The following is a 72089-nucleotide window of genomic DNA, read 5'->3' on the forward strand; positions in this document are numbered from 1 at the left end:
GTTCAGATGACCAACGCACAAGGTTTTTCTGCATAATTAAAAAGTTAATTGTTTGGTCATTTACACATTCATAAATCTGGGATTATGTTAAACGTAAAGTTTATTTATTTTAAATAAACAAGCGTGCAAAGTAGCCTACCTGTAACTGCGCTTTGCATCCGCTTTCTGCTGATTGCTGAACGAGACTCACATGCTAAATGACCGACCTACAGTGTACACTCTCGTTCAATTCGTTCATTTCGTTCATGAACGACATGTACCAGTTCGTTCAATTCGTTCCTGAACGAGATCTCTCTCTCTCGTTCAGATTCAACAGAGACTGGTCAGTGTGGGCGTATTCGTTCAGTGGAAGATCTAACCAATTACACGTCCCTTCACAGCCGGAACTGGAATGCTATTTGCTGACGTGACGCGAATGAGAGCTAACCAATACTTTTTTGTTGTACAGTTTTTAGAGAAGTGCATGACATGAATTAAACGTAATGAAGTCGTTTTTATTTGAAAGAACAATAAATTATACAAAATGCACACAAAACACCTGTGCTTGCAGTACAATAACTGAGTAAACAGGCTTGACATTTTCCATGCAATAAAAATGACAATGTTAATTTGTCTTTGTTACATTTAACCATCAGCTTGCATTATTGAATTATTTTCGTAAGGATCTTTACATTGTGTCCGTTTCTGTACTTGTTGAACAAGAGACCTCATCTTTCATTTCGTTTACGAGGCAGAAGTAACAGCTCGTTCACGAACGAGAATCAGCGGGTCCTTTCGTTCACTTACGAACGAGATGACTGATCGTTAATTTCGTTCATGAACGAGAATCAGCGGGTCTCGTTCAGACTCAAACACAGGCTCGTTCAGTGAAGGGCGTATTCGTTCTGTACATTCAACCAATCATATGCTTTGTCAAAGCTCACTCTCGAACGCCATTGGCTCGTGCTTTAGACACTCTTTTAAGCCAAGACGCTCTGTGCTCGAGGGAGAGATTTCAGTGAACGAGAAATATGAGTCATTGCATTTCGTGAACGAGAACGATTCGTTCACTTAAAAGATTCGTTCAAAATGAACGATTCGTTCACGAACGAAACATCACTACCGCGGCGCGAACCAGCGTCAATCATTCATCAGGCACGATGTCAGCGAGCAGCGGCATAATACAGATTGGTTTTACAAACCATAATAAATGTATCGACAGTGCGCTTAAAAGGAAACTTTTTGCAACAAAACTTTCCCCGAAACATGTGGGACAACATCCAATTTCGTAAGACACCTGCAAAGGCATCACAAAGAGAGGTAAGTTAATGCCATTTTTATTGTCATTGTGATGAACATGTTATTTAAGGATGGGCACCGACGTGCTTATGAACGTGCTTATAAACGACCCGTGGAGCCTCTGCTCTCTCTAGCGGCTCCTCTATCGAACGCGCACGGGCAGGCACGCACACACACGCACAAAAGTGTTCATTGCTGCACAACCTTGCTGTTAGGAGGGCTGATAAAAAAGTTCCTTAAAAAAGTAATAAACAGTTACACTTCGGCTTTGTGACTTTAGTGCTATACCTATATAGTAAAAATAAAATGACCTTATTTTATCTGCTTTTTGATCATTACAAACAATAATGAAAATGATTATCTTAGAATAGAAGATATGCTGTCTCTTGCATCACATAAATTATCAATAGTTAACTATGTGGTCTTGTAGTCATGATTTTTTTCTGTCTCTCTTGACTGTCTCAATTGGACTCGGTCTTGACTTGGACTCGAACCTCTCTGGACTTGGACTTGACTTGGACTCGAACCTCTTTGGACTCGGACTTGACTTGGTCTCGACTAGTCCTGGTCTTGGACTTGTCTTGGACTCGACAATGGTGGACTTGACTACAGCCCTAATTTGTACACTAGTCTCAGCCTCAGGCCCACGGATCGTTGGCTAAACGTCTGATGCACAAGGCACACTTTTCTGGAAACACTTCAGCATGTTCGAAGTTGTCATCTGATTGGTTGAATTTCACAGGATATCCGGTAGATGTGCGTGTCGCGTTCTTTAATGGTCCGCCTGGAAACAACACGAAGCCGTCTGATCTAAGAAGCTGTCGTGTTTACAATGGTTGCTATAAGAATTCATCACCATCGACTAAATGCTTAGTTCTCAAAAGTATGCGAGGTTCGCGGCATAAACTTATAATCACGCCTCTAATCATTTTGTTGCTGGTAACTTTTGACAATGTGAATGTACACCGGTCTCTTACTGCGGGGACATTTCCACGCCTCTAAACATGACACGGCACAAAACGAAACGTGATTGGTTGCTTTACCTGTCAGTCATATGGCCTCTTGGGCAGGCATTGGCCAAAGAAAGCGGCGATAAGTTCCAGACCTTCAGTATGCATTACCGCACAGCTCATTGTGACAAAAAAGTGACCAGTATTTCCAACTTAATGATTTTGTTGCTAGATTTAACGACTTTATAGATCCCTTTCGTGTTTTGCTTTCCTAGCGCTTTTCTCTGTGTCTACTCTGTTCAGTGGATGTAGTACATACTAGTGTTGTCAAAAGTACCGGTACTTCGGGTCCAAGTCGGTACCTAAAAATAAAAAAGTTGTCGGTACCTAATTTTCATAAGACCCGGTACCACCACCGTCCCGGGTCAACCGGGTACTTATGCTCTGTCTGACAGGTTGTCAGTCGGAAACTTTTTATAGACGCAATAAGACATGATGAGCAGATAAGCGCGGCTCCGATCCACAAGAGATGCGCACAGAAATACTTCAGATTAAAGTCATATCATGAAGAAAACAAACAGAGTTTCAGAGGAAGCATCCGGATTTAAGTTAACAAGTTCAAGCGTTAAGTTTCAAATTCTGTTTGCGTTTGCATTATGAATGTTATATCATATGTTAAATTAAAGGTTACGTTAAAATAAACGTCCCTGTTTGCGTGTTAATTTGTTAGCGCCAATGCTAATCCAGTCAAGTGTCCTTATTAACCATTTAATGCTTTTATAACTGTAATGGGGTAAAATAAATGGGAGGACAGGATGGGGTTTACAGTACCTATTTTATATTGGCCTATCTGAAATCTATGTGCTAGAAAACTAGCATACTAACTGTATGACTAGCAATGTGTATGTCTTGGATAGATGACTCTATTAGGTTTAAAAAGACACATTTAAACTAAAGAAAAATCTATCTGTTGCATTTATAATTTTAATATACAGTTACCTTAATGTAAGTAATCTTGTGTAAATGCAGTATAAAAACTGATGTTTGTTTTAATATTGCATATGCATGTTTGTTCGGTCAGTTGACTTACTGAAGTTTATTCTATTTGTCTTATACAGCAGCAGACTGAGGAGGATGAAGACCCCAGTGAGCACACAACAGTTTTGGCAACAATTAACTTGTATACTTCATGTATACAAAATGGCATTGCTTTCTATACATTTATATTACCAATGAGCTTTATTAATAAAATTGTGTTTAAATTAGCATGTACTGGTGTTTTGCTTTGGTACCGAAACTGGTACCGAGAACCGTGGATTTTTGCTGGTATTGGTACCGACTACTGAAATTTTGGTACCGTGACAACACTAGTACATACTGTAGCACATACGGTTCAGAACGTACCTCACACGATGCTTGAATGAGCTGCAGTGCATGTGTACAAATTTGTGGTTTTAAAGGGGTCATATGACACGGCTAAAATGAATATTATCGTTTGTTTTAGATGTAATGCAGTGTGTATACACGATTTAAGGTTCAAAACTGCTGTATTTTCAACATACCGTGCACGTTTGTATATTTACAAAGCTCATCGCTCTGAAAAGCTAGGTGTGCTATGATTGGTCAGTTAACCAGTGCGTAGTGATTGGTCGAATACTGCAAGCGTGTGATGGAAATGTAATGGCTCTTTCCGTATTTGGAACATCAGGTTCCAAAGTAATTGTACTGACATGTACGCCACCTTGTGTATACATTTGGACGGTCTTAGTCAAATCATACCACCAACTGACGTAGATTTGTGGGGGTGTGGTTACACGAGGCGTTTCAGGCAGGTCTGGATGAGCATTCGCTTTTAGATTGAATGCATCTTTTGTTCCGACACTTCAATTTTTGCAATTTTACGTGTCTAATGCATGCATGGGCAACTTATAACACACCAAAGACACAAAAAAAGTGAAAGTGAACGTGACCTATTTGTCAGATATGGTGATCCATACCCGAAATGTGACCTCTGCATTTAACCCATCCAGTGAGTAGTGAACACACGCACAGCAAGTCGTGAACACACGTACAGCCAGAGCAGTGGGTAGCTATCACTGCAGTGCCTGGGGAGCAAGTAGGGGTAAGGTGCCTTGCTCAAGGGCGCCTCAGTTGTTACCCGCCGAACCTGAGAATCAAACAGGCAACTAGGGCTGTGTATCACCAACAACTTTACGATACGATACGCATCCCGATACAAGGCCACGATGCGATACGTGTCCCGATACAGGTCAATTTTTTATTAAATTTATCATACGACAGATTTACAGCAAAATATACTTGCATAAAACTGCCATTCATAACTACTTATCAGCTAATCTGACAAATCAATGCATGAAGTAGCTTTGAGAATGAGTATAAAGTTGCAAAAGATCAAGTCCTTATATACAGAGACCCTTGTTTCTAAAACAGGGTTTCTAGGCTACATCATATGTGTGCATGTGTTTTACAAATAGACTATATGTCTTACGAATAAATATGAATATATGCATTGACGTGCAGTCTAGGGCTGTCACGATTATTAAATAATCGTCTCATCGCGATTGTTTGACCTCATCGCGATGGTTTCAGATCATCGCAATTATTGCACATCTCTATAGAAGACACTAGGGGGAGCTGTAGTGCATCTGCATATATATATATATATATATATATATATATATACAGTATATATTGTAACTAGTGCTGTCAATCGATTAAAAAAATAATCTGATTAATCACACATTTTCTGTGATTAATCACGATTAATCACACATAACAATAATATTTTAAAATATACTTTTACATTTTAATAATTTCACATTTAATCTTCAAATTGATGTAGAAACAACATATTTCTTTAACAGCGTCATTTTATGAATGAAAGAAAACATTTTGATATTAGTATTGTAACTGATGTCTCTATTAAATTGATTATTTTAACATTAATTATAGCCATTTAACAATATAATTGAGAGCTATCATGAAATATACAGAAATTGAAGGAAGTTCTCAAACACTTTACAGTCTATAATGCTAAATTATAAATTAAATGCAGAAGAATTCTCATTAAAGCTACAAAATCACATTGATTTCTTCTTTTATTTTGTTCTTTGATTAACGTTAGTAACAGGAGTCACAGCAGCACGTTTAAGAACGTGGCCCCTTTAAGAGCTGTCTCAGTACGCAGATCTGACCGTCACCGCACTCCCATTTTCATAACTCTTTGCATTCATTTAAGATTTTATTTTACACTTTGAAGTTTTGCTTAAGAAAATTCTAGACAAAACGGGCTTTCTGACATAATCTTGTATGGTTTTATCCATTCAAGCACGAAAGAGAATTTAACACGGATGCGCTGTCTGACAGAGATTCACCGACGCAGCCTTCAGCCCGTGACTGTTTACACCAGACTGGACCTCGCGTTGCGTTTTGCCGCGTCCCACAGTTTAGAAGCTGTCTATCTTCATTGAACGCGTCAAAGCAACTGTTTAAAATCACGCTTAAGTGGTTTAAAAGCCTGTACACGAATAAGAGCGTGATTACATAATGTAAAGCTAGACAAAGAATGTCAAAACAAACGGTTGCTGCGTTAATTGCGTTAAATGTTTTTCACGCGTTAATTTGAAAAAAATTAATCGCGTGCGTTAACGCGTTAACGTTGACAGCCCTAATTGTAACTAAAGCATGGTAATACTTGTAAAATGTACCACCACAACACAATCACTTTAAAAAAAAACTAATGCATATACCATAAAAATAACCTGCAGTACAATTTAATATTATTTCAGTGTGAAAACTAGTCTACCAAACTCTCGTTAACATAGAAGTAAACTTTTATTGTAGTCTTGCAAGTGAGAAAAAAACAGACTAGAAGCTTTTCTATGACTGATAGCATTTTAATGGTGGCTTCAATTCACTCCTGATCAATTTACAAGTATTTGCCGGTTGTATTATTGACAGGTAAAAGCCTCAAGTATGATGGCCCAATTTTTTCATATGTATTTCCAAGAAAAAGAACAAAGTCTTTATATTCAGACAGTATGTTCACACAATATGGTCGTTTCAAAGCTGAATAAAAAACGTATGAGAATTAAAAGTCAAAGCTCTGAAACAGACAATTAATCGTCATAATCGCGATGATTTATTAGACAATTAATCGTCAGCCAAATTTCATAATCGTGACGAAGTATGTGAACCCTTGAGTTAATGACCTCAAACAAGCTAATTGGAGTCAGGTTTTAGCACACCTGGAGTCTCGTTGAGATAATAAGTTTGGAGGTGTGGACTACAGCTACTTTAACTGATAAAAACCCCTCAAACTTTTGGAGTTTGCGCTGCACAAGAAGAACATGTTTATGTGAGCCATGCCTCACCAAAAAGAGCTTTCAGAGGATCTACGATCAAGAATGGTTGATTTACATAAAACTGACAAGGGTTACAAAGTTATTTCAAAGACTTAAGAAATTCACCAGTCTACAGTTAGGCAAACAATCTACAAATGGAGACACTTTGGGACTGTTGGTACTCTACCAAGAAGTGGGCGCCCAGTCAAAATGACACCAAGAGCACAACGAAGACTCCTCAATGAGGTAAAGAAACAACCCCGAATGACAGCCAAAGATTTGAAGGCATCATTGGAACTTGCTAACATCTCTGTTCATGAGTCAAACAATACGTAAAACACTGAACAAGCAGGGTATCCACGGCAGGACACCACGAAGGAAGCCACTGCTTACTAAAAAGAACATTGCTGCATGCCTGAAGTTTGCAAAAGAGCACAGTGACACTCCACAGCGGTATTGGCAAAATGTTTTGTGGACTGATGAAGCTAAGATTGAAATATTTGGAAAAACACACCGCACTACATCTGGCGTAGAAAGGGCACGGCATACCATCATGAAAACATCATCCCAACTGTAAAGTATGGTGGAGGAAACATCATGATTTGGGCCTGCTTTGCTGCATCACGGCCTGGCCAGCTTGGAATCATTGAGGGGAAGATGAATTCCCAAGTATATCAGACAATTCTTCAGGATAATGTGAGAATGTCTGTTCGTCAGCTGAAACTGTGTATAATGTGGGTGATGCAACAGGACAACGACCCAAAACACCGGAGCAAGTCCTCAACAGAATGGCTTTAGAAAAACAAAATCTGCCTTTTGGAGTGGCCAAGTCAGATGCCAGACCTCAACCCAATAGAGACGCTATGGAATGACTTGAAGAGGGCCATACACATGAGGCGTCCAAAGAATATGACAGAGCTAACGCAGTTCTGCCAGGAAGAATGGGCTAAAATTCCTCCTCAACGATGTGCAGGTCTGATCCACAGCTACAGAAGCGCCTGGTAGAGGTTATTGCTGCTAAGGGGGGTCAACCAGTTATTCATTCTAAGGGTTCACTTTTTCTACTGCCATTTTGAATGTTGAATGAGTGTGTTCAATAAAGACATGAAAGATCAGAATTTTTTGTGTGATTATTTTTTAGATACATTGTTTGTCTATACCCTTGACTTCGATGAAGATCAGATCAGATTTTATGACAAATTTATTCAGAAAACAATGAAATTCCAAAATGTTCGCATACTTTTTCTTGCCACTGTATACAGTATGTCTTATGAATAACTATGAACATATGCATTGACGTGCAGTCAGAGTAAATAGATTTAATTAAATAAGAAAGTGTTGAATTGAAATAGATGACGTATTTCTTTCTAGATGTCAGATTTCTAGATATAATATTATTAATGTATGGGTGCTGTAAGATTTAAGCAGGTCTTTGCTCTTCACTTTCTATTACATGCACATTTACTGTCGCTCTTCCACGTCTTACTTTTCATGTATTATGAGCAAGCGCTGCGTCACTGCATCCCTCCAGCGGCGGGAGTTTCATTGATTTTAAATGCGTGCAATAGTTTTATAGTGGATGAGGCAGAAGCAGTGCTGCGTCATGTGTAGGGCTGCAGCTATCGATTCTTTTACTAATCGAGTATTCTACTGATTTTTCCATCGATTAATCGGGTATTCGGATAATAAGTACTTTTTCTTTATTAAAGAGCAATACTAAATATACAAGAGAAAATAAGACAGGTCTCTTAAAATGAGTAAAACAACTAATTTGTTTCCTTTTTAGACCAATTAAAGTTTTTATTGCTGAAATTGCATACAGTATTATCTGTGAAAACTAAACCCATTTAGTACATTCCATTGCCGTATTGAATTCAAAATGCAATATAATACAAATATATAAATAAGAAACATGAATAAAAATAGAAAGAATGATTTCAAAGGTAAACATCTAACTTCAGCTTATGCATGATGCATTTAGTTTATATAAATTAGTATTAGTTTCTTTTTTTTACTAATAAATAGTAATATATAGCCTATGACTTTTATTTTGGCAGGTTGTCGGAAGACGCTTATTTTTAGTATGTCTGTTTCTTCACTCAAACAATAACATGTTCGTGAAATAAACTCTCAGAGCAACTCTGGAGGTGAAGTTCATGTCCTCATTCAGCGCAGATGCAGACAAATTCAAGAGCATCACGTGTGTAGCACGTTAAACTGTGCAGTTCATTCACAGACATGCAGAATAGCCAGATGGCATGTGTAAATAACAGTGGAGGCTGGTGCTAAAAATATTTGGGGGGAGCAAACACACTGAAAATCCAACTGTCAGTAATGCAGGACTATAAATAGCCATTAATCAGGTGACGTATCATTATTACAGTCAATGTTAATACATGCAAATAAATGTACTATGAATCAGTGAATTTGAATTGAATGTGGGTAATCAAGGTAATCATTCAAAAAAAAAAAACACAACACACTATAGTTACCTAATCATTGGCCATTAACACTATTTGAAAATAAATTTTGCTCTCCTTTCTTTCTGACTTGCAAATTTCTCAATGACCTTCTGGTTAAAGTCAATGATCTCAGTCACCATTCTCTTCTCCATTGACAGCATGGCCAATGCATTTAGTCTCTCCTGGGTCATGCTATTTCTCAGAAAAGTCTTAACTCTTTTCAAAGTTGAGAAACACCTCTCAGCCTCTGCTGTGGTCATGGGTGTGGTGATGAGGATCTTTAGGAGAGTGACAGTCTCTGAAAAGACTTCTTCAAGATTGTTCTCCTTAAACAGCTGCAGTAGGTCCACAGCACCACAACAGGTTCTGAACTCTTCCTTGCAGTAGATGAGACTAAGCTCTGTCTTTAGCTTACTCCCATTGAGCACTGGATAGGCCTTCAAAGTCCTACTCAGTGCATCTTCAGGAAACGCCACTGTGTACTGTTCAAACCTGTCTGCTTGCAGCAAGGTGGCACTAACGAGGTGGCTTGTGAAGCAGAACCGTTCCATGGTGTGTTGGAGTATGGTGTCACATATGGAGGACTAAACCTGCAAAAATTATAAATAAATAAATATACTGTATAAACGAATAAATGTAATAATATGAAAATAAATAAAGGAATGAATGGTTTGATAAAACAAAATAATTCGTTTTAGCTATTATTGATCTTAGCTTTAACTTTTCTTTTCATTTTTTAAATTGATTTATTATTTTTTGTGTCCATTTTTTAATTAATTAATTTATTTATTTATTTATTTTAGATTATTTTATTTATCATTTCCTTTTATTTTTACATTTATTTATTTATACGTGTATTTATTTTTATATTTATTTATTATCGCATGTATTTATTTCCACTTTTATTTATTTATTCTTGAATTTATTCTTACTTTTCTGTGTCTTGTATGATAATTAGATGGGTTGGTCTTGCCTACTATTGGTTCAGCGTAGAATGAAGCGTTTGATCGATTACTCTTGACTTGTTTTGGACTAACGTCACGTAACTCACTGATCGTTTGCTTCGTGTATAACGTTAAGTAACTATGGCGGGCGCACAATTAGCTAGAGAGTTACAGCATTTAGCCAATGAAGTTGATAACCATGCATCAAATGACTATGTGTCATTTAGATTAGGTGCGCTTATTGATGTTTTATTACAGATTGACGGTGAGATAAATGACAAAGTTCTTCAAAATCTGTGCGAGTCAGAGGGTGCTAAGGTGGTGACCAAGTTCCGGTTACAGGTCCTCCGCCAAAGAGGTGCAACAAAATTTGCCTCGATGATTTTTTGTATTCGAATTACTCGAGTTACTCAAGGAATCGTTTCAGCCCTAGTCATGTGTGTGTTGAATTAGCGCCTACACGACACTCACTTTACATTTCGCCTTAAACGCAACCATTTAAGTGAATGATACAAGAATGCACTTTCATGTTTAACTTACTGCGCTCACGGATGCAGAGAGAAGGTGAGAGAGCGTGCTCTTCATGATCACATGCAGGTCATATGAATATAGAATCATGAGGGGCGATCTGTACGGATCACGGATAAATTCCGATCAGATCCTTATACCACTAAAAATTGTTACACAATATTTTTGCGTAATAATTGGCTAATTTCAAAAGTGCTGCAGAATCGATACGGAGGCAGATGTATCGATGTGCGCATCGTCAGGAGCTCATGACGATGTATTGCCATATTGATATTTTGAATACAGCCCTACCGGCAACCTTCTGGTCACGAGTCCAACTCTCTAACCATTAGGCCACGACTGCCCCTGAAAAAACACATATTCGAGCCATATGACCCCTTTAAGAACTAATAACTTATTGTCTTTGTTTGCACCACCTTAGTTTTTCCCTTAATTTAAAACAAATCTGGCTGTTTGGACAGAACGTAGCTCATCAATTACAGAGTGATAATTGCTGTGTGTGTGAATGTAAGCAGTCTGCCAAGCTGTAAAGCCGAAAGTGAACGAATAACAAAGTAATTGGCTTGGGAAAAAAGGTGTCGACTCTGAATCGCGCGGACAATCGTTCTAATCATCGTCTGTTCCATTTGCGACACTCATCTGATGATGATGACAGATGATTTTACACCTTGTATGTTCGTAAACTTGCTTTTGGACACTCCATAAACCAAAGTAGGACCTTAAAAATCACAAAATATTTACTCTTTAATGGCACAGTTACCCACATGCACTTCAATGGAGTTCAATGTAAGTGACCGCTGGTTAACACATAGTTTTAACGGATTGTGTTAACTCATTACTTTTTGTACTTGTTCTGTTGTCTGACAACGGAAACAGAAAAATAAGTAAGTGAAAACAAATTTGTTGCGCATTTGGCTGTGTGATGTTGAATAAATAAAACCTTTAGCGACTTTCCAGGCAAGCTTTAGCTACTCTCCATTGAAACTAGTTGGCACCATTGAAAGTGGAATGTGTGTGTTGTAATTAATTCATGATGAAATACAGTAATGTGAATTTAAAGGAGTAGTTCACCTTCAAAATGAAATTCTGTCATCTGTCATTCTGAAAACCAATTCTGTCATCATTTACACGCCTCTTGTCATTTCAAACCTGTATGACTCTCTTTATTCCGCAAATCACAAAAGAAGATATTTGGAAAAATGTTGGTAACACAACAACACAGCCTCCCATTCATTCTACTGTAAACGAAGCAAATGAATGAGGGGGTTGTTTACAACATTCTTCAAAATAACTTATTTTGTGTTCTGCGGAAGAAAGAAAGTCATACAGGTTTGAAATGACAAGAGGGTGAGTAATTGATGACAGAATTTTCATTTTGACGGTGAACTACTACTTCACCGTTTACTTTAAAGTTTATGTTACTTTAAACTTCAATTCATTACTTCATCCATGAACATGATTTCTGAGTCTTGTCTTTTGGCAGCTTTAACATCTAATGTACAGGGCAGGATATATAATGCAATAATGTGTGTGTTTTTTTTTTGTCCTTTACACTGCCGCTTCAATAAATAGTTTGGTAGAGAGAGACAACAGAAAATTACACAGGGAGAGAGAGAAAGGAGTATGAGTTAGGAAAGGACTAAGAGCTGGGATTTGGACGGAATGTTGACACAGCCTCATAAAACAAGTAAAAGCACCAAAAAAGCAAAAGTAGTCCAGAGAGGTCAGATGTTGGCACTAGATTCTATATCTTTTAAGGACATCAGTAGTTTGTGTCCATAGCTTGTGTCCAGTATTACAAAATGGTTAACAACAACAATGAATAATGCCAAATATATCTACAAATGGCGATTAGCACGAATGTCATTTTTTTATTTTTGGTCAAATTATTTCTTGGAAAATGTGTATCTAAATGACTAGCGCACACAACCACACATCTTAAAGCACATGCACTGGTGTACATTCACACTAAGGGTGTGCAAAGCAGCCGGTATTTGTATCTGTATTTGTATTTGTTGAGGGGGGGAAAGTATTTGTATTTGTATTCGAGTAAAATTCAAAATAGGCGTAAAAATCCAGTTTTTTTTCCTTACACTTCTAATTTACGTTATAGTGTACGTAAACAGAGCGAACATGAGAGCACCCGACTGCAGACGTCAATAATGCAGCGTAACGGAATAATCTCCCGATCAAACTCCGCTTCCCGAAAGTTATAAACTGCCTCCGGAACCCAGTTAAGGTACAAAAATCTATTCAACAAAAATAGTGATGCACGCGGTGAAGTCTTTTTTCGCTCAGCTGAGCCTTCTCTTGCTGTGTGGAGCAGCCTGTGTCAGTCACCTCTTTTACCCCCCACCCCCCCGACTCCTGAATGTCACTCACACACTCACTCATGCGGGCATGCACTGCGGTCTCATGAGAAAACGCAGCTTTTTGATATAAAGTTTTTCTTGTTCCCGAATACAAATATTTTTTTAAGTATTTGTTCGAAATAAGTATTAGTAAAAAACACGCTATTTGTGCCTTTCCGAATACCGTATTCGGGTTCGGCTCCACCCCTAATTCACACACATAATCCAAGTCTATCTCGACCACGCTGCAAAGATCAAAGGCTCCTTATTATCCCGGCGTCTCTCTTTCAGTATCTCTCAGCAGAAGTCAGCAGCCCTTTCAGCATTTCAAAGAGCAGCTGTTGGCCATCTTTCTCCACTGCTTCTTTCTGCTATTCCTGGAGAACTTCATCTCTGTGCCTCATCTCACATGTGCTAATCAAGTCCTCCCCTCAACTTTTACAGCAGCGACAAGGGTGCTGGACCCTTCCTGTCTGCTGTGATTTATCACTGTATTCAGGTCTGATCTGTGGCTGTGACAGACGTCTCGCTCCCTGATTATTCATCTCATGCAGGCGTGGGCCATCAATCAATCTTCAGAACCACCCGCATGATGCAAAGGCCTTGTTTACCGCCTGTCGATGGCATTCAATTTGGCCAACGAGGCGAGGCGAGAATGAGAACCGTCCGGCCAGATCTTTCCAAAGATGGAAGTGTCATAATTACATTGTGATTTGCAAATGGACTCCGATAGTTTTCGCCGGTTGCAGTGGGGGGTCAGTTCACGGATGGCCGTGAGCTTTTCCACTGGATGTCATATCAAAATTCTCATCTGAATAACTTGCACGACATGCATGAATAATGTGTGGTTATTTATTTAAAATAAAGTAGCAGCAAGTGAACACCTACCTTGGGAAAGTCTCCAACATTTCTCTTCGTCCTCATTAGATTTCCTCCGTGTGGTACGAGAGATGAAACTGAAATGGGTCTAACCAGTCCTCAACGGGTCTTTATTAGGAGCTTATTAGCATTTCCGCAATTCCCACTTACCTCAAGCGCCGAAATCACGCAAGAAGTGTGGGGTGAGAGACTCACGGCTGTAAATTGCCAGTGTACCACAATGGCTTTGGATAACTACGAATTCCCAGTTTTGGGGAAATTATCGTTACGAGATGCTTGCAATCATGTTCTTAATGGCAGGAATAATTAATCTGAGACCCCAGACTAGTGCTAAATGTATGACTGTGAAAATATGAGGCCTCCCTGCACAATGCCGCACAGAAATTGGATGAATTATTCACAGTCAGCATGTATGATGGGTAATTTGCAGCGGGCCGTGTCTCTAAACAGCTCACACAATGATCAGAGCAGAACAACATTATGTTATGTTTAAAAGCATAATTAAGCCAATTCAGTTTCATTCTAGGGGTTTCCAGACGGTTTTGGCCCACCCACCTTGTTCGAAATGCTAACATCGCTGGTCATCAACGTGTGTTGGGTTTTGGAAGTAGGTGTACTTATGTCACCACCAGCTCGCTTAACTACAGTAACCAGCCGGGTTTTCGCAGTCCGACCGCTTCATCACAGCTGGTCACCAGTATCAAACCATCACTGATCAGGGTAATTCACGCTGGTTTTTTCAGCAGGGCTGTGCTTCAGCTGGGTAAACCAGAGTCCCTCGACAGACACATGACTGCATCCTGTTTATTTTCTTATCTTTCATTTCGTTTTTATTTTTCGCATGTGGACGACTAATGCTTCGCTGTGTTCCTTGAGGAGCTGAGCAGTATTAGTGCAATTCAGAGTAATTTGGTTCCACCTGAGGAGACCCACATGCTTGTGCAAACACAGAATCAATATTAATCGACTTGGAGGGAAGACAGACTTGCATTTTTTTAAGGGGATGTTGCAGCCAGGCGTAGAGATGATAATATTTCAGCACAAATGTAAGGGCAGCTCAGCTGTGGTCAATCTCTTTTTTCTTCTCTTGTAACAGGGGAAAACTGATAACCTATAAAACCTTTCAGTCACTCTATCTCAGTCACACGCACACACACACACGCACACACATGCACGCACACACACACACACAAAGTCGTTGTTGAGGTTGTTTTTTCTGTACTTTTCAATGCCATTTATATAGTGCTGTGCAAAAATATCGATACATGTAACTTTAGCAATATTTTTTTTTTCGATAGTGATAACTCCTTTTTTTAAAAATCATGTCATATACATACGGCCAAAAGTAAGTGGAAGCGAGTATGGCAAAAAATATAAGAACGATGAGCTGATGTGTGGGTATGCTTTGGTTTTCAAAATAAGTAATGGAGTAGTGAGATATATAAAATAATGCTGTTTGTAGGCTTTGCAAGTCATGACACAAGTCACTTGGCTACTGCAGGGCATTAGACAAAAAGTTTATTAAGAAAAGTAACAATTATACAAAAGTAACAAAGTTTTTGCTTTGAAACCTGATGTTACAGATATGGTAAGAGGCGTTACATTTCCATCACACACTTGCAGTATTCAACCAATCACTGCGCACTGGTTAACTGGCCAATCATAGCACACCTCGCTCAGAGCGATGAGCTTTGTAAAAAATGTGCGTGTTTCAGAGAGGCGGGGCAAAGAGGAGATACAAACATGCACGGTATGTGGAAATACAGCGTTTTTGAACCTTAATTCGTGTATTCACATTGCATTACATCTAAAACAAATGATAATATTTATTTTAGTTGTGTCATATGACCCCTTTAAAATGCGCTAATCATAGTCATCCATGGTGAATTCAATGAGAGGGCTTCGACACTAGAGCTTGTGATGCACACCTGGGTTCGACTGATGTTAGAGTTTGGTTTGTTTAGATTAGAGTTCAAATTTAACTGCACACCAGCATGAGTGAGATCATTTCTGCCTGCCTTTGTAGAATTTGACTTTAGGACAGGCCACTTTCTTTACAACAATTTAAGTATTTTTGCGGCCATTAGATGCAAGTGGGTTTCTGTATTTATTCTCGAAAACAAAGATTTAAAACAACAACTAAAGTGATGCAAGAGCACTGTCTATTTTGGCACTTTCTCTTTCTTACCAGTTAACTAGCAATATGAATTAAGAGCTTAATTCAAGTGTCATACAGATTGAACCCAAAACATATCATCTAAACGCATCAGGCAATCAAACCAAATGTGAAAGCCCCCTGAATGTGTCTGTTAATAGGGACCAGACACATACATGCAGTTTTTTCACAGTGGTTTCTTGTGATGTAATACTACACTTATAAGTCATTTTTTATCTTTTTTGTACTTGCTAGATATTTTGTGTTATCGCTCAGTTTCAGAGCCATGCACTCAAGGCTCTTGTTGACGACCGGCTGTCATAACCCGATGGGCTCGGTGGCCGAAATCGCATACTCAGTGAGTAGGTACTCAATTTCAGTAGGTATGTACTCAACGGGGCTAAATGGGTACGTACTGCTTTCCCTGAATGGGTGTAGTATGAATGCGATCGGCCGTTGTCCGCCATATTGATGGTCTTCTTTTCCTTTTTAATGGCGGGGAGCAAATTACGTTTGTGGCGCATATCCGCCACCTACTGTACTGGAGTGTACATGGGCCAGAGATTAACCATGAGACGTAATAACAAGCGCAACAACTGAAGTTATGAGAGACAGGTGCATGAACATCAGTAATGCTAACTTTACCTTCCATGAGTTTTCCCAGCATTTGCAACATGTTTGTAATGCCTTCACAAAGGAGACGTCGGGCAGCAGCTCCACGATCTCGCCTTAGGAGAGCACTGCTGACATTATTGTCAAGGAATATAAGTATTATTGCTTATAAATTAAGTTTACCCTAGAAATGCATTGTTAGCCCACACCTACACTTGTGCACAATATTATTGATAAGTGCTGACCAATACTTATTTTTTTTCCTGAAAAGGATATATTGTATTAAAATAGGGTACTAAATGTAATTGTATTGCCATATGTCATCTATGCATTAATACAGATTACAAAAATGTGAATGCATACGTTTTCAGTGAAGTAATGTAATATGTTTTATTTACAGAAAGCTATAGAATAAACATGAATAAAAAATACGTAAGTTTGATGTAAGATATTTAGTTAAGATTATTAATACATATACAAGTAAACATCACATAAATCAAAGCTTTATTTCAATTTATTGTTGTAACAAATGATCCTGTATCTACAGGCGTTGAATCCCACATCCTACTGCCATCTCGCAGCGGACCACCGTTGCCACCTTCGTGATTTTAACGAGTGTGCTCATATGTCCCTGTAACAGTCAAACAAGATTCAAGTTACCTCTGTGGTTTGTGCTCAATAATGCAGTTAAATGTGGAGGTAACATGTGCTAACTTTCAGATTCAGCCTGTGTCTCTTCCTCGGCCGGCCTCGTGGTCCAAGCCCCACTCACCCTGATCTCAGATCAGCACATTCAGAAGCTCAATACAAACACATTCATTTAGAGCTGCTCATTTGATTACGCACATAATCTCCCTCTATGAATTTAGATGGGAAGCAATTGCGTTCCTAAACTGCCTATGAAATCGCAGCGGTGGCATCATCTGCTGGTAAGTTTTATTGATGGATTGTAGATTGTAAGTGATGTGAGTAAATGTTTACATGTGTTTGGATGACTGGGGAAAATTACAATCATTTGCAGAGGATAATTAGTTTCAGATGATCACATATGTAGCTGAATTGGGCCGGTATAACGGGGGTCTCCTGATACCTTTCAGTGATGTTGGCAACTCACTGTAATACTGTGAGGTCTGTATTTTGATTGACATTTACAGAATTATCTTCTCATAAACGTATATAGTGGAAATCCTTTAACGGATTAGATCACAATTGAATCCTCTTGGAAGAATATCCCTGGAGGCTACGTCTTATATTTGTTCAATAAACCAAGTGTTGCATTCAGATAGCAAACAATCCCTCCAGGTTATTGGTGTGAGAGTGGATGAGGGTTCGGCTGAAGTGTCACTCTTTTACTGATTTCCTGACATAAGTCAATAGAGTCTTTTATAAATATTTGAGAATTTATCATTGTAAAGTTATTGATGTGATTTGTTTTCTGTGCAGCTCTGTAGAAGTATCATATACTGTATTTGAAGTCATTGTGCATTGTTTTAAAAAAATCTGCAGCCTTATATGATACGTTTTCCTATTTTTCCATGTACCTACCTCTGCTTTTTGTCATTCACCTTGATCACTGTCCATTTCATATGATAGAAAATTAAAGGAACTATATAATTAAATTTGATCTGCTCAGAGGCGTCACATCACCCCAGAGACCTGAAAAAGTGAGTGATATGTATTTTTAGATGTTCAGCCCCTAAAAACTTCCCCACGACCTCATGCATGTTTGTCCTAATCCTGGCTATGAAAAGGGAAGAGAGAGAAGAAAATAACAGTAATTGAGAGAAGGTGTGATTAATGTTCTCAATGTGACTAGATTAGGTAACAGGCGATCCAGAGCTCTCGCCGCTGATGGCTCTATTGGGTTTGACATGTATGAAAATATTTTCTCATAGCAGAGACACTGATCAAGTTACAGCACGGCTGAAAGATTGCAAACTTCATTCAGCTGGATTGGCAATAACTCTCTAACCATTCATTCAGGATGATTCAGCAACCAAGCACTTTCTAACTTCTCAGTACTACGGACAGCACATGGGTGGATATCGCTGCTGTCCTTCTGAAACCTGGTATCTCCGTATTCCGTGATTTTTATTTATTGCCATAAATCATTATTATTAGTCACCCTTTTTTGTTTGTCAGTGGGTTTTGCAAATTTCTAACCAAATAAAGTATTAAAAAGTGATTGTCAACTTTGACAACACAGTATTTAATCATTTTAAAAATGCAGTGTTTTTCCTAACAGTGTTCCTGAAAAACAGCGAATTTGCACATCTGAGGTTTCCGAAGGACGGTGACGATATTCTTCTGTAGCTCGGTGATATGGGTCCGCAACACACGCAGTCATAGGTTCAAAATTCCATGCAAAACACATGAAAACAAAAAAAGTTTACTTTCAATGCGCTGTAAGTTACTTCATATAAGCGTCTGCCAAATGCATAACATGCAAATGTAGAAAAGGGTGGACGTGTGGGGTTTACATGTAAGTCCCAATGATTTCATCTCATTGTCTTTACCAATACGTTTTTATGCCTGGTTATTTCACTTGCTAATAAAAAACATTCAAACTTTTTTTATGCTTGACTTTAGATTGTGGTCAAAATACTGTATCCCTCCGTCCAGATGCATTAGTCACCATATATTTCACAGCCATAATTTTAACAAAGCGGAATACAGTTTTAAAACAACTTTAAAACACGAGCCTGGACCGGCCTTGTGGTTCCTACAAAACTCTTTTGGTAAGGCATGATGCCATGAACTTTGCCAAAATATTTAGTTTTTTCCACGGTAGTGCTTTCTTAACAGACTGACTGCTATCTTCTAAACAGGACCTGTTCATGTGCAATACACAGTTGAAGTCAAAAGGGTCAGTAATCTTTTTTATATTCGCTCTGGCCTTTTATAATACAGCGAAAGTAAAAATACAGCAGAAAATCGGGACTTTTAAATTACTTGGTCATACACGAACTTGCTATTAGTTTCACACAGGGGAATGTTGCTGTTGGCTGAAAAGAAGCATATTGAAATATATTCCAGTGTCCTTAATTTTCACAGAATAGTCACAGAAAATGTCCTCTATTCCCTGTGGTTTATTGGATTAGTTGATTAGTGTTGTAAATGAAAAAAGAAATACATTTAAAATAAAAAACCTTCCTCAATTTGCTAACAGCGAAGTAGAGTCTTAAAGACGACTGCTTTTATTCATGCATCCAATAAACATCCAACTAGCTCTTTTTTTTACTAAATATCAGTTAAGCTGTTTGCAGTGTAAGAGATATTTTGTCCCCAGTGCATCACCAAGGTCAGAAAATCAACAATTTACTGCAGTCTTTTAAAAATGCTGAATCCTCTGCCACTCCGAAACTAGTTATTAAAATGAAATCAAAGTGCAAGTACACAAAGCATGAATCTTTTAAGAAATACCGAGCATAACAGAGTCAGATTCTTGAGCGACTGGCTTTTGCTTTTGAACCACCTACTGAGAGTGTAGAGCTTTGAGACGCCAACCTAATATAACAAGCATGATCTCCAGTCTCATGTGTGCCAACACTGAGGATGACTGCAGAGGGCCTGATATTCCTCTGTATGAACAGACAGAAAACTCTAGAGACACCTAAACTCTCTGATCTTTTCTGTAAAATGGCCCATATTTGGTGCCTTTCTGTATGTAATATACATGCTTATCTATAAATGATACTAATACTAGGATTCTAACAAAACCTAGGTTTCCAAGATGTCAAACATGACTTTTTTAAACATACTAGCATCAAATTTTCTTTGTAGGCATTAAAAACAAGGTATGACGTTTAAAAGCATTCCTTTCAAAAATATAACGTGTTTTTTATCTTTACCATAAAAATCTCGTTACAGTTACAAATTACATATACAGTTAAATAAAACATATACTATGTTTTGCTAAAAAAACATGATGCCTAGGCAAGTATTCATAATACATACTTAGAAATTAGAAGTTAATGATGTGTATTTTTTATAAAAATATATAAATGTTACCTTTTTTAATGTTAAAAACTACCTGTATTGGTATTGAGAACCAATTGCGATACAATATTAAAGTCCCAGTGAAATAAAAAATTACACATAGGTGAACGTGTTATGGTAACAAGATTTTCAGCAGGAAATGCAATAAAATACAAAGATAATTCATTCCCATGTTAACATTTTTGTGTTACTGAATTATGTGTTTTATATGTAAAATAATTTCTGGTTTTATAAGAACGACACACTACTGGTAATAATAATAATAATAATAAATGGCACAGTGTGCCATTCTATATATTTACATTTTAATATATATCAAGATATGTAGAATGTTATTTTATGTATACATGTTGCTGTTAAAACCAGTGGCGGAGCTAAAGTTTTATATATGGGGTGGCCAGGGGGTGGCCAAGACTACTTCAGGGGGTCCACAGACCATGACAGAAAATGTGTATGTAACCCTGACCTGGCATCGAATTATAAATAAATAAATCCTAGCATTTCTGAGTGATAATTCACTTCCCAGAGTTGTGTATACAAAACAATTGCACAATGTAATGACATTAATGTAATTCTAAATGTATGTAGCTGAAATAAATTATAAAATATAAATCATGAAAATGTTGAAAACACAGTTTAACCCAGATAACTTGTTTAGCAAAAGAGGTGTCTTTAAACTGATGTGGATCAGAGCAGCATAACGTTATCTAATAAAACATACTCATTCCATAGGACTACAAGATTAAAACAAAATCATTGATGCTTATTTTTGCCCTTGATGCTGTCATCTTGATATTACGTTCAGATATTAGATTACATGATGCTATAAAACAAGCTGAAAAGTGTTATTTTTATGATTATTAATTATTTTATTGCTGTTTTGATTCTCTAAGGAACATAAAAATCTGTTGTTCAAACGGGAAATACAGTATATAGAAAACAACATCACTAAATCACCCAACGGCTTCAGGTTATACAGTAAAGAGTCTGACTACTCTAATGAATCTCTTTCTTACATCGGATCTGTACGCGGTTGTTAATGATAAACTTTGTGAGCGTGGAGCACTTCAGCACAGCTCTTCTTCACCGGTGAATCATTTAAACGCCTCTGATTGGCCAGTATATTCATACCATGAACTTGATTGGCTATGCTCAAAGCTGTAGCAGAGCAAAAATGCTGTCATCCACATTCGTTCATTTTCACCTAATCTTATTTAGATTGCGACTGTCGTAGCTAGTTTTTTATTATGCAGGGACTGTTTTTCCTGTTCTGTTAATGGAGCCTACGTTAACTTACACAATGAAAAGTTGTTTAGGAATCCTAAAGCCAAGGCTAAAGAGTGAAAGTTATTTAAAACACGATGCTTCCTTGTGTATTTCTAAAAATATATGAAGTACACCTGCTTGGAATGTTAAAAGAAATAGTCGACTCTCCCAACACTTATATTTATCTAAGGTAAGAAACCGCTGGGAAAACTTTACATTTACGCAACATTTAAAAGTGTAACATTAGAAAGTAGGTAGATAACACTATAATGGTATGGTTCAACAAAAAAACGTAACTGGTTGAGTCTGACTTGAACTTGAAATGGCTCGAAAGTGTGTACGTTTTAATATTACATTTGTCTAGCAAATTGCAGCGATCCATTTGCATCTTTTATATCTTTCGTCAGTCTATAAAAAGAAATCTCAAATTTTGCGCTGTACAATCCATCGCACAATAACTTTTTTCCGTTCTAAACAAAGTAAAGATAGCGATAAACGCGACTCGCTTGACTTCCGTGTGCGCTGCGATGACGTCACGTGCAAGCACTGCCGCCACACTTCAAAATAAAAGCTTTGTTCAACGAGAGGTGAAATCTGATGTCAATCAACATAAGTAGTGAATCAACTTTTGGGGTGACACCCAGGGTGGCCAATTGGATGTCAGGGGTGTTCAGTGCCACCCTAGACACCCCTCAGGCTCTGCACTGGTTTAAACCACTTGTTTTTTTTAACACGCGCGCACACACATTTTTGTTTCTCCTCTCATGTAGAAAAAAAGGTTGGCATAGGGTTCTCGGTGGTACATGCTACAGAGATCCACATCAGCTGCTTTACTCGAACCCACCGACTAGAAAAGAAATCATTTCACATTTGATTTTCTATTTATAAGCATCACTTTTTATTTATTTATGTTGTTTAGTGATTGCTTCCCCTTGTTTCCCTCTTGCACTCTTTTGTCTCTCTCTCTCTCTCTCTCTCTCTCTCTCTCTCTCCCAGACTAGTTTTTATGCTGTTTTGTATCTGCTGTTCTCAATTTGTGCATCTGGGCAATGGCTTCTCAATCCACGTCTCATCTGCCACTCATTTAGTAAACCCGAGCAGAGTCTGCAACAAAAGATAGAATCAGCAGCTCTTTTGTAATTTACCTCACAGAGCAATCCGTCCATCTCCTCTTCACCTGCTTCACTAGATTCAGCCGCGGCAAAGTGGAATTGCTCCTTTGTGCTAAAATGTGGTTGAAACGGGGAGGAATAATTTAAAAACCATTTCCTCCATCATCTGCTTCTCTATATGAGACCCTAACAGCAATGGACCGAGAGAGAAGCTGCTACAGGGGCGGATAAATGAAAATAACCAGTCTTGTCACTTACACTGTATGACCTCTGCCAGTTGAATTTAAAGCAGGATTTTAACAGTTCTCCAACATCTTGCGATGCTCGGATGATCTCTTCTCAGACGAGAGATCATCTTGATGCAGATCCTTTACTCCAGATGGAGAGAGAGGGCAGTGTGCCGTATGGTTGCCGGGTCAAAGCTCGGCCAAATTTATTTTTGGAGGAGCTGTATGGTTGGAAGCTCCTTAGACACGCAGGGCAGTGCTGTTTCTGATACCCGTGATATTAGATTCCTGTTACTCAGGAAATGGCAGGCGGGGTTTTTTTACATTTTGGGATGGCGTGATGACTGATGAGACCGAGATAAGTTCAAGTACCCCAGTGCTCCAAATAGATGAGTGAAATGTGATTTACAATATGCACCAAAATTTGAATATTCAAAGATTTGAAGGTGGTATAAATCTGTTCTGTCAACCAGAGCTGCTTGTAAAATCCATTAGGAATGATAGTTTGACTCGCTTTTATGAAATATCTGTAGTGTACATTTAACCTTCTGTTTGACAGTCATAGAAAAACAGTTTGACAGTTTTCATCTAACCTTCCATTTTATGGCTACAGTGAATTTGTTTACTGAACTTCTCTACAATTCAGTATGGCATACTTTTTATACATTTTTTCATGGCAGTTTTGATTTTATATGTCTAGAAAGCTGATTGTCTGTGAAAGATGAGATTTCTACAGTGTTTACCTTCAACTTGCGAATTGAATAATATTAGACTTTGCCGTGTTAGAAATACAGTATGTTGGAGTGACACAGTGTTCGATAAGAATGTCTTAAAGGGAGCTAAGGTCCAAAAACTACTAAATTCAGCCAAATCACGACACACGACCACAACTTCACATGCTAAGACAAGGCATAAATTGCTTTAGGCTTTGATATTTGTGCTTTTTGTGGTTGCCGCTACAGTATGTGATGTCTTTTCTGTGGTTCTCTGCATTCTAAGGCCCGATTCACATTTTGCATCTTTTCCGCGCGCATATTCGTTATTTTAGGGGGTGATGCGGTCGCGACGCAAATGTTTAACTTTTCAGACTGCCACGCGCACCGCGGGTCATTTGAATAGAGAAAAAGGGCCGGCTCACGTTTTCCTCGCTGTTTTAGATGCGAAATGTGAATCGGGCCTAATGCTCTTTTCTCAAGGTTTTCTTTTTGTATTTTGGTCTTCTGGACCTTTAAAAACACTTCACTATAACCTGTAAAGACCTTAAATATCCACAGCACACTGTGAACTTTCTTAGAGGTGGTTGCAACAGCGTTCTGGGTTGTTTGGAGAGGGAACTTATAGAGGGCCTTGAACTAGGCAGAAGTGCTCAGGGAATGTAAGGTGAATTTTACATTGTCGAACGCTGCAAGCGCATACAAAATCGATTTGCAGACACACTGAATGGAAAGCCTAAAGCTTCAGTAAAATGCCTTTTTTTTACAAATGTGGCTATAAGTCCTTAAGAACCACAGTAAAGTTGCACAAATAATTCTTTAGAGTAGTTTCACTGCATTCTGTCTTAATGAATCAGACTTTTTCTGATACATAGAAAAATGGCCTCGTTCTCTGGCAGACACGGCCGATACGCAATGACAGGATATACAGTATATAAATATAGGATGAGCAAGACGTAGCAGGGATTTAGCTCAGGGAAGGGCAGTGCTAAAGGGAGGTCAGACAGAGCTAATGCGCCAAACAAAATCGAGAGTTTTTCATGCGTACTTCAAAAGTCTAAAAAGTTACAAGCCCCAAAGTATGGGGACATTTAAGTCACACTTAAAATACTATGAATGCCACACTGTTCAGAGTACAGAGTATTAAAGCAAGTGACATCTGAAAACAAATAATATGACTGTTAGTCTGTAATGGGTATTGTTGTCAGGACTCAGTTTTAAGACAGTGGAAATATTGTTTATCGTACAAAGATAAACCACATTACCCACAGATCAGCAAGCAGTATGTATGCTGAAATGTGCTCATTCTCATTCACAACTCCTTCCTGGTGGAACATTCTTCCTAACTCGGTCCGGTCAACCACATCTCTCACAACATTCAAAAAACTACTTAAAACCCATCTCTTTTGTGAATACTTGACAGAATGAATGAAATAAATAAATAAATAATAATAAAAAAACACTAACCCTCTCTCTTTCTCTCAACAGGTAGTGGTCTAGCATTTGTTGAAACTAACTTTGTATTGGCACCTATTGCATTATTGCTCCTGTATGACATATCGCTTATTGCTCCTTAAACTCTTTGTAAGTCGCTTTGGATAAAAGCGTCCACTAAATGACTAAATGACTGTAAATGTAAATGTATGCTAATGTATACCAGCAGTATGCTAAATTGCTGGTAATGAGGTTGGAATTGAATTTAAGCATGATTTTCCATAGTTAGGCAAGTGCCACTTTGTCACATCCATAGCGATCCATATTCCTCATAAATGGACACATGTAAATTAAAATAAAATAACTTTTTTGTGTTCTATGAAGAGTCATCTCTTCTCCATTTGTTGGGTATTATTGCATCTGGTTTGTGTGTTTTGATTCACATAAATCCTACGAAGTATGTCGTCACTCAAAAAACGTTTGTTTATTTCCCTTTTCTAGAATAGAAAACTTGTGCATAGGTCAGGGCTCCAGACTAACTTTTTTTACTAGGAGCACTGTAGCCCCTGACTGAAAATTTTAGGAGCGCAAGCAAACATTTTAGGGGTACACCTTAAATCAGCCTGCAATGCAAGTATTCAATTAATTTACCCCAAAATAACCGTATTACTGATACTGACAAGTAACTTGATGACCGCAGATTTGGTTCTGCTTATTTAAAAATAGGCAGTGTCTACAAGCTTTGTTATTGAATGGTGCTAAATAGAGAGACTGTAATCTGAATTCATTTGAACCAACAGAAATTGTGTTTGTCAAATAGTATATATTTAATTGTTTACAGTGTTACCAATAAAGCAAAATGAAAGGTCTCGTGTTGATACGTTCTTTCAATGATTTTACTGTGTATTAAGGACACTTTTCCTCATGTTCACAAAACACATGTAAATATAATGTCAAATAAAACTTAACAAGAGCGCCTGTCGTTCGTTCTTGCTGTGAACGGATTTGAAATGCAGGGTTTTTCCTGCATAGAAAAAATGGAAGCGGTCGCTTCCGTCAAATGTCAAAACGTGCATTTAACAGACTGTCATTTGTAACTGCAGTTGTGACATTACGCCACAGTGGAGGCGCTGTTTCGTTATCAGCACACTGAGGCGCTAAAAATAATTGCAGAACAAGAGCTAGCTATGTTTCAAGGCTGTTTGTTTTGCATCCAAGTATGTTTAATTTCTTGAAATTTCTTGAATTAACATGACCTACATCATTGTAATGTCTTTAGCTGTGCAGTTTAGTTGAATCAGCGTATACTGTACACAGCGAGTTCGCCAGTATGAACGCACATTGCATTCAGAACGACTCGCACACGAATGACTCATTTGAACCGATTCATTTAAACTATTGAACTTTCCAGTCACTAGTGAATATAAGAGATCATTGATTCATTTAAAGTGAATCACAGAGAATGTGAATGAGCTTTGCTGGTTAATTGGTTGGTTAACTGGTTAATTCAGTTGGCTATTGTGGGCTGAAAAGTTAGTTGAAAATGATAAAAAAGCTTTATTTGATTACAAAATATTTCTGTTTGGTTGAATAAAAGTAATATTTTATGTAACGTAATAATTGTCATTTTCATCTAATTTTATTAGAACTTTTAATATGTCAAAGTCACTTTGGTTAAGCCACCAAAAGGTTCGGTAGGCCTTCGTGTGTGTATACAAGATCGGGATGGCACCACCTCCGCCTCATTTTGAGGCAGGAAAAACCCTGGAAATGATCCAGTGCTGTCAAGTACTCAACAGATAAACAACGTTTCCTGAATTCATCCGCGGTTAGTTTCGTTTTAAACGTCTCGTATATCAAATCGTTCATCCTCGGGGTCAAGAAATTCGTCACTGCAAACAACGACTCGTAGTAATGCGCTCACGTTGTGTGTGTGTAAACTTGTCAATGACGGCCTGGATTGTGCGCATCCACGGCAGCGGGAAACATCAGTGACGCGTGAGTGACCGTTCTACTCGTCTTTCCACAGTAACTAGAAGAAACATGTGCGAGTACTTGTAAAAAAAATGCTTGCGTTGTCTCGAAAACCGGTCGCAGATTGCGATCATTTAGACGCAGTCTGGAGCCCTGGCATAGACTAATGTCAATGTTTAGACTCTAGCAACAGGGGTTCAGTAAAATATGAACAGATGGGTCAGTATATCAGTAACAAATACATTTTCTGAGAATTTATATGTCACATCTGTAATGCAGATACATCCATGACGCTGGAATTGCCCAGATTTGCAAGATTTTAAATATGTATTAGTCAATTATTATTATTATCAATTAGTATTAGTAGAAATAAAAGACTATTAATTAGGGCTTTGTAAAAAATGTTGATTCTTCGATTTTAATCGATCTTCAATTTTATGAAACAATATCGATTCGGGAAATCCCGAATCGATCGATTCTTAATGCGTGTGCTTTAGTTCAAGGATATCTGTATTTCGCCTATCTTCCTGAAGATGTCGCAATCACTCGTGCTGATACATTTAAAACAAAACAAATTCAAATAAAAAGTGGGAGAGGGGGACGGATCATGGCAGAAGCTCACGATAGCCAATGGACCCCAGCGACGGCTAAATTAAAGTCTGATGTGTGAAGGCACTTTATGTTTAAAGGCAACGACGGCAAAGGTGAGGTCGACTAAACAACTGTCGTTTGAAAGTTGTGCCCGCAAGAGCTACGATTTTGCAACAACACAACAACACAACAAACCTACGAAACCACCTGTCGAGATGTCACCCTGATGCGATATCTGGTTTAGGGATGGGCATTTAAAGCAAAAACAATATTCGAAGATCGATGAGAACTATTCGAAAATTATTCGAAATTCGCACCCCTCCCCCACATGCACGCATGTACAGTATTACATACACATAAACGGAGAGAGAGAGAGACCATTTACGCTTTAAATCCGTATGACGACACACTGCTTTATTTAGTATGGAATAGGCAATCTTACATCAAGCCATACATTAAGATAACGTGCTGAAACATTAATATATAATTAACAACCGAATGACGGCACTTATTAACAGTACGTCGATCAGCATCAACCGCTCATAATGCTAGGACATTTCCTTGTAAAATATGAGCATGCACATTTATACCAACTAAAAAACAGTGTGATTGATCCAGGAAAATATATTTAAGCCATAAATATTTTAGACCAGACTTAAAACGCATTAAAACATATTTACCGAATGACGACATTTATTAACAGTCCGGAACGATTTCATAAATTAACAGCTCAAAAGGCTTCCATTTCTAACGGAGGTTAGTGAAATGGAAAAAGTCATGAAAAAGTTTCTCCAGTCTGGCAGTGATCGTTTTTCTAGATGGAACAGTAAACTTGGGCTGTACAAACTCCATAAGATTTTTAAAACCCTCTCCTTCGACAAAGCTGATCGGAAGCATATCCTTAGCGATCATTTTAGTAATTAGAGCCGTTACTTGCTCCGCCCGTCTGGCATCTGAATTGGTTGGTCAGACCATAAAACTAATAAAGACCATAAAATCTGCCTAATTTAGTGACATGTGAATTTGTGCGAAGATAAAGAGTTCAATACATACAGTCTTGAAAGTAAACAACTCACGTGGAAAGTATTTTCTTCCTTTTGAAAGGTAATGAACCAACTGTATGTAGCTCATGTGATGGACATATCACTATGCATGAGTAAATCATTAGTTTCATTGTATTATTTGCTTTCAGCCTTGTTAGCGACCCGTTTTAGAGTAGCGATCGCTAATTAAAAGGAATGCTGGAGTTCTTTATAAAACAAAAGTCACTTTGCTAAGCCGTGTTCAGCCGAATGGGTCCCAGGGTGATTTGGTAAATGTATGCCTATACAGAAATCTGATATAGAAATGTATGTAAAACACATGTATAATATACTGTATATGTTTATGTGTACATTTCAAAGATCAAATCTGTGTGACATTCAAAACATGTCACACTTGCATTTTTTCTGAACTCATTTTAGCTTCCGTCGCATGCAAATAAGATATAGGAAACCTTCAGTCATATTTACATAACATACCTGTTAAATCTTTAGACAATAGCAGACAGTTGCACGCTTGGTTGCCAGTGCACAGATGTGATGTGATTTGTCTTTGTAATGGACGCCATGACTGCACAGACAGCCAATGATTCACCTCCCATATGACTGTGGATGAATGAGAAAACTGCTGTCAGTCTTTTAAGATGTCTTACAATAGCCGCCAGGGAGGACACACACATATACCAAGATACTGATGTTTTATGGTACGTAGGGCACTATGTTTCATTTTAAATAATTTTTTTGTGTGTACAACATAACGAAGTACTGTATATATAATACAAGGTGAAAACTTCAATACCTTGAGAAGGTTTGAATACATATGTAAAGTAGTGTTTACATAACAACAGATGGTGCAAAGTTATTTCGTTTCATGATGTAAGCAAACATTCTCATCATTTGAATCTGTGCCTTTAGCTTACTTTAAAGGTACATTTCTCAATAATGCAGCATATTGCATCCTTATGTAAGCTCATACGAATGAAATGACCTTGCAGAGCTGTTTAAATAAGCCGAACTCTGGAAATCCAGTTTTTATGCATCTAGTTTTTAATATGCTTTTTAATATTGCTTTTATGCAGTAAACCAGAAGTTAAAAGGGTAGATGGATATCAGAAAAATAAAGACAGCAAACTTCATATGGGCGGTTCCTATATGGGAAATCTTGGTTTCAAGATGTCAAACATTATTTTCTTAAAAATACATCATCAAATTTCCTTTTTATCCATTAAGTAAGGTATAATCCCCGGCTAGCCGCGCATTGAAGGATTTTAATGCACGACGTGTAGGAGAAGGACCACCCGAAGCAAAGCGAAGTGCATTAAAATCCTTTAATGCACGGCTAGCCATGGATTATCCCGCTTATACCATAGTATTATACCATACCAAGTTTAAAACAAGTTAAAGCTGTTATTGATTTTTACAGTAAAATTTCTGATCAGACGAGTGAAAATGATGGTTATTGTCGTCAGTTACGGCTCACTAGCACTCTGTCCACTTTAAGTGCGACACAGAGATAGTAGCATTTATTTGAGAGATAGGTCAGAAACCTGTGCATTAAACGGTTTTAATGCACACCTTCCAGCCAATTAGAATCGAGTATTCCGACAGATCATGGTATAAACGTATGGCATGTTTAAAGCATTAATTTAGGAATTTTTACTGATAGTTTATCACAATTTTGAACTTTTTTTGTTTATAAAAAAGGCCTTTGAATTACCTTAACCATTTAAAACAGTCAATCCCATAGAAAGTTTGGCTAAAAAAGCGAAGTTATGATGCCTAAGCAAAGCAAGTTTTTATTGATCATACATATGATATTAATTAAGTATATTTGAATAGAAAATTATACAAGTAACATTTTTTTAAATGTGGAAAACTACCTATATCTAGTCATTTAGGTATCTCAGCTTTCTAGGCGTACCAGCGCCGCATCAAAATGAAAATATTTCAACTTTTCAGAATAGAGATAGAGCGCATTTAGGCCACGCCCACACCAGAGGGGAAAACAATGCAACCCTCTCCATTGACTTTCTATTGCGGGAAGCTGCCTTGTCCTTTCTGACTTATAACCAAAAAAAAGAGAACAATGTCTAAAGGCTGCTGTGTGACAAGGTGTTCAGTAAACAAGCTAAAAAAAACAGAACTAAGTTCAGAAATGACAAGGAGGCAGCTTCCCCAATACAAAGTCAATGGAGAGGGTTGCATTGTTCTGATATTACTCATATTACTCATTTCAACATATAAATTAAGACACGTTACGGTAACGAGAACTTAAGCAAAAAAAAGCACTAAAATACATAAATAATATATTCCTATGTTAAAATTATGCTTTGTCCAAGGTGGAGAACACAATAACGTTAATTTTGATCATTATTTGTTTTATAATTAAAATCTTTACTGCCATGATGTTTTAGTGGTTTCGTGAGAATAACCCATATACTGTATGTTTAAGACATACTGTATACGTTTACCAAATGGCAGAGGACTGGCTGGCATATAATTTAGAGCCTGTTTTTTGGGGTCTTTGCTCATGGGCTCTCACTATGTAATTGCATTTAATTCAAAATATCCCAACATTCAAATCATTGCTGTTGTGCAAGTCCAGGTAAATACAATGACGAATCTGCAAAGCAATTAGGGATGCCACAATTCTCAATATAATATTGAACCGTTCGGTACGACCTCCAAACTGGTGCCAGTTTAAATAATTTCTGTGCGTTTTATTACTCTCTGTTTTATTACATACTGGCTCTGTCTTTTTGTCTATATGTTTGCGCACTGAGAAAGATAAACGCCTCCCCCGGAGTAACTATCTAATAACAATGCGCAAAAGTTAGGGCTGCTTTCGATGCTGGTGACAGATTTCACAAAAATCTGAATTAAATAGCATATTTCCGATCAGTAATTAAACCTGACATGAACTGTACCCTAACCTAACTTTGGTTTGTTAAGTTTAAGTTGCACTTAAATCATGTTTTTTCAAGCGGCCACATTGCGCGTTGCATTTCTCCCTGTTTATTGTAATGGCAGTGGCGTGTCTTTAATACCCATTTTCTTTGGCCTTGCCCGTTGAGCTGTAGTGTTTGCAGTAGTTTGCAAGTTTGCATTACGTTATTTTAAATACACTGATGCACTAAACCTGTTCAAAAAGCTAATTTTACTGGCATGTTGATGAATGGTAAACAAAGAACTGCTGTGAGCTGCCAGTGTAAATCTTTCATATATCTTTATTTTATATTATTCAATACACCAGGAATTGTACAAGTTGATTTTTGCTTAAAGATAATGAAATACTGTAAGTCAAGTAAAAGAGAACTGCAATAAAATAATTAACTTCTTACTGTTCCTGTCACATGAGCATAGAATAATGAACAAAACACTTTTAATGTGCCAAGCCATCAGAACCGAATCGAAAACCATGGGTGAAATCCGACGTACGTATTGAACCGTGGGTTAACTGTATTGTTGAATCCCTAAAAGCAATATTGTCTTTTTATTGACAATTTGGTTGTCTGTGCGTTATTGTGCTGGTAAATATTGCCATTGCTCGGTTCTCTCAAGGTTATTGCTTGAGCGATAAATCACAGCCGTGAATGATGGACTGATAACGGCTATTTTGATAAAAATATACTGGCAAGCGAGTGTCAAAATGCTATGTTCCTTGACAGTGAAACAAAGCTCTATTTATCACCTCCACTGAAATTTATCTTAGACGTTTACATTGACCTTTCAGGAGGACATCGGTGTGTGAGTAAATACAGTATATTGAAAGACATGAAGTGTATTGCTTTTTAATGAGTTAACCTCCCTTATCCTTCAATTTATGTGCAATATTATGTCAAGGCGCGTGGGATTGTGGTTTGCCCATTCCTTGATGTGGAGAGTTTTAACTTCTTTGAACTGACGTTGACAAATAATGTCTTACGGTCAGAATCGCTTTCTTCAGCTGCATTTTTCACTAAATGCTGTTTTCTTTCCCAAAAGCTTTAATATTAGTGATAATATACCACATATGAAGAAATGGCTAAAACAAGCAAATTCACTTAGCATAGTAATTTTCAGTCCAACTTAAGCTTTAAACTATGGTTATTTCAATAAAAAAAGAGATGAAAAGGAAAATGATGTACAGTTATGGACCTATAAGACAAGTTTGTGTTTTTGTTAAAGCATTAAAGTATATTCAGTGAAAACATTTACCCGTTTATGCATGGTACTGTACGTTCTCCCCACAGACCTCCATTGTAAGAACTTTGCTGCATATACATTTTTCATGACGTTTCAGTTTTTTCTATAATAAGCTACAGCATTATAATATGATGAGCTACAGCATGTCACGGATGCTGTCAGCGCAGCTCAAACATCCCTTTAAATTGAATTATGCAGATGCACCAAATTCTGTTTAAATCCCCTCTGAAGGCTTAAAAGAATTTGGGGGTGCCATAAGAATATATCTGAATGTCAAATGATGGAAGATGTACCTGAGCACACACCGTACCCCTCTCACTATTTGGACGGTTAAATGGCAGGGGAATTGTCATGCTTTTGCATAAGTTGTCTCGGGCAATCCATGTGTGTCTGTAGCGGTGCTGTGCATCCACGTGAGACCCGACTTGAGGCAGATACATTTAAATGGGGACATTACTGTTCCCGCAAGAGCGGGCCTGTCAGCCACGAGACTGCATGGTTTACTGGAGAAGCTTTATCTGTTTCTCGCTCTCTTTCTCTGTGTGCTATAGTTCACAATAGACGAGTACAGATGAGGTGTAGATTCACAGGCGCGCAAATGGTTTTGTGAAATTTGATATTCAGGAACACCACATTGACTTCACGACTACGGTCTGTGGTACTGTTTACAGTTAACGTGTCTTACACAACCTGACCTCAGGGGAAAATGTAATTATTTACGAGTTGGCAATTTCATATGAATTTGTTCATTGTGAATCGCAATAAACCATCCGATGCAGTAATAAATCTAATGCCACTGGGGTGAAAACCGGTGTAAAGCGTGCAAATGAGATTTGAATTGACCTGCATTGGATCACTTAGTTTGTTTTGTTACATTAACATGATCTAAAACTTCACAATCTATCAATTGTAGCACAAACTTTGGCATGGAACTGTTTGTAACACATCTGGCTTCCCTCTCCCTTTTCTCTGTGTTTGAAAAGATAGGCCTATTGCAAAAGGCAAAAAAAGTTTACTTTCCCCCAACTTGAGATCGTTTTGCATCCTTGCGATTTAAGTCAATAAGATGTGCTACTCGATATCTGGCTCATGGTCATCAAAGACTTGAGCATCTTCCATGATGATGAAAGGCCGTCGGCTGCTTTATCTGCTGTGTCCGACTCCCATAAACACATTTCCCTACTAAACGAACACCTTTGGTTTTCTGTAAACGTGTCGAGGTAAAATCTCTATTGTTCATACTATAGTGATCAATAAAAAAAACGACTTTACAGCATCATAAACAATTGCACAGAGAACGTTTGTTTGGATGGTACATCAGGTTTCCTTCTGAAACATCGTATCTCCATATTCCATGATTTAAATTTTTTGTCACAAATCATTGTTATTAGTCACCTTTGTTTGTCACTGGGTTTATAAATATCTAACCAAATAAAAAAGTATTTAAAAGTGTTTGTCAACTTAAATCATTTAAAAATAGTGTTTTTTACATTTCCTGAAAAACAGCCAATTTGGACATCTAAAGTTTTGGAAGCGACGATACGCTCTAATCTCCACATGCTACTGTCAGACAGAGATAATCCAGACCACAAAATGAAACATTTTATATGCTGTTACTGAAATTAAATTGGCTGGATTTATGTAGCTTTTTAGAGTTGGGTGCATCAGGCTGTCTGGAAATGAAATTGTGTTGACAAGGTAGCGGGGTGATATAGTACATGAGAGCTTTTGAGGGAAAATTAATTGATGGATTTTCCAATGTTTGGCAGTTTAGTGACATCAAAGCTTTCAAAGCTGTTCATTGTTCTCTTTGGGATGCTCAGTAACAAGTAAACTAGGTATCTATGGTACAAGAAGAATTTGTAAATGTATTTTAATTTGTTCATGTCGTTCAGATGATCTGTACTTATTCATACATGTACACTCTAAAAAATGTTTGGTCATTTCAACCCATCGTTGGGTCAAAAAATGGACAAACCCAACTGTTGGGTTGATTTAACCCAGATAATGTTTATATTTTGACCCAACAATGGGTTTAAACAACCCAGAATTTGGGTTAAAACAATAGATTCATATTTAGATTAGATTCATTTAGAAGACGATGGTTGGGTTTGTCCATTTTTTACCCAATGATGGGTTGAAATAAGCAAAGATTTAGTAAAGTGTATGATGGACAGCTAGTTGGACAAACATTTTGGGAACAGTCTGCACAGGTTTTTGTCTGTGTTTTCGTCTGCATCGTCTGGTCACTCTCCAACACAGGTGTGCAATTATTGTGAAGTTATTCATGCCTGGCAGCCTGTTATTGTCACCCCAACTGTTTAAGGTAAAACCACTTCAAAATAGCAGATATTAAACAAAACAAACTCTGGTCACTTTGCATCATGTCATCAGACAGAGTCCTCGTTTCTGAGTCATGTCATGGTCACCCTCAGGGCTTTCACAATATCACAGTAATAGATGTTTTACTATATGGTTATCATAACAATAACGATATTATCACATATACTATAACACTAGTATATTTAGGAGATATACACTCACCTAAAGGATTATTAGGAACACCATACTAATACGGTGTTTGACCCCCTTTCGCCTTCAGAACTGCCTTAATTCTACGTGGCATTGATTCAACAAGGTGCTGAAAGCATTCTTTAGAAATGTTGGCCCATATTGATAGGATAGCATCTTGCAGTTGATGGAGATTTGTGGGATGCACATCCAGGGCACGAAGCTCCCGTTCCACCACATCCCAAAGATGTTCTATCGGGTTGAGATCTGGTGACTGTGGGGGCCATTCTAGTACAGTGAACTCATTGTCATGTTCAAGAAACCAATTTGAAATGATTCGAGCTTTGTGACATGGTGCATTATCCTGCTGGAAGTAGCCATTAGAGGATGGGTACATGGTGGTCATAAAGGGATGGACATGGTCAGAAACAATGCTCAGGTAGGCCGTGGCATTTAAACGATGCCCAATTGGCACTAAGGGGCCTAAAGTGTGCCAAGAAAACATCCCCCACACCATTACACCACCACCACCAGCCTGCACAGTGGTAACAAGGCATGATGGATCCATGTTCTCATTCTGTTTACGCCAAATTCTGACTCTACCATTTGAATGTCTCAACAGAAATCGAGACTCATCAGACCAGGCAACATTTTTCCAGTCTTCAACTGTCCAATTTTGGTGAGCTCGTGCAAATTGTAGCCTCTTTTTCCTATTTGTAGTGGAGATGAGTGGTACCCGGTGGGGTCTTCTGCTGTTGTAGCCCATCTGCCTCAAGGTTGTGCGTGTTGTGGCTTCACAAATGCTTTGCTGCATACCTCGGTTGTAACGAGTGGTTATTTCAGTCAAAGTTGCTCTTCTATCAGCTTGAATCAGTCGGCCCATTCTCCTCTGACCTCTAGCATCAACAAGGCATTTTCGCCCACAGGACTGCCGCATACTGGATGTTTTTCCCTTTTCACACCATTCTTTGTAAACCCTAGAAATGGTTGTGCGTGAAAATCCCAGTAACTGAGCAGATTGTGAAATACTCAGACCGGCCCGTCTGGCACCAACAACCATGCCACGCTCAAAATTGCTTAAATCACCTTTCTTTCCCATTCTGACATTCAGTTTGGAGTTCAGGAGATTGTCTTGACCAGGACCACACCCCTAAATGCATTGAAGCAACTGCCATGTGATTGGTTGATTAGATAATTGCATTAATGAGAAATTGAACAGGTGTTCCTAATAATCCTTTAGGTGAGTGTAGATGATGCTATCAGTCAAATTTATCTTTCATTTTATTTTGTGTTTTGTCTTTAATTTGGGTAGTGACACTTAAAAAATGCAAATGTAGGGAGGCAGAGAGATAGAGTTTGTAACAATTGTGGCTCTTAAGGCAAAAATTTAACCAGTTATGGTATTTTTACGACATTACGATACGTGTACAATTAACGTGATATTAATAATTTTGTGTTGCCTGCAGAACACAAAAGAAGATATTTTGAAGAATGTTGGTAACCAAAACAACATTGGACCCCATTGTCTTCCATTGTATGGACACAAAAACATTACTCAAAATACATTCTTTTGTCTTCCACAGAAGAAAGAGTCAGGTATATGTTTTCAATAACATGAGGGTAAATAAATGATGACATTAACCAATAATGATTCTTGCTGTAAAGTGATATTTTTCATATTAGATACATATTAGATATTGCATGAGTTAATATCAACAACAAAATTGCTTATAAAATGTTACCATTACAATTTTAGACGTTTCAAAATCTGTCAACCCATGAGCTCTGTTAGAAAGATTTCCTTCGGTAATATGGAGACAGATAGATAGAAACCAAGAATTGGGTTAGCACTGCAGGCTGGGGAAGTCATACATAAGGCATCAGGGTGTTTTTTTTCTTTTTTACTTTGACCAGAACTTTCCATGTGGCATGATGACAGTCGCTTTACAGAAAATCTCCAGGAGATACTAGATCTCCACTTTTCTTTCTCAATCCATGACAGAGCGCAGACCACATCTTATCAAAAAATAGATGGCAGATTCATGCGAAACCGAAGTCGGGGAGTGGGGACGGACCACGATGCGATCAGACCGACGAGATGACTGGATGTGACAGTTAGAGACGTAACCATGTTGTCTGTGTTCTACCTGGAGAGGGAATGAGATCAGAAGATAAGTGCGGAGAAAGGGAGCTCAGGTGTGGCGGGAGGAACGAGAGGTAGACAGAAGTCAATTAGGTTTGCCTTGCACCTGTGATTGAGGCCAGCCTCATTTCTATTTAACAACAGAGGAAATGAAAGTTCATTGGGCAATATTGTGGCGAGCTCTAGCCAGATGAGACTTGTTTTAAAATAGCATCATAGCTGATAGGAAGTGAGCGAAGTGGCAAATTAGAGGATGACAGTATGGAAATCTCGCGCCAAATGGTGAAAGTGGAAAGCCACTTTGTCGTAATGACAACAGAGTGTGTTTAAATGATTTGTGACAGAGATTAATCCGAGCGGAATAAATTGTGCAAATCACGTTGCAGCTGATCATAAAGTAGGATGAAACATTGCAAATATGACAATATGTATAAAGGTCACTCAAACATTAACTGCTCCAACTGTCTAGTTGTATAAAGGTGTCATGGGAATTAAAGTTATCGATGTGCCGCCATATTTATTTTAACCCCAATATGTGTTTTTTGGTTTCAATTTCATTAAATACGTTCATCTGGGATGCATGACGGTGAGTCATGTCAGCGTATAGACGCCAAATGGTTTGTCATTGAATGGAACAGGATTAATGTCCACATCATAGTAATGGGCACTCTTGGTGTATACATTGTACATGTACATTCTATAACACATCTGAACAAATATAGTCTATATGAAAAACATCTGAACAAATATAATCTATTATGAAAAACATCTCACCTGATCTGTGATGCATTAGCAGCCATCTTTAGACGCACATCTGGAATATGAATCCTGCATCAAGGATTAATTTACCTCCAAGTTTCCTCATTTTGGCTATGATGATTTTATTCATCCAGTTTCAGACTTAACTTCACAAACTTTGTCCTGAGGCATAAAATCACTGCAGATCCTAATAAAACTAAGATCCGATCTTTGATATTCACCTTTCACCAGAGCAGAGTCAACCACAACTGTTGTGCTTGATTTTTAAACCCTAAAATATATTTTGCATTGTAATGATTTGTGGAAAAAAATTGTTCTTTGGCACCTTAACTGTAACTGTAACACACAACCTTGTAGTTTGTTGATGAACCAAACAAAACCAACCACTCATTTTCAACAAAGTTCCAAAATGAGATAACTCTTTGACATTTTTTCAAAAATCATGTTTTTTGTTATGTTATGTTTTTATTGTGTTAGTTAGCTGTTTTTTTAGTTATTATGGCTTAAATCAAACTGCAGTTTGATTGATATTAACTGGAATGCACAATAAAAAAACATGATTTTTGAATTTTTTTAAAAACGAGACACAAGACTGGGTTCACGAGAACGAGATGAGATTTTTAAACTTTTTAAAAGAAATCCTCATTGATGAAATACATAGGGAAAAATAGTCTATTATTCACCTTAAAACACAAATTGCAAAACATGTAGGCATTTTAAAATCAACTTGTACTTTATGAAACAAATTCAACTTCTATTTTAATAAATGATATTATGCAGTAATAAACAATATGTAAACACTGCCAAATGTTTTGTCAAAAAATCAACTGACAGGCAGTAATTGCACAAAAAATATGCTTTGTTTTCTTAACAGGCATAGCTTTTAGTAAAGAGCTGTGGTTGTTTTCTCTATATGCTTTTGCATAGTGCTCGTGTTAGCAGAGGAGGTGATCATATCACACTGTCAATCCTCATTCCTCCACTGACTGAACCCTCATAGCCTTCTGAGAAACAGTTAAAACTACGTAAACACATCATGTTTAATTCTTACATTGCACATAAGTAAGAGACAGATTGTCTGTTTTTGAAGAGGTTTGCCTGTGAATGTATTTAGAATAACGTAATGTGAACTTGCAATTGCTATACTGTACTTGTGGTAGAGTCAGCTCAGCTGCTGATCAGCTGTAAACACATGTGCTTATGCACTAGGTGCTGCAGACGCGAGAGACGCGCACGAACGTTGAAACCCATCCGTCTAACGCGTGTTTACATAAAAAAACGGTGGGAAAGTAGCACTGCGGGATGGAAAATCACATTTTCGATTGGCCGGACCTGTCACTATTGCTCACAGTTCACACATAACATTGTGCAGTTATTAGCGTGTTCCAGACATGTTCACAACTCTCGGAGGTCCAAGTCAAGTCTTTAAAGTGGAGTCTAAGTCAAGTCTTGAGTCTCTGAGGTGGAGTCCAAGTCACATCTCAAGTCTCTGTTTTTAGCAATAGTTCTCTCGGATAGTTATTGTAATTCACAGTGTATGAAGCTAAATCAGTTTTGAAACATTACAACTAATTAACTCTACAGAATGTCTTGGGTATTCAAACCAGTGCTGATGCTGGTGTGATAGCCTGTGTTTTCTACTTTTTACTAGGTCTTTGCACCACATTTACCGGTGCAAAATCAAAATACATTTTATGCACAATACTGATGTAATGAATTGCATGCCTCTCCATGCCAAGGGATGGCACCTGGTTAAATTTCTTTGGAGCCAGAGCTGCAACAAGCTTAATGTATTCAGCGATGTAAATGTTAATTTTGACAGCCAGTTTTGATTTAGTTTTAGTCATAGTCTTTTGACGAAAATGCTATTTAATTTTAGTCATCCCCATCATTTTAGTTTTAGTTTAGTTTTAGTCGACGAAATTTGAAAAACAATTTAGTTGACTAAATCAACATTACATTTAGTCTACTAAATTTAAAATGGTTTAAATCATTTACTTTGTGTAATTAAATGTTCCAAACAAAGATTGAACTGTTTTGACATAATTTACTTTACCTTAGAATGAAATTAAACCAGGTCATTACCTTTATTTTTCAGAAAAGTTCAGTAACGGATATGCATTGTTGCAACACAGAGAATATTAGACCATGAACGTATGTACCAGTTCATTCAATCTCATTTGACTTAATGATTCGTTCAATAAATGGGCGTATTCATTAAGTGCATTCAACCAATGAATCACTCTGACAGGGCTCACACTCAAGCGCTATTGGCTCATGGCATGCCTCTTTGAAGAAGAGTTTCATGGTGACTCGACTGCAGTCTCGCTTCAAGTTTGCGGCGTTTTACCGGCGATTGTGAAGGAAAATACGCTTTGTAAACCACATGGAGACACAGAATACATACAGTATGTCTGTGGTTCATCTTTACCCAGAGCAGAGACTTCTCTCTACCGCTTATATGAGATAAGTATCACATGCGCGCAAACTGATGTCCGCCAGGTCGGACAAGAATATTTTCGTCTCGTTTTATGTAAGTTGACGAAAATGTCTGTGTATCTTTATTACAGTTTCGTTATCAAGCATTAAATATATTTAGTTATCGTCTCGTTTTCGTCAGTGAAAACATGTCGTTAACGAATTCGTCATATAGTATTTGTCAACGAAATTAACAATAATGTAAACTATTTCAAGTTAATCATCCATTATCATACCTGCTCCACTTAAATGGTCTGGACAGGAGCTACTAAAGTAAGACTTGGTTATACATTTTATTCGTTTATATAACTCTTTGATGATAAACACGTGTCCTCCAGATGCGTCGCGTGTATATACTGTATAATAATGCTGACTTTGTGTGTTTAGAGATGAATTGTTGTTACATTTGCTGCAGAACATAATGGATTGGGAAATAATAGAAAATCTGGTGTATGATGCTGTCATGTGGGTGAAGGAGGAATGTGAATAAAATTTTATACCAAAATGACTTGCGTTTTTTACTAGTCTCATGAGTCACGAGTCCAAGTCAAGTCTCAAGTCAGCTGTCCACAAGTCCAAGTCAAGTCGCAAGTCTCTGTTTTTGCGACTTAGGTGCGACTCGAGTCCAAGTTGCGGACTCGAGTTTGCATCTCTGGCGTGTTCTGTACAGTAATGAAAACAGGTCACACCACAACAAAATGTGCACTCGCACAAATGCTCCCAAATATATTTTGAGGTCACACAGGTTACGATGAAAAACGGAAAAGTTTTTCCTTTGCGTTTTTTGAAAAGTTTCACGTACACATGACAGCGTTATCAAAACTGTCTGCATTTACACGGATCCAGGAAAACGGATAAAACCGCTGTAGTATGCACGCCAGGCCAGTGGGTGGCGATGTTGTTGAGTATAGAAACCAGACGTGCCTTTGCGCATACACATAGTTCGCAAAGTTCCGACTTGCAGTTTACATGGAAATGAAAACGGCAGCGTTTTCAAAAAAATGCACTTTGATACCCGTTTTCAAAAGTTTACGTTTTCAGTCCCCTAAAACGCCGTTTCCGTGTAAACGGACAGCCAAAACGCATACATGTTTTCGCGTTTTCACTTGAAAACGGTCTCGTGTAAACGGCCTCGGAGCATATGCGATTAAAATGCTCGCAATTTCGAGCCAACACCCCATCATGCCAATTGCGTGAGGATATTGTGTTCTCGCGAGACCAGTCGGATCTCGCGAGATCTTGTGCCACGAGATCTCGTCACACCCATAGTTGCATGTATAGTTGTCACACAGAGGCTACTGCCCAAATACACAAATGACCATTTCCTCTAGCAGATTGTTGTTGTTGTTGCTATGCATGTTTTTTACACCTTCAAAATCTTAAAATTCGCAAAAATGTTCTAATTTATCTTCTAAACTGAAATTTTAACATCACAACAAATGTTCCACAATTAAACTATAATCGTATACTTGTTAGCTTATAGGAGTAACAATTTAATTAAGGTATATTTTAATACTAAGACAGAACTGTCAAATTCAAGTTCAGGTAAGTTTCATTTTTGTTCTGTTTGTTTTGTAATCATATTAAAAAATAAGAGACCATTTCAGAGACTGTTTTTCTGATTTTAAAATGTACTATTTATATGTATGTGTTTAGGTAAAATGATCATTGTTGTTTCATTCTGTGAGCTACAATATTTCTCCCAAATTTCAAATGAAAATATTGTTTATTTTTGCAGAAAGCGGAAACTGAAGAAACAGATAAAAATAACAGAAAAGATGCTCTGTATTAAAGCAATAAGCCCCGCGAAGCAGTGGGTTACTAAAGCAATAAGCCCCAAGAAGTAGTGGGTTACAGTGCATTTTATAACAGCTAAGGGACTAAAACCCCGTAGCTGTTATAAAATGCACTGTAACCCACTGCTTCGCGGGGCTTATTGCTTTTATAAAACGGTTATTCCATATGCTTAGCAAGGTTTCATCAAATAAAGTAAATAAAATTATATTTAGGCTATGTGGTGCGGTCAGCCGTTATATATTGGGGTATTTTATAACGGCTTAGAACTCCGCTCAGCCAATCAGAATCTAGGACCAGAACTGACCGTTTTATAAAAGTTCATATACACTTTTAACCAATACAACAGTAATATTTGTACATGTATTAAGGAAAAGTTAAAAAAAAAAACATTTTTAGGTGATAGCCTTGACTTTTATCACAGTTTGCATGTGTGTTGTCATGCTGTCAGTCTTTCACATTGCTGTTGATTGACTTTGTCACTCCTGAGGTTTGATTTTGTTGAAATTCAACAGACACTGGACTAAAAAAAATGGTTTCAATGTGACAATTTACCCCATAGAGTGTTACAACATGCACATATTTCGGCCATGGAAAGATTCATCTGTCTTTATAATGCATTCATTATAACGCCTTCTATAAGGTAATCTTCTATCCCTTGCTTTAGGCACTTCTTCTTATTCTGAGAAGAGCATATATGAAAGTATGAATGGAAAGGATGTTTGAGGGTGAACGTGCTCATTAAGGCCTTTGAAGTTCACAGCTCCTTTAATGAGTCGACGGTGCAGGAGAAAATGTGTCTGCTCTTCATCTCGCTTTAGAAATGTCTGGTGAAATAAGGATGCCTTCATCTTTTTTAAGTTTTCCTGAGCATATTACATAAGCATTGGCTTAAGCACCATATCAACACATCCCTTACGTTTACGTGGACCTTGATCGTGAGAAAAGATTTTCGACGCAGGAAAACACTGAGTCCCAGCACGACTGTTGTCTTGCTCCGAGCACCCGATTCTCTCTTTAACCCAGATTTATGAAGGTAATTGCTGAATTATAAATGAGTGATGCAAACGGTTCACTGAACTAGTCGTAAACAAGAAGAATGGATGCGATTTTGGGCAAGTCCCTTGTATCCTCACATCAGTGTGCATGTTATCAATCTTAAAACTTAATGGTACCACAACAAGGTTAAAGACTTCAACATCCATTTGTTTTCATTATGAATGTAGGAATCAAAGGCTAATAGTCCACCTATTTCTCATTATAGTTTCAGCTTCCATTAATGTCATAATTATTTGTCGACTCGTTGGAAAGTTTGTTGTCTTTTTTTTTGCCGAAGGTATCGATCAATACTGATATTGCACCGAAGCCAAACTTTAGCCGTGAACGTTTAATATGCACCCATAGCCAAGCTTTCAGTAAATGATGCAGAACCATCTTAACTGCACATTTATTTTTAACAGATGCGATGTGTGTCTCGTTTTGGTGAAATTCAAGTGTGTGCAGGAGCTTTATCTTCTAATATGCAATAGGAACAAATGTCTTGTTAAATATTTTGGTAGCTCCCTATACATTTTAAAGTGAATTACAATATAAGTTGATGTTTTCTGTGTAAGATTGCCGACTTTGCAGCAGCAGCTTTTACGCAGGCTTTCAGTGATCTATCCTCTCAAATTTGCCCTGTGGAGTTTCGTACATTTTAGACATCAATCTCGAATCACTGTCTGGTCCTCTGACTCTTCAGATACACACAATGAAGAAAAATGAACCCAGGCCTGTTGGCTTCTCTGAAAGCAATCCTGGCTATCATCGCGGAGTCGGGCCTGCTCTGAAAATCTGTCATGCCACATTACGGGAGGATGGCTGCCTCTGCTCTCTCTGCTTTTCATTGCCAGGGAGAATTCAATGAATATTTTATGGCTATGGATATTTAGTAACATGGTTCTAGTGTGCCAGCTCGAGCCCCATTGAAAACAGCCGTGAACTGAGGCGGGTTCACAGCGGGAGAGCTCTCGGCGTTCATCTGTGGCTTGGACACACGGCCTAACTTGTTATGCAGTGCGTATATCTGAAAAAAGGTTTTGTGTAACGTCCATTAAGGTTGCTCAGCGTGAACCTCTAGGGGGGAGTTCTAACTCTCTGTGAAGAATGTGGTTCTTTAAAGGACATTCTGAGAGAAGGCAGATATGCGGGATAGGTTGTGATTTATTCAAAGCGAATCTGCATGCGTGTGAATCTGATCCAATACTGCATCCAGTTCCCTGGCCACTGGTAGTGTTGTCGAGCCCAGCAGGGGAATTGTGATCGACTGATCGGTTGGCTGGGAGAACAGGAAGCTTTGTCTTCACAAAGCTCACCTGTAGGTTGTGTTCCTTCATCTGGGTCAAAATATCTGAAAAACAGACAGTGACGTGCTAAGCTCATGGGAGGAAGATCTGGGAAAGGATTGCATGTAATGGGAGATGCCTTGTGTCTACTGAATGACAGGATGAGAAGAATGCTATATAAAATGTTGTACTTCAATTAATTGGATAAATGTAAGATGTTTCTCAGGTTGAAAAATGCGAAATGATGGTTTTAAAGGGGTCATATGACACGGCTAAAACAAATATTATCGTTTGTTTTAGATGTAATGCAATGTGTATACACGATTTAAGGTTCAAAAACGTTGTATTTTCCACATACCGTGCATGTTTGTGTCTCTTCTTTGCCCCGCCTCTCTGAAACACGCAGATTTTTTACAAAGCTCATCGCTATGAATGGCCAGTTAACCAGTGCGTAGTGATTGGTCGAATACTGCAAGCGTGTGATGGAAATGTAACGCCTCTTACCATATTTGGAACATCGGGTTCCAAAGCAATTTTTCTGACAGGTACGCCCACCTTACTTGCGTATACATTTGGGCGGTCTTGGTCAACTCATACCATGGACTGACGTAGATTTGTGGGGGTGTGGTTACACGAGGCGTCTCAAGCAGGTCTGGGTGAGCATTCGCTTTTAGATAGAATGCATCTTTTGTTCCGACACTTTCATTTGTGCAATTTTATGTGTCTAATACATGCATACATGGGCAACTTATAACACACCAAAGACACAGAAAAACACGTATTCGCGCCATATGACCCCTTTAAAAATGTGTTCTTTGTTCAGTCTTGAGGCACATTTTCAAACACAGACATAAAAAACAAACACAACTGCAGTGTGGAGCTATTCATAAAATGAATTCCTAAAATGATGATTGTGACTGTTTTTCCTCAAGTCTCTGAATTATTATGACAGGTGTGTGTCATCACAGCTCTAGTAGTGGAAGAGCGCAGTCAGATCAAGCTATTTATATTATTGTAATATGATATGAAATGTGTTTCTTTGAAAAGAACGGCAAGAGATCTTCTGGATATTAAAATGAAGTCATATGCTTTAAAGTGACACTTCACCCAAAAATAAAAATTCCATCATCATTTACTCACCCTCCTGTTATTTCAAACCTGTAGGACAGTGGGTCTCAACTCTGGCCCGCGAGATCGATTTTCTCCGATCTCTGATAAAGCACACCTGAACAAGCTAGTCAGGAAGTCGCGTTCAACTTAATGCGGCGCTACGCTGATTGTTTGGCGTGTCGCATTAAAGTACCGCGAGAGCGATTCAAATGCATATGGAGCAGTCGGCACTTGAATCGCTCTCGCGGTACTTTAATGTCATTCGCTGATCGATTTGCGCAGCGCCGCATTAAATTGAACGTGTCTATTCCTAAAGACGCTGATTAGCATGTTCATGTGCGTTTTATCAGAGTAGGGGCTAAACTCGGCAGGAAAATGGATCAGGCGGGCTAGGTCCGCGGTAGGACTTACTTTCTTCTGCAGAACACAAAAAGACAATTCGAAGAAAGTTGGTAACCAAACAGTGCCAGCACCAATTCACTTCTATTGTATTGGACCACAAAACCAATGCAAGTGAATGGGTGCCAGTTAACAACTTTCTTCATAATATCTTCTTTTGTGTTCTGTGGAAGAAAGTCATACAGGTTAAAATGACAAGAGGTTTTTAAATATATTTGATACAGCTTCAATTGATTTTACAGACTTAAAGCATTATCATATGGTATTATTTAGCAACTTATCATATATCACATTTCTAAACCTAAAGCACATAAGATGTGAAATGGTCAACTGCTATAAGCAGTTCAAAGTGCCACTTATTTAGTATTTTATCTATTAAACTTATTTTATTACCATAAGATCATAAAAACACATCAGAACTATTCTGAGGTATAAAAGCTTCTTGAAGACAATAAATAATTTGGCTGTCAGAGTTTGTGTTCGTAGATCTTGAAAACACACAGAATGCCTTACAAACTCATAAATATCTATTTTATACACATGCAATGCATAGTCAAACATATTGCTAAACTTTGGCAATCCATACAGTATATTTTCTCTCTTTATTTCTCTGCTTTTATAAATACTCTTGCACAGTCTGGTTTTGATCAGGGTGTCATAACATTCTTTTTATAACAATGCTGGCAGGTAATTGGGCTTTCAATAAAGGCCCAATAAATAAATATTTCAATAAATAAATTTTGTTTTTTCTCAGCGACAATGAAGCTTTCACAGTTTAAGATTTAATCTGATATTGTATATTAATATAACAACACTGCAATGAAAACCTTTATATTGACATTAATCATAGTGCACACAGAAAAGTGGCCTCTTTTGCGAATGTGTCTTTCAGAGAGACAGTATCAGATCAGAGCGTTTCGGAAGGAGGGGATTCATAGAGGCCGGAACTAAACCAAGTGTTCGGCAGAAATGGTGTTGACGGATGCTGCAGTAATGCAAATGTGTAAAAATAGCGTGTTTTTCAAACACTCATCGATGAAAACCTATTATAGTATACCCAAAATACAGAATCAATACTTTGAAGAAAACATAAATGCATGATCTTATAAAACTAGTTTGGTGGTTCACAACACCTTCTAGGCCTATAGGGTCTTAATTCCAAGTCCACGGGTGAGTGCAGATCTGAGATGTTTGTTCCTCTCACCATAACCGGATCAAGTAGAGAAGAGCGGTCTTATGCCTGTGACTCAGTCAGTAAGCAGACGTACGAGTCGAGATTGATGGTGGTTGTGGATCTTAGCGAGGGATAATGGCAGGCTATCTCAGTACCTGTCTGCTCGCCGTACGGAAAGATTCTTCCCTCAGGACTGCTGATAAAAATCCCATCATCGGTGCCAGGGTGAGACGTGATAGAAACAAAGCGCTTTCTGTATTTCTTTGTGGGTGTTTATGTCTCGAAATCCATCGTTCACCTTTCGGAGAGAGGATCTTTGTCATGGAAATGCGGATGAGTGCGAGTGAGGCAGTCCAGTTGGGATTGTACCATCACCGGTCCATTAGAAAGAGCAGTTTGGTTCAGTTGATGAGGGTGATAATGGTGCCTATATCATTTCATTTGCATTCTTTTCAGCATAATTAATGCGTGTAATTAAGATTTCCATTACAACAGACCAGATGTTGCTAGCCTCACACTGATAATGGACTTTGATCGGCCTAAGATAAATTTGCAGAATTAGATTAAACTGAAACTCGCTCGGTGGTGTAGTTGAAACTTTTTTAATTGCCTGTTGTCCGGCCGTGTGTAACAGCGTGTGTCTCTCTATGGTCGCTGCGGTTAAGCGTCTGTTTATGTTCTCTAGTCGATTACAAGTCACATCACGTCAAGTCAATTGTTTGGTGTCAGAGACGAAATATAGCATGTCCCGAGCCACAGTGCGGAAACATTTGACACACAACAGGTCTTAACAGGGCCAAAACGTAACACGCATGACCAGCGGGCACGGGTAATAAATACAACACTTCACAGAGAGCAATAAATATAGACCATTTACAATTAAGGGCTACATCCAACTGAACTAGTTGTACGTGGGGGTGCAATGCAGCATTCCCATACATGGGTAAGAACCAGTATTGCCGACACAAAACATTTGTACATCAACATTTAGTTGTACGTTGTCATTTATACAATCTGCTCACACCACAGTGACATTAGACTTAGGGGTGAGGTTATTTCTAATAAAAAAAGGTGTATATATTAATCACAAAAAAATCACCATCGCCTAAAGTAGTTGTTTTCCTGTGTGATCAGGTTGATTTTGCATATCTGACATATCTGAATTAGGCAATTCCATGCTAATGTCAACCTTACCATGAAAAAAGGTTTTCATCATACTGATAGCACAGATGTCAGCATTAGGTGGTTTAAATACCCATTTAAGGTCTCTATTAAAGTTTTTAAAGCATGTTTAAAGCATGATTTCCGTTAAGTGCCGCTTTTAGAATGGTCACATCCAGAACAGTACATTGTCCTCATAAATGGGCACATGAAAATTAAAATATCGTAACTATTTTATTTTATTCAATGAAGAATCATCCCTTTTCTATTTTGTTTATGGTTTGTACATTTTCATTCACAGAAATCGTTCAAAGTATGTTGTCTTTTAAAAACGGAATCTTTTTGTATCATCCATAACGCATGTTTATTTCCATTTTTTAAATGGAAAACTGTTAGAAGGCTGATATTTTTCTGAAGTTTAGACTCTATCAACAGGGGTTAGTAACAAAAACAGATGGTTCAATGTATTGGTAACAAACAGCCCAACATTCTCTGAGTGTATGTTTATGTCGCATTCGTAACGCAAAATGTCACATCCATAATTCTGGAAATTCCCAATATCAGTTAAATGCGGTAGACTGCAAAAATAAACACATTGAAACAACCTGTCACGATTGGTAAGGGGAAGAACCCAAATGCAGGCAGGCAGTGAAGGGGTTAACAAATGACTTTAATAGACAAACACAAAACAAAAACCCATGAGGGGGTATAAATCAAGAACTAAACTAAGGAACAAACAGAAAACAAAAGACTTCCCACGAGGGGGCAAAATGAAAACAAGAACAGTAAAACTAAACTAAATGACACGACCAAACGTCTTAAATAATACAATGAACAAAACGAACAAAACTCACAAAACACGAACAGGACAAGGAACAGGACCACGGGTAGCAACACCAGCGAGACCACAGTACACCGTACGCACACAGTACACAACGCAATACAAGAGCACAAGACAAAGAAACAAGAGGGTATATATAGGGAAGACAAAAGAAGGATAATTACATGAGGCAGGTGTGGGACATTAAACACTCAGGGAAAGATAACGAGGAAACGAGATGGCGGGAACAGAGACGAGACACTGGAAAAACACATGAGAGGTAAAAACCTAAACATCTCATGGCCTTCCCACATAAAACCCAAGGACTCTGCCCCGATCCCACCACACGACTAGAATTTCATAAACAAGACGGTGGGACCGTGACACAACCAGTGCAAATAAACAATGGGAAGAAATATGTTGTTTCAAATAAACAGAATAATTTTTGATTATGTACTTAGCCCGAGATGAATTTATGAATAGCTTAAGTATACAGTATATTAATATATTTATCTTTATAATATATTAATTATATTTTAATATATTTATCAGTATATTCATCTTTATAATTCAGGTACAATATGAAGTGTAATTATGAAACAAATTTTGTCCAATATAATAATGAACAGATTTCTCCATGATCCCGTTTGAGCGTCTCTCAATACTGTGAATGGTGTTCAGTTATGTCTTATGGTATATGATCCACAGAGCTCCAGCTGCATTTGCTTGCACAGACATTTATTAAAATGCAGGGTTTCATGAGTGGTGCAATAGGAGAGACATTTATAGGGGTGTGTCATATTGCAGTGAGAAGATTTTAACCTTAAAGCATCTCTTTCAGGTGATTTTAATGATTAAAATATAGAAAATGCAAAGCAATTAGTGCAAATTATCTGAATTAGCAGAATGGCAAGCAGTTTGCAAAATGTCTGGGAACGTGAGGTGGCATTCATGGTATTCATTTGGGTAGATGAATTTGGTCTTGTTTTTACATTGGCAAACAGTTATTACAAAAGATGTATTCATTTGTCCAATTAATTCAGCTTTGTTCTCCAGTGAGGGGATATATTCAGTATTCAGCCCTAACAGTTCATGTGTGGAGAAATGAGGTATGACAGCGACCTTTACTAATATAATAATAATATAATAATATGTTGAGAAACTTTTAATGGGTTTATACTGATGAAGCGGATGACACTTTAATGACATTTTCCTCTTGCAAACCTGATATATATACATATACAGTATATATACTAAAAACGTATTTTATTTTTAGCAGACTTATCAAAGGCAATGTAATAATTGTTCAACCAAAATTATAGGGCTGCACAATTAATCACGGTTTTCACTAAATATCGCGTATATCGACCCGTTGATTGTGACTATGATATTGCGTCGATTACGATTGTGTTTATATGCGCCGCTTGTCCGTGAAGCTCGGAGCTACATGCGGTGTTGTACTTCTACTGAGGTGCTTTTTTGGAGTTTCTGCACGAGAGCGCCCTCTGGCTTTCAGACGCAGCAGCATTTAATCGTACTTCACTGTAGAACTGCGCAATAACAATCGTAGTAAATCTCATAATCGTGTGCGGTTAATTAACAATATATCGTGCAGCTCTACTTTACTTTAACCAACATGAATATACTATAATAATGTAACTAATGATTTTTACTTAAGTTTTTATAGGTGGAGGGTATTATCACGAAAAACAGGATGCAAGGAAAGTTAAAGAAAAAAAATTACTAAAAAACTTTGTCTTTCACGAAAGAAAAGTTTATATGTATAATTATGTAAATGTTGTTGTTGTTGTTGTTGACAGAAAGATTGTACAAAGTATAAAACAATAAAGTATAATGAAGTATTAGGATAAATTTGGGTCAAGCAATATAATCAATTGACCTTTTTTTGTAGCATTTAAGTCCCAAATTTGCAGGTTGCACACACGGACTAAAAGTGAAAGGCTGTTTATAGGGATTCAACAATATTATCGATATCGTGTTATCGCAATAGCAAACTTGGACGGTCACATGACTGTATGAACGATAGGTCTTCCGGGCCAAACATAGAGAATGTTAGAAAAAATAATAGATGTTAACTTTGGCAAGGTCCATCTGGTGCAATTATTGTATTTTATAAAAAGGATTTTTAGGTCATTTGACCCATAAAACTCATACCTCTAAGCAACAGTTATGATTAGAGGATAAAGAAAAGAGGATGCTTTCCAAGTCATCGTTTGTCATTTAAATATCGCAATAACTATCGTACCGTGGACGTTATACGGATGTATTACCATACAGTGAGATTTTGATATTGTTACATCCCTAGCTGTTTATGATCCAGTGGGTTGTTTATGCAACCAAATTTCATGGATATTTGCTTGTTAACCTTCGAGCGTTATATCGAACATTTTTTCAGTCGTTATTGTATAATCGGTGTACCACCAATAAATCAATACCGTTTTATCGCCCAGCCCTATGACTGGGACAAAAGAGGGTGTGGCTTATGTTTTTAGCTGTGAATTGATTGGATGATAGGATGTAGGCATTTCATTCAGAAATTGAGATGACATTATTTTGGTACTAGAGATTGAAGTTTCCAGGGGCTCAAACCTCCAATCATTTGTGTTTAGAGATTGTTTCAAGAAAAGATTTCAGACTAGCTCAGCAGAACCTTAAAAGCCCTGCATGAGGAAAAGTTTTATTCCATTTTTTCAGGACAAGAACACACAAATGGCTTTTCATCCTGCTGTTAATGAACCATTACCATACAGTAAGAATCCATAATGGTGTTTCATTAAATCCTGAACTCGGTAAGCACTCGAATATACTTTCCTCCTGTGTTGTCTGAACGCGATGCTTAACCCATACATCACTCACGGAGAGAAAGATCCTTAAATCAAAGCAGAGAAACATTTCCGCAACCCTCCTCTTTCTTTCATTTTTCTACATCGACTTTGTATCTCTGCACACGTTGACATTTCAGGGGCGGTGGTACACATCTTGAGAGGCGCCTTTAGTGATAGTCTTGACTAACGTGCTGTCACGAATCGGGATTAAGTGTCATGCGCACATGAAGTCCTCACGAAATTAATAGCACGGTCTAAAGCATCTTCTCTGTCTTTTGGCGGATTGCGGATATATTACATTACCGCCTAATAGGGATAAATGAGACGCATATCTCACGTTGACTTCTAATTGTGTCAGAATGCAGCGTTTGGCCGCACATGTGCCGGCTGACTGATATGTTGGCTATTTGTCATGGTGCCTTTTTTTCAGGCGGTCTTTTACTGGCTTTGTTCATTACTAAGGACACTTCTAGACTATACAAGAATGCAGGAACTATATCCATCAAGTCACCACTATTCATGAGTTTCTTTAATGCATTACAGCACATACTTATATTGAGATGCAATTGTGTGTGAAACATAATTTCCATAATAATTCATTGTACACTTTAGTCATGTGACAAGCAAGAACCAATGGCATTTGGCATCAGTAACATTAAATCTGTTGTGATGTGTCCAAAGGCACCATTGGTTAATTGAACATGAATAATATTCATAAGCTTCAATAGAGGGCATAGAATGACACAGGATTCAGTAAATGATTGATGACTACATGGGAAACAGTAAAACATTCAGACACATGCCCACGGGATTGTTAACATTGTAATAGAGCACTTTCATGAGTATATACCCGAGTGTCTTTCTCTTTTCCCAAACAACCATAACAATACGTTGTGTCCATTTTTAATCAAATCCAGCGTCCTGCTATATGGTGTCAGGAATCCTGGTGGTCGACTCTTTGAAACGGTGACATTGGAGGAGGTATTATTAGCCTCCCACTGGTCTCATTTACAAAGTGATTGGTTTTCCTAATGTCTTCCTCCGAAAGAGGAAGTTCATGCTGTTTTTCAAAGAAACTGCTGTCTGCTTAGGCCAAAGATCATCAACTAGGGCTGTGACGATAACCGCATCACCGCATTACCGCAGTAATGAGATGCCGACCGCGGTGTTGAGGTCATCACCGTCATCACTGCACATTTTTTGTATTGTAGCGCACAGAAATGGATACCTAATGTTGATTTGGTGCACTTTGATTTGGTGATTTGATTTGGAGTGTTTTTTTCCATGCGCCGCTAGAAGTAACGTTAGAGAGGTTACGGGAGTTTGGATCCCCGGAAAAAAAGGATGAGCAGTTTTAATTCAGACGGGCGTGGATGTGTTTTACATTGCTCTTAGTTCCGAGTAACCTAAAAGTGAGTCAAAAAAGACTTTTGTCTGTCGTTCTTCAGACGCTTCAGTATTTTATTTATTTGCTGGTTAAAGTTACAGGAGTGCATATGGTGTGGGATATGAACTATAAACACAATAATTAATTGTTAATCATAAATTACTGTCTTTCGTCCTATATGTTCAAGGGCTTCTGGGGAAAAAAACTGCTTCCCGCACAAGGAAGCGGGACAGTCCATTAAACATATGGGGGATTTATGTTGTGTGTTTATTTTGTGTGTGCTAGGTTTCAGTGTGATTTCTACAGATAATGTTCAATAAAATACACACAAACACGGGCATAAAAGACAAAAGCATAAAGTAAACAGTTAGTTGCAAGTGCTTATAGCGATGCATCTCTTTTGTGGTATAGGCTAGTATTTACAGTTGACAACATTATTCAAAAAATGGCCACGAATCTAGTGTCTAAGCCAAATGTTGTGTCGCCTATTTGGGAACATTTTGGTTTTGACAGTGGCAGCCGGTAAATTGCCACTCCATCGAGTGTGTATTCAGTGTACAACATTGTCACTCGATTAAGACTAGGGATGGGCATTTTTCAATCATTTCATATTTTAATATTTGAGCTCATAAAAAACAAATATTTGTTTATTTAAATTAAGTTAATAAAGACGTATTTTTTTACGTTTTTATTTAGTCACAATTTCACATCAAGCCTATAATTATCTTTAAATATTCATAACGCATTAATATTATATCCTGTATATAGGTTTTTTAATGTTGAAAAAGTAGCAACGTTGGAAAAAAAGAAATAGAAAATACATAAAAACTGCATATAAACATGCGCGGAATGGTATAATACAAAAAGAAAACATACAAAACAAAACAAAACAGACAAAATGTGTACTGAGAGTCTGTGATATATATTGTTAGTGATGCTTTGAAAAAGCATAACTATTGTTATTCGAGCATACATACTTCTTATAATTATTCTTGTTCCGCCAAAAGTTTGGCACGCTACTTGTCCCGCAAGCTTTTGACGTAGACCCATGAATGAATACATCACATCGACGGGCCTATTCGGGAATGGTGTGCTATGACTTTTATAAGCGATCGGGTGGGGGGGGTGCGATAGGGGGGCGAAAAACCACCCGAAAAATCCCATTGACTTAACATTGCGCCCAACTTTGAGGGATCGTAGCTCCGAGCGAGGATATCGTAGAAACATGAAAATGATACACGATTTGAAGGGGTTATCAGGCTCTATAAGAACATCACTCACAATGGGGTGTAAGTTGCACCCCTGGGATGTGAGAGCCTCCCAAAATTTCCGTATACTTATAATGGCGCCCATAGACTCCCATTCAAAACCTAGACACCTATACTATATTTACGCTTATTTTTTCGCTTTGGACCCATGAATGACTACATCAAATCGAGCGGCCCATTGAGGAATGGTGTGTGATGACTTTTGGAAGCGATCGGGTGGAGGGGGTGCGATAGGGGGGCGAATAAAACCCGAAAAATCCCATTGACTTAGCATTGCGTCCAACTTTGACGGGTCGTAGCTCCGAGTGAGGATATCGTAGAAACATGAAAATAAAACACGATTTGAAGAGGCTATCAGGCTCTGTAAGAACATCACTCACAATGGGGTGTAAGTTGTACCCCTGGGGTGTAAGAGCCTCCCAAAATTTCCCAATCACAGGAAGCATGCCCATATAAGGCGTAAAATGTCCCGTGTTGAATATCTTAGCAGTACAACCACTTAGAGACAAGGGGGTGGGCTCATTTTACTCAGGCTACCAATCAGTGTGACATGATCATTATGAAGTTATTAAGCCACGCCCATAGCAACCATTTACAGCAACCTAGCAACCGATCCCATAGACTCCCATTATAAAAAGTCCATGTGGATATCTTTGCAACACAGTGTCGTAGAGACAAGGGGGTGGGCTCATTTGACTCACACAACCAATCAGTGTCACAGGATCATCTTGAAGCTATTAAGCCACGCCCATAGCAACCATTTACAGCAACCTAGCAACTGATCCCATAGACTCCCATTATAAAAGGTTCAGGTGGATAGAGACAAGGGGGTAGGCTCGTTTTACTCAGGCAACCAATCAGTGTCCCAGGATCATCATGAAGCTTCGAAGCCACGCCCATAGCAACAAAACATGTCAGCCTAGCAACCGTTTAGCAATACCTATATCTCTGCATCGGAACATCGTAGAGAAACGGGGGTTGGTTCTTTACACTCATAGCTTAGAGCATCATCAATTGGCAGATGATAAGCCACGCCCATATCAACCAAACAGGTTAGCCTAGCAACCATTTAGCAAAACCTATATCTCTGCATAGGAACTTCGTAGAGACACGGGGGTTGATTCGATTCACTCATAGGTTAGAGTATTAGATGCTCCTGCTCCGGGGGTACGTGTGTTCACTACTCTCTGGATGGGTTAAATGCAGAGGTCACATTTCGTTGCCTTGTACCTTCGTACATGTGCAATGACAATAAAATTGAATCTAAATCTAAAATCTAAATCTAAATCATAGGTTAGAGTATTACCAAGTGCAGATGCCAAGCCACGCCCATAGCAACCAAACATATTAGCCTAGCAACAGTTTAGCAATATGTATATCTCTGCATCAGAACATCGTAGAGACATGGGGATTGGTTAGATTCATTTGTGGCTTAATGTGTTATCACTCTAGTGCCCAGTTCCATGGTTTGCCACAAAGCATCACTCACATTTTCTTCAGAAAATGTACCTATCTAGTTTTCTTTGTCGTTCATGGTCAGTGTCTGGTTTGTTTAGCTTTGCATTGCATTTGCATCAATAAATAAGGAATTTATTTCAACTAAAGTAACTAAGGAATCACAGCGCGTTTTAAAACAAAGAAAAATGTATTTACAGTCTGTAACCTGAAGGCGACGACCCTTTTGAACTTCTTTGAAGGAAAATTCAGGCTCTTTAGGTATGGAAAAAGGTGCCAGTCTTATGTTAAGGCCAAATTCATTAACATTAGTTGCAGTGAAATGTACATTTTCATGTTTCAAGTTGTTTAAATTAGCATTACTCAATATATTTTTAACGAACGAATGAATTAACAAAGAACAACCGCTTCGAAGTAATGGTAATAAATTAATTATTGTTAATCATTTAATATTACGTTGGTATTTTTATACCTAATGCAAGTAATGTTAATGAATTCTGTGGCTCACCAGTTTTGAAACATATAATATGGTGATGTGATCCTAGCATCTTGTGTGTAAACTTAAAATATTTAAACTAGCTTGCGATCTGAGTGAACAAAGATTTAGGAACACATACAAATGATTTTTTATATTTTCTGTATATTATAAATTCATTACAGATGAAGTGAAGCGTTAAATAAGACGTGACAACTCTAGGGTCTTCTGTAGAGGTAACTTAACCCTGTGGTGATGCAGTTTTTATTCTTATGAAAAATACGAATATTCGAATAGCATTTTTAATTTTCGAATAGTTATTGCGGATCCAATATTTGAACATTCGTGCACATCCCTAGTTAAGAGCCTCGCTGAAACCAGACAACGTGAACAGGTTGGTTTTCCTCGCACGAAACACCTTGCCGATTCACTAAAGCAGCCCAGTAGTTGTACAACAGCCGAACACTTGTACTACAGGCTAGCCCGATATTCTCTTTTAATGTTGCGCTTTGAAAAATGTTGTTTTTATAAATGTAGCCTAATTAATAGTTATATAATATTAATGATAATTTGGTGTTAAAAACGATAAATTATTCAAAGTTTCAAGCGCGTTTATATTGTTACCCTGTTGTTCTTTCTGCAGCTTCTGCGGAGAAAAAGCCTCTTTTATGTTGCACTCTGAATTTTTTTTATAAAAATTGAGATGAATAATCGACAATTATGATTTTTTAGATATCATTCCAAAAAAATCTGCATTTGGTGGAAAAATTTAGTATCGGTGCACGTGTAATAATTTATTATTTGAGCTGTCGGGTATGATGTCAGTTTGACATTATTTGACACATAAGAACTTGAAGTAATTTTTAATCAAATTTTATGAACGTTTTGGCATTGTTTACATATGCAGAATGACACAGAGCTTAACAATATATAGGCCATTTATATAGAAAATAATAATAAAAAATGAATGAATGAATAATATCATAATAATATTAATAACTCAAATAATAATAAAAAGTAATACTGAAGAGTGAATGACAGAAATATGCAAAGCCATTATTTAAAATATACTGTATTTAAAGAAGAAAAAAAGAAAAGAAAAACTAAACATGTACTTAAGGTTATACAAAAGAAATCAAAAAGCTATATACCCACACAACAAAACTTAAAGTCCGGGTAAAGAGAATTCTGAGAATTGTTTCTAAACACATAGATGTTAGAAATGTATCGCTGAAACACATTACAAAGACACAGACGTATGTAGTACTGAATTGTGGAGTTAAACCGCAAACAAATTTTTGGTTCAGGATTTTTTGGGCGGGGCTAAAACATCATCGAAGACGTAATGGAAAGTCCGAGCATGCATGGCCCCTCCCCAATCACTAGAGCGCCTAGCATCAGGCGTCTGCTCAATCACAAGCTCAGGGGTTTCCAGCTCTCGCGTACATGCTTTCAGGCTCTTTCACGCTCTCACCGTGTCCAACTAAACAAATCTCACACCAAATAACACGCAAACGGTAACGCAGACGGGAATGGACGGATGGGAATAACGCGAACGGAAGGAGGATCACTGCGCGTGATTGCGACCTGCTTCAGTGAATGATGTTCGCTATCAGCAATCTCAGCATCTACCCTATCAGCTCAAGAGAGAACCACTACAAATAGAAAAATCTGTCTTACCTGCATTCTCTCTACAGTCTTCAGGCGTCCCTCCACCACCCAGGCTCCTCACCACGAGCCCGTTTTCTCCCGCAGGACAACGGGGGAGCGCTCTGGGTTCGGGCTAATACCGGGCTAAGCCCTCTACCCGGACAGGGGGAGAGAACTCAGAACTCGTAAGAAACTGACGGGCTCTGAGTCCTCTCCCCGGATATCATGCCAAATACGCATACCTTTAAACCTGAATTATTATCTGCATAGGCGAACTCGTGAATTATCTATTAATGAATATTGTGTGCAATGACATATAGCCTACTGGGGATTCAGGTTGAGCGACGCGATGGGCGTGGCTTCAGGGCCAACAGCGGACACGCCCCCAGCCTTTGAGAGCAGAGAGTCCTGCTTATTTTTCCAAGGTTTTGATAATTTATTTTATTTGCTTGGATGTTGTTTTCTTCATTCAGATTTGGCTGGGTGGTTAATAACACACTTTTCTGTTGTGTGACATTAACATACAAAACCAGTGGTACAGTTCTGAAAAACATCTGCCTCAGTTGAAGAGCCAATTATGGATGTGGCGATGTAGAGGCAAAAGCAGTCTTAATCATTGTTAAGAATCACATTGTTGGATTAGCACAGTAACTACTTTTTTTGAATAATGCAGTTGAGTTGCTGTCTATGTGCAGTATAACTATGATTTTGGGTTTTTAATGCTGACTTAGCTGCATTAGAGTATGTAGGTATTTGCTTTTTAAGTGAAGACACTGCTGAGTTATGTGCTATATCACATTACCTGGTAATGTAAAACTAAGTAAATGATGAATAATATTGTGTTTCCTAAATATGTAAGTTTTTTGATTTTCCTATTGTTTTTTTTTACCCAAATGTTATTAAAAATACTCCTGTAGCAGTTAGACAGTGTAATATAACTAGGCCAGTGTGTTATATAACTAGGCAGAGGGAAGAGATGTTGCCTTGATCTTTAATACAAGTTAACATCTCAGCACTACGGTAAGAACAAAGTCTTGCTTTTTGTTATATGATTAATTAATGGTGTACCAACATCAATCCAGAGGTCGCATTGTCTCGCTTTATATCTAAAAATAAGTCATGATATAGGTCAAGTTCATTGTCTCTTATAGAGTTTTATTCCCAAATGAACAGCTCAGGCCAAATTTAGTGACCTGTATAGAAAGCGGTAGCCATGGAGATAGGCGGAGCCAAGCAGAAAGAATACAAAAGATAATAACTTTCACAAAACAGTGCATTTTTATAGCGGGATGAATGGAGTTTGAGTGCCAAGTCTTATCATTGACCTTTTCTAAGGGCGCATGCTCTCAAGATTGTATCTTTCTCATGAAAATGGTTCAGGCAGGCGGTTTAATTTCAGAAATGGAATTGCTTTGATATTGTTTTACTCCTCAGATGGGCTGTGTTGTCTTGAAAGGTTGTTTTTTCCTCAGTCAGCCATTTTTCATGGATGCTATTTTTTTGCCTGTCATATTCCATTTCGCTATCTCTGCGGCTGCAGCTTGACTTTCCTTCTGACCTGCTTCCTCCGGGGTCAATCGTCTGACCTTCGGCTGGGCGTTTTTTTTCTTAACTTGTGACTCACTTTGTAGAAAATAGGAAAAAGTTTTATACCACTCGGATTATTATTTGCTCTCTCGAGAGGATTTACTGTATAGCAGTATGTAATTCAGTCATGTCTGTTGGTGAGATAAAGAGAGAAAGAGGGCTTTTAAGAGCCCAGATGTCCACACTGTTCAGCCAACAATGTGCAAGGGCATTTGCCATAGTACTATGAGTAAAATGATTCATCCTTGTTCAAAGGAGAGAGCAAAAGATTAATGTTTTAGTTTGAGCTAGACAAAATTTATTAGGAGTAAATGGACAGTAAAGACCACGCTTGCCTCTTTCTGTCCATAGAATGCTAATTCAAATAAATATAATGCATCATGATCCAGAAATAACAATATGCCTGAATGCAAACCCATTACGAGAGCACTGATCACAAAATACAAGCAAAAATAATATTGTTAAGAGTTATTGGGATGTGTAAATTAAATGATATTTTAAATCGGAAGACAAGATCATCTGCTTAAACACTGCTCATTTGGTTGTGTCACCAGCGATGTCACATGAATATATAATGGAGGAATTTTAGAGAAGATTAAACATTTATTCATCACTATTCTCTGTCTATTGGCATTTGTTATCGGGGTGTTTGGATTTCAAATCCTTCTTTGCTTTCTTAACGTTATTCCATGATACTAATTTGTAACATTTTCATATCTACTTAAGTTTGTTTAAGAAAAAGATTATGATTATGATTATGAAAAATATTATGGTTATGATTGTGAAAAATACAATGATTAAGATTATCATTATGAAATTTATGAAATTAATATTTCTGTTGGTATTATTATTTCTCTGGGATGGATTAGGGCTTGACATTAAGCATTGTCATGTGGTTGTCCTTCGGACAAGTAAATTTGACATTCACATTCCGACTACAAAAATGACTTGAAAATGATATTTCATTTGAATTATAATATAATATAATCAATATAATTGTTTTGGATTTAGATTGGTCAAGTTTGCTTCCAAGCATTTTAACTAGTGTCCGCTTTGGCCGCCTGAATTTGGTTATAGGCCGTTACTCTCTGTGACTGCTATTAAACAAAGGCAAGCAGTAATTATTATTAGTGTTAAGGCTGTAAGTTAACTTTTTTTGCACATAGCACTGGTGCTAGAGAGGTTTAAAGTTTGGTAGCACAGGCCAAACAGTTGGAGCACAAGTATAAATCGTCTGATGTCATCATTAAAAAAATATGCAAGTGCAGTTCATCATGAATAGGCAGATAACTGACAAAAGACATTAATGTTACATACAGATGGATAAATTAGGGCCATATCATTTTTAGTTTACCTAAATTTGTTTTAATATTTCTAAGTTCTGTGTCTTTCCTTTTTTACTATACAATAGTGGCATATTTGTCCACATAAATTACTGTATGATACTATAGTGTTGTCATTATTATTATTATTGTTGTCACACCTGATATTTTCCATTGTCTGATAATTTACGTAATTTTTGCGCTATTCATGTTTCCTTTGTTTGTTTGGAGCATGTTATAGAAAACCGACTGGCCATTTGATCTAGCGGATCGACTCATGAGGGTGGTCCTTCATCTGAGGTGTATGTGCTTGAGTCTCTGGATTTATACCTTTATGTGTCTTGGAGCAAAATTAGGCTTTTGTAACACACTGGGCAAACAATTCTCCAAACTCATGCCCATGGCAGTAAATCCATACTCTGGAATAATACATTGACTTTATTTTATTTTTTAGCTTGTGTCATCATTTACGGTGAGTGAGATTGAGGATTGCCACATCCCAGAGGCCACTCTGGCCCTGTAGTTCGGTCCCTTGGACATGTGTAGCCCCATAACCAAATTTTCTTTAGGGGTTATAAGGGCACCCCTGAGAATTTTACCATATATTTGGAAATGACTAGCTTGCATTTTCTTAAATCATTTTACATTATTTCCACCTTTTCAGATGAAAATAGAAAGGAATGGCTTTCCATAATAAATTTAAGCTCCAAACTAAAGCCTGTTTATCTCTTAACAATTTTCCTTACAAATGCTACAACTATGTTTTCAATTTCCCCTCTACATATCACATAAAAAAAGAGTCATTTTAGAAAAACAATGGCTGGGAAGGAAGAGAGCTCCAGTAATGGATTATTGCACTTTTTACAGGCCTGCAGAAGTGGGGTGATCATGACAAGCATTGTCATTGCAACCAGCAGTGAATTAAATGTTAACCACAGATTCTATTTTTAGACATATGTCATTATATAAAATATTGCTGGAATAAAAGAGGGTGCGAGATAGAAAGAAAATGAAGGCAGAAAAGCAGAATTCGTTTTCTAAATGATGTTTAAAGGGGTCATATGACACAGCATAAATGAATATTATCGTTTGTTTTAGATGTAATGCAATGTGTATACACCGTGCATGTTCGTATCTCCTTTTTGCACCACCTATCTGAAAAGCGAGGTGTGCTATGATTGGCCAGTTCACCAGTGCGTAGTGATTGGTCGAATACTGCAAGCATGGGACTGAAATGAAACGCCTCTTTCCATATTTGGAACATCAGGTTCCAAAGCTATTGTACTGACAGGTACGCCACCTTACTTGCGTATACATTTGGGCGGTCTTAGTCAAATCATACCACGGACTGACGTAGATTTGTGGGGGTGTGGTTACACGAGGCGTTTCAGGCAGGTCTGGGTGAGCATCCGCTTTTTGATCGAATGCATCTTTTGTACCGACACTTTCATTTTTGCAATTTTACGTGTCTAATACATGCATGGGCAACTTAAAACACACCAAAGACAGAACACATATTCGCGTCATATGACCCCTTTAAGTTGCACGGCTGTCATTTCATGTACTGATTCAGACGGGGTGGGGGTCTGCATGTATTATATTATGTTTTTCTACTACCAAACGCTGACTGTTCTGAGTAGTACATGACCAGAATCTCTTTACGGATTTAGTTTTGTGTTTACGTCAGACAGTGTGCCAGCAGTAGGTATGGCATTCAACAACGGTCAAAATATAGCAGTAGAAGCATTGTAAAAATACAATAGCAAAATCACAGACATTTCTACAGTCAGTAATTTGAACCTGAATTTTTGAAGATGTTGTGCATGTTCAATTCGGACCGGATCGAAATCACAAAGTACATTTGTGAAACATGAATTTACCTGGGAAAACTAGTCCTGTTCGAATAACGTTATGAAAGAAAGCAAGATGCACATGGGGAAAGATAAAATAAGAAAGAAGCGGTACAACTGTAATGTAAACAGACAGAGGTTCAGACGAGAGCTGATTTGCGAGGAGTGATTGAAGGTGTCTGTGATCTCAGTTTTGTGTCACCGTCCTGTGACTTTAATCTGCCTCTTATTTTGGATAAAGTAAAAACCCTTATTAAATGAAGCCAGGCTGACAACTTGTTATAAAAATGGAAATGAAGAGAAGCCTTTTTTATTAAACTCCTCATCTCATCACAGATATCTGTCAAACCACGGGCATCCACTAGATTATACCATCTGATAATCTTGCTGTCTGGACTCTGAAATACATCCCACATAGAGGCAGTGTGGAAGAATGACGTGATGGTGGAAACAATGCATGTGGTGGTCTTGAACATTCAGCAGGCAGAGCTTTGTGTGCTGTAATTAAACTGGGAAATTAAACAATGATTGATCCTCTCATCTCTCACACGGTAAAGGAAAACAGGGCAGAGCAGATAGCCTTTAACAGAGCTACTTTTCAATTCCATTCTCAATTATTTGTTTGTGACCTCTCACAAAGGCTTGTTGGGAGATTAGTCCTGCATTCATGTGCTGCTCAGATTTCCAAAAAAAAAACCATTTTGGTAACACCCTTGGGCATCTTACTTAGTAGTTCTAAAGTGTTGTTTTCTTATCTCACGTAGGGCATAAAAGAAAGCAGAATTGCTACTTGTGCTTGCTAAAAACAACAACAACAAAAATCTGGATTCAAGTGTTTGCTTGAGATGCGCAAATACTAAATTTCTCCTCCGATAGCCGATTATTCAGAGTGATATCTGCGATACATATTCTGAAGATTAAATTAATATTTCTTAACTTTCTGAATGTTATTCCTATATAATGACTAATCATATTGAACATCAAGCTGATGAAGTGATGATTCTCAACATTTTCTATATACAGAAAACAGATTTCTTGCATTTAAACTGTTTTTAAACTATCTTGCTTTTATCGACAGATACCGATTATTGGACGATATATCGGTGCATAGTTTGCAGTATTGGTCAAGGAAGCCACAAAAGAAGAAACCTTAAGAATTACAATGCATCAAGAATTGTAATATCAGTACTGTACTTTGTTTTGTATACTTGATATAGATTTTAAAGTGGTAATGGTATTCAGTATACTGTGTTATAGTGGCCTTATCAAACATTTGCGTAAAAAACGTTGCTGTCCTACCGAAACCTGTTATGTCCAAATGTCTTTTTAGAAAATGGAAAAAGCACTGCATTATAAAAATGATTAAACAAGCACTTTTTAATGCTTTTTAATGGTTAGAAATGTGCAAATCCCAGTGACAAACATAAAGGGTGACTAATAATAATGATTTATGACAAACGAATACAAATGACAAACTATGGAGATTTAAGGTTTCGGAAGGGCACTGATATTTGCAACGCTTGATATTTATTAGCTGTAAAGAATCATTAAACGTCCTAAAAAGCACTGCACACCCTTTCAAACTAGCAGCTAATTCAGCCGAACAAAAACTCGTCTCTCAAAACTGTTGAGTAGACTAGTTCTGCTTTTTGCATTGTTGCTTTGCAGATGTTAATGTGATGTAAAGAGTCGTGATGGCTGCTACATTAGCTGTTGTAGAGGGAAATCAGATTCATATTTTCCATGAGCATTTCCACTTTCCTGCTTGTTAGTGACTTATTGATTGAACAGAGCCCAGCATGACGCTTTCTGTCACAACACAATACATGTGCTCTCTTATCTTATGCAAGGATTTGTTTTATTTCACAAGATTAGAAGTTATTAGCCATGCTCAGTTCATGTTTCCAAGTCATTTTCCCCCATATATTGGAAGACACCAGAATATAATTTAAATATAGTATGGGAAAGAATTGCCTATAAAGGAAATGCATGCATTTGTTTAGTCGGTGTCAGTTGTGATTGTTTATTTAGTATCACACCTGTTTGCCATTATCTTTACTCGCAGCACAAAACAGCAACGAACATAAATCATATCTATTTTTTGATATTAATGCTAGTAAGAAATAAACTACAATAAGCTACATATACAGGCGTAGAAAAAATGAGGACACCATTTTATATTTTCATTTAATCAGCGTTTCTAAGTGTATTTTTGCCATTACAGTTCAGTTTCTGTTGAATTTCAACAAAATCAAATCTCGGGAGTGACAAAGTCATCCAACAGCAACGTGAAAGACTGACAATATGACAAGACACAAAATCCAGGTTATCACATAAAAAATATTTTTGAACCTTTCCTAAATACATGTACAAACTGTTTTGTTGCTTAAAAGTGAATATGAACTTGTTTTTTTTTTTTTTGGAGTATCTGAGGTCTGAAAACATACAAAGCATCTTTTATTTGTTTCTGCAAATAAATGCGAATAGAAACACAATTTTTATTTTACATTTGGGAGAAATATTTTTAGTAGTTTACAGAATGAAACAAAAATGGTCATTTTACCTAAGCACATACCTATGTATAATTAATATATGGTAAATTAACATAGCAAATTCCGAAAAAAACGGAAAATGTTTTTGATCTCTTAATTGTTCTTAATTTATCATTATATACATTTAATTAAATATATAGTTAGATGTGTTTTTTTCACTCACTCACTTTTTTTCAATAAACACGCCAAATTTATGGATTCTACATGCAGAGAGAATAAGCATTTCAGACGACCAAGACATTTCATAAACGTTTAAATGTTGACATTTGTCAAATGTTTTAAGAAGTGGCACATTTGTTGATCAGTGTCTAACCAAACATCCTATCAAACATGTACTTTGATTTAAGTATTACCTCTTTGCAAGACAAAAACTGTGGGTTTTCACTAAATCATGTGAAAAAATAGATAAAAGATTAAAGTAAAAGAAAATGTCATATATTACAGAAACCATTTACTGACTGTGCTTAAATGTTTAGAAGCTAAAACTGCAACTCGTGTGGTATTTCCAATGGGTGCAGACTTCTCGTGATCCAAATAGTGAGCGACTCTCTCCCTTTAGTGCTGTAGAATAACTTTCTGTTTTTTCCAACCTTTCAAGATGTTGGTACAGTAATTTGCTATGTTTCTTTGTTTTGACAAGCTGAGCAGCTTCTAAAATTGCCGTCCAGGAATGAAGTGAAGTTGTGTTGACACATTCATACTCTTTCCTTATCCTGCCTCATTATTGTCAGACAAGTCCATAAACAGTGCGTCTGCTGTGAGTCTATCCACTGCACCTGCATGTGCTCTTATTGTTGCCAGCCCCTCAGGTGTTTCTTAAAATGACAGTTATTGTTTAAGATTTTTCCCAGCATTCCCTGGTCTGGACAGATTTCACTATGAATAACTTCCGTTGAGACGGCGAGGCACATCAAAACCCTATACTTCTGAATGGATGCCTTGTGTGCTTCTAGCAGCTTCACAAACAGAAATTCACCCTTTTCGATACATCACATCTCAGTCCGACCAGAGCTGCAATAGATAACCAGAAGAAAACCAAGCTCAAAGAGACCAGTCATACAGAACGTGTTCTTGCTTTTAAAGAGGCGAGATTGACCGTAAAGCAGTAGCAGACGAACACAGTGCAGAAAGGACTTTATAAAGGAAAAATATTGCAGAATTACCATTTATGCATTTGGTACTGTAGATGTTTTTTCATCTAAAGCAACTTATACTGCATTTATGTTATAGATTTTATCAGTACAGAAGCTCAAAAGCAAGACCTAAAAGCTGCTGTTTTTGAAAAAACTTGCTTGACTTGGATGGCCAGATGTCCACCTGTGTGCTGTATTTGAGTTATTTTAGTTTATAGCGTACCCCAAGTTATATTTTTATTTGTTCTATTTTAATACTCTACTGTATATTATAAATATTCAGAAATTCGTCTCAAGACTCATGTGTTCCATCTTAAACATCCTGGTTGCAGCCCTGATATAAAATAAGATATAGTGAATCATAGTTTTTGTTTTGCAGACGTGCCTTGATAACCTTCCAGGGGGTAAAGCTAAATGGTTTAATAAAGGTAATTTATTTATTAAAACGTTTTTATTTAAATCACATATCACATTGCCTTGTGATAGGTTGACAATATCCAATAAGTTAGGCCTACTGGGCGAATGTCACACAACAAAATGCATGCTTGAGCCATCACTATATATATATATATATATATATATATATATAGCCATCTAATGGCCTTTTTAAAGGTGTACAGTTCACACAACCAAAAATAAAAATTATGTCATTATTTGCTCATCCACGAGTTGTTTCAAATCTGTATAAATTACTCTGTTGTGATGAACACAGAGATAATTATTTGGAAGATTTCTTGTAACCAAACAGTTCTTGGCCACCATTGATTAGTATAGTAGGACAAATGTCAATAGTAGTCGAAAGTGCCCCAGAGCTGTTTGCTTTCCTGCATTCTTCAAAATATCTTCTTTTGTGTTCAACAGAACAAAGAAATTTATAAAGATTTTTTTTCTACTATGGTAATCAGTGCCAGCCAAGAACTGTTTGATTACAAGCATTCTTCCAACTATCTTTCTCTGTGTTCATCAGAACAAAGAAATTTATACAGATTTGAAACAACTTGAGAGCGAGTAAATGAAGAAAGAATTTTCATTTTTGGGAGAACTGTTTCTTAAACTGGCTATTAGATAAAATGCATTCAAATATTTGTATGGGGCGGTTTCTCAGAGAGGGATTACCTTAAGACAGGACTAGGCCTTAGTTGAATTAGGATATTTAAGTCGTTTTAAAAACAACATACCTTACAAAAAACATTTCTGGCGTGCATCTCGAGACAAAACAATCGCACTGATATATTTTAATATATTTCAGTGAAAATTGTTTTCGATCAAGACAGCTCTAACATTTAAGTTAGTCTGGGACTAGTCTTAAAGGGGTCATATGGCGCGAACACGTGTTTTTAATAGGCCTTTGGTGTGTTATAAGTTGCCCGTGCATGTATTAGACACGTAATATTGCAAAAGTGAAAGTGTCGGAACAAAAGATGCAATCTATCTAAAAGCGAATGCTCATCCAGACCTGCCTGAAACGCCTCGTGTAACCACCCCCCCCACAAATCTACGTCAGTTCATGGTATGAGTTGACTAAGACCGCCCAAATGTATACGTAAGTAAGGTGGCGTACCTGTCAGTACAATTGCTTTGGAACCTGATGTTCCAAATATGGTAAGAGGCGTTACATTTCCGTCACACGCTTGCAGTGTTCGACCAATCACTACGCACTGGTTAACTGGCCAATCATAGCACACCTCGCTTTTCAGAGCCATGAGCTTTGTTAAAAATCCGCGCGTTTCAGAGAGGCGGGGCAAAGAGGAGATACAAACACAGCATTTTTAACCTTAAATCGTGTATACACATTGCATTACATAAATGTTTGTCTAGGACAGTCTAATGTTTGTCTAGGACAATTAGAATAACATCAATAAAAAAGGATATTTTAAACAGAAATGTCAGGCTTCTGAAAAGTATGTTCATTTCTATGCACTCAATATTTGGTTGGGCCTCCTTTTGCATGAATTACTGCATCAATGAGGAGTGGCATGGAGGAAATAAGACTGAAGCACTGCTCAGGTGTAATGGAAACCAAGGTTGCTTTGATAGCGGCCTTCAGGTCATCTGCATTGTTGGGTCTGGTGTCTCTCATCTTCCTCTTGACAATACCCCATAGATTCTCTATTCTCAGGTCTGGCGGGTTTGCTGGCCAATCAAGCACAGTACCACCATGGTCATTGAACCAGCTTTTGGTACCTTTGTCAGTCTGGGCAGGTGCCAAGTCCTGCTGGAAAAGGAAATCAGCATCTCCATAAAGCTTCAGCAGAAGGAAGCATGAAGTGCTCTAAAATTTCCTGGTAGATGGCTGCGTTGGTCCACTGTGTTTTCTGAAGTCCACAGTCAACACCTTAACAACCGAATAAACACACATACAAGCCGACAACGTGTATTAAAAGCGCTTTTAGAATAAAACAGTAGCTGTGTCTGAGTTCGCGAATATAGTGCACTATATAGGGTGTCCGCCATTTTGTAGTGTTGTCCGAATTCCGAGTAAAAAACTCATTCCCTACATTTGTTCACTACTTTTTACCCACAATGCATTCTGATTTTGAGTGTACATTCGATGTACACTCGCTCACTCATATTTCCCATGATACAACGCGAATCAACTGTCTGATTGGAATCGGCTGGAGGAGAGTGACTTAATGCCACGAAATGTACGTTTATACGTGTTTGTTCTTGTTGACAGTTATTTTCTACTTTTGAGATTAAATTAATGTTATATATAGCAGTGTTGTATTTTTTAAATATTAAGTAATTTTTTTAACGTAATAGTAAATAAACGTGGCAAACATTTGTTTTGTTCTCTTTATTAAAAACGGATGCAATAAACGTGACAAATTATGTAAAAATGAACTTTACCATTTTACAAAACAATCCATAAAGCCACACAGGTGTAATAATATAAGCCTTATGACGAATGTACGCGACAGTACTGTCAGACAAAGGTTACATTACGTCAGTGTCCGAAAATGTTCACTCATTTTCATTCACTTCTACCCCATATAGTGGACTATTTAGCATTCGCTACATAGGGAATAGTGAATGAGTGAACAAGTGAGCGAAGTCAGACGCAGCTAGTGTATGCGGATGTGCGTAAGCACGTAGGGTTTATTTATAGCGCCACAGCGCCATCCACTGGCCTGGCATGCATAATACATTTAATAATACAGTTTTATTTGTTTACCCAGATCCATGTAAATGCAGATCGTTTTGATAACGCTGTCGTTTGTACATGAAACTTTTCAAAAACGCAAAGGAAAAAAGTTTCCGTTTTTTATCCTGTAAACGTACACTTAAATGAACTGAACTTTGTGCCCCTGGTTGTTTGACACAGCACAGATCAAGGAGTAAAAACGTCAAAGGTTTCACCTTGCCAACGCTCCTTTTATAAATGCATTGAGATGTGGGGCAGCGGTCAGAGGCGTCTGTTCATGGCATGTTTACTTCATGTCATTAAAAACACTGCTGTGGAAAGCAACTCGTCCATTAGACGAGTCTGCTTTTTAACAAGCATTATCTCAAACATAATCCCAAGAGAGCGATTTCTGTCTCTGCACTGGGGGTCAATGTATCTCAGTCTCACATTATCTGTGCCGTGGAGACCTACTCTCGGCTTGTTCGGAGGACCTTTCTGTTTAGGGTGGCGTGGCTGGAAATTGCTTCTGTCAGGATAGATAAGCGCTTCTGTGGGTGCAGCGATCCCCTTAGCTCATCATGGGTCTTCTACTATCATTGCAGTTCTGTGCAGTCTCTACGCATTTCACGCAGTTATCCGGACATCAAAGGGGGTTGCGTTATAGATGATGTCAGTATGTTTGCATTTGTGCCTGTGCAAACCTATGAAAATGTACGTGTGCTCAAGACGCGTTTTACAAACGAATGCATTTGAATACTAATCAAATTGGTTAAAAAGGGCAACCTGGCTCTGAACTTTTAATGGGTCTTGAGTTTAAACGCTGGTAATAAGATTAATTAATTTTGAAGTGTTTTGAACCTTAAACTAGTTGAAGATTCAAGGGCAGATCACTACTGGAGTTCAGCGTGACGCGACACGAAGCTGGCAGCTATCAAGATTCATTCGTTAAAAACTAAAGACAGGTCCATCAGTGGAGAATGAAGGGCGTAATTGAATTTGTTAGAGAAAATGAATGACAAATGTCAAATTAATCCTGTCGTCCCAAATCCACGTTTCATTTTTTGCAGTTTGCCCTGACAGGCAATAAGTGCCATGAACTAAAGTTCCTCACCAAAACATCGCTGCTTTGCTGACAGAGCGGATCGTGACAATAGCGCTTCCTGACAGCGGCACAATACAGGCCAAATACAAATGACAGATCGCCACGATTTCCCCATTTACCAAACCCTATATCAAAAATCATAAGACACTTTCACGGAAGTGCCCTCGGAGGGATATTCAGAGGCATCTCGGCACATTTATATCCACATTTGTTAAGGTTATACTCGCAGCATAGCAGCTTTTCATGAAATGAAAGCAAATGAGCTCTTTGGTTCGATGTGTTTGGTATTTGTTTTGCAGCCTCTGGTCTGTGTACTTGGGAGATCAGATTCCGTTAGACATGGCCGCGCGCAGCTGATATAATGAGATCAGGCAGTATTGCTTCTGTCTGTCAAGAGATTTTTTTTCCAAATGGAATTCAGCTCAATCTGTTCTTTTTCGCTTGATCGTATATGACGATAAAGAGACTGCACATAAAATAGAAAAACAGACTAAAAATACACTTGAAGTGCAATTAGACTTTATTGCACACATATGTTTGTTCTAGAAACCTATGACACATTCTGTCAGGCCAAAATCGTTTTTTTTTCTTCAAACAT

This window comes from Triplophysa rosa, linkage group LG12 (assembly GCF_024868665.1).
Source record: "Triplophysa rosa linkage group LG12, Trosa_1v2, whole genome shotgun sequence".
NCBI lineage: Eukaryota > Metazoa > Chordata > Actinopteri > Cypriniformes > Nemacheilidae > Triplophysa > Triplophysa rosa.